Source organism: Rhamphochromis longiceps, linkage group LG8 (assembly GCF_057381845.1).
Source record: "Rhamphochromis longiceps isolate RC_006_pf linkage group LG8, R_longiceps_female_GT1.1, whole genome shotgun sequence".
Classification (NCBI taxonomy): domain Eukaryota; kingdom Metazoa; phylum Chordata; class Actinopteri; order Cichliformes; family Cichlidae; genus Rhamphochromis; species Rhamphochromis longiceps.
This window is the reverse complement of record NC_140564.1, coordinates 18,254,394-18,309,354: the sequence shown is the minus strand read 5'-3', so window position 1 is coordinate 18,309,354 and position 54,961 is coordinate 18,254,394. Positions and strand designations below refer to the sequence as shown.

Here is a 54,961-nt window from a genome sequence, read left to right as displayed (position 1 = left end):
CAAAAAGGTACATGATACACTGTGGAATTATATTCTTACCCTCATAGCAGATGAAGGGTAGAGAGTAAGTACAGCCTCTGTCCATGAATCCTTTGAGAGATGGATTGTACAATGTACAGAGTCCATCATAATTTGGTTGACCACTGGCCCAGTATCTGAAGGAGCTGTCGCTCTGGTCGGACCATTTACAATCATCTCTGAACAAACCGATCCAGACTGAGGACAGCGCAGCGCTATTGATTATTTGCTGTAATGCCAGATTTTCCACCTGGCTCCTCGCACTGGCCAAGTCTTTGTTGTTCATGCGACAGTTCTGCTGGGCTTATAGCCAGCTCGTCCCTTGAAAAACAACATACAACCCACTGGAACCAATATCTGTGAACATTTACAACAAGAAATATTAAAATCTAAACAAAATCACTCAGAGAGCACAACTCTCCTCGAAGGGCAAGGGCTAAAACTTTGACATTTTATGATGATTTTATGACAACATGCTGACTTCTGACCTTTGATCTATGAACATGAGTAATTACATAGTAACATAGTTTATTTTATTCGCATTCACATTTATGTGAAAGAGGAGCTGTGTGTATTTTGAATGATCTTTCCCATGAATGCACTGACCTTGGCATACATAAGGAAGCGTTGTTGTGCTGAACCATTTTCCATCATCCCTCATCCCTCCACAGTTGTCAGTGGAACTTGGTAAACTGCCCCAGTTAGTGTATTCAACTACTCTATCACTGATCTGAGTTTCTCCCACAGACCACAGCCAGGGTGGTGGGCCTGTTCGTGTTAGACCGATCCACATCTCTGTTGTCACACCACTGGCTGATACCATGTTCACCAGCCTCTGCATGTCATCCTGGCTGCCAATCATGGCGAGGTCGGCATAATTGCTCCTGCAGTAACTCTGGGCATAAGCCCAGATTTTAGCCCCGTTTATCAGGTAGAACTCCCGATGAGTGGGAGAACACAGAGTAACATAGCCTGTACAGGTGCACCAACCAAACATCAAACAAAGGAGGACTGCATCATCATAACACTGTTTAACTTCAGCATGAACGTTTCATCATAAGCAGTTAAGAAAATGGATTCATGAATGGATTTCATCACTTATGACACTTACCTGAAACTAGCAATAAAATCACTGTAAGGACCATATTTTCTCTAGGATGTAAATTAGAAAAAATCAGTTTGAATTTGTTAGCCTACTAAAGTGGTTAAAGAATTTTTAATTCAGTGGTAGTCCACTCAGTCTCCAACTTTTTAAAACCCATGAAACTGAAGCATTTCCTGCCGTACTTACTTTAATGTTACAATCACAAGTCTTTGAATGCACAGCCAGAGGATTTAACAAATGTGCCAAAACAAATGTATGCGACAACAAAATGAAATAAATCAACCAGTCATCAAAGAAGGTGACAATACTGCGTTCTAACATTTTGAGGGACTTTTTTCCCCTTTCAAAGCATAACTGGCGTCTTGTGCTTAATCAAATCAATATGGAAGTAATACAGATTTTTTGTTTTTAAGTTGTTTTTGTTGTTAGGTTTTGTGGATAGATTTACAGGCAGAAGTTTTAAGGACTTAAGGGCTTAAAGCAAATAAAAACGCGGACAGATGAGTCACTTTGGTAGCATCCACTTATTTTTTTAAATGTATTTCAAAGACACTTATTTTTCGGTTTTAAATGAATTGAAGCTATTTTATTGAATAAGTCAAAAATGTTTAAATGACAAATACTAAACTTTAAGAACAGAATTGTTTGTTGTTCTGGCAGACAACAAATTTGAAACTATTTTGGGAATCGTTTCATTACTTACATAATTACTCTTATGTCCTAACTATACTTGTACAGTATAGTTAGGAACCATAACCATAGCAAGAATTGGCAGTAACATGTTTAAGCTAGTGGCATGGACACATGCCTGTCTATAACTGCCCACGTCTGCATATCTACCCTGCTCCCTCTGATAAATCACCTAACTGAGCAGCCCCATTACATGGATACAATTACCAGCCACACCTAGTAATGATGAAAAAGAGGTTTTAAACTTTGACAGTTAAAGATTTCTTTCTTTTGTATAAAAATCTTTGGCTTTTTCACTCTTGAAATGTTCAAATAGGATTAATATTACGGACAACCTGATACAGAAGAACACATAGACTGATTAGAGAATTACAACGAGACACAGATGAGAACAATCAAAGAATAAGCAGGAGGACAGAGACAGTAAGTAGAACTAACAACAACAACAACAACAACAACAAAAATACACTACCTTAGAAAGTAGAACAGGCACCAACACAAAGACTCAAATGTATTAACTAAGAATCCAAAACTGAGTCCAGCAGAAAATCCAGCAATCCTGAGACGATTCATATACAGATTTTTTCCAGGTCAAGTGACACTTTACATATAATTTAACTCTCCATAATTCTCAGAAACATTTAAATTACATTGATGCTTTAGCATTACTAATGTGTATGTGTTGACAACACCTAACATCATGACATGGCAGTTGCTGTCCACCCAGATGATCAACTCCCTTCTATATTTTTAGAAACAACTCTCTTCTTACCTGATGGGAAGATATTTTATTACAAAGGATTAAATGGACAAATAGACAGTTGTTAATCCTACTTCATACTTCCACGTATCAGTGTTTTGTTTGTTAGCAAGTAGTCTTTGTATTTGTCTTTATGAAAATGAAGCAATGAAGCTTAGCAAAGATGCAAAAGCTCTATGTGCAGGCAAATACTATTGCACGCAAATTCAGCTTTTGTTCACTTCCAGTTAAAGTGGCTTTGTTTAAAGCGTATTGCACACCGCTATATACTGCCCCCTTGTGGTCATCCTACAAACAATGTAGCATGCAGAAGCTGCATGTTGCATATAATGATGCGATGAGAATCCTTTGCAGGATACCTAGAAGTGGTAGTGCCAGTCAGATGTTTGTAGCTGTGGGTGTCTGGACTTTTAAAGCACTTTTAAGAAAGTTAATGTTCAGTTTTAGAGAACGACTGGATGGTTCGAGTAACAGTATAAGTTTAGCACTTACAGATCCGACAGTGAGTGGTTCCCGTTACTCATCCAGTCTCAGAAAGCACTGGTTAAAGTGTTTGTGTATTTATTGATTTATTTTAAGTAATTGTGTTTTATGTATATTATGGTTTTATATTTTTACAAATGCTTTATATACTTATTTATATACATATATATATTTAATGGTATACCTTGTGTTGTGTGTGTGTGTGTGTGTGTGTGTGTGTGTGGGGGGGGGGGGGGGGGGGGGGGGAGTTGTGTGTGTGTGTTTCTTGTCTTGTTTTTATGGACATGTAGTCTGCCAATAAAGATTGAATTGAATATTTGCCTTCCTTAGGACAGGATGCTTATGCAATATGATTTTTAATATATATATATGTATATATAATTTTGCACAAAAAGTAAGGAATTTGTGTTTGGTCTATTATGTCTTTGTTGTATAATAGACCTGTCTTTGTTGTTGTTAAATCTTGTACAGTTGGAAAGCCATGCATTTGTGAGTTGAGCAGAAGAGTTGAGTATGTGGGTTGTGCCTATGAGTGTACATCTATGCCACATATGGACTACAAGTCCGCAAGTTCTGAAGGGAGACACGAGAAAAGGTGGTTGAGGCCAAGAGAGCACAATTTCCCCTGAAGTGCAAGGGCTGAAAATATAAAAATTGTTCTGTACAGTTCTCTCAATGCCTTTTCATATGATACATTGCTTGACATGGTTTCTTGAATTTTTTTTATCCTGTCTTCCTTCTCTCACCCCAACCGGCCTCCCTGAGCCTGGTTCTGCCGGAGGTTTCTTCCTGTTAAAAGCAAGGTTTTCCTTCCCACTTTCACCAAAGTGCTTGCTCATAGGGGGTCATATGATTGTTGGGTTTTTCTCTGTATGTATTATTGTAGGGTCTACCTTACAATATAAAGTGCCTTGAGGCGACTGTTGTTGTGAATTGGTGCTATATAAATAAAATTGAATTAAATCTTAAATTTGGACTCATCAAACCAAAGCACAGATTTCCACTGATCTAATGTTCATTCCTTGTGTTTCTTGGCCCAAGAAAGCTTGTTGCTTTTCCTTAGTAGTGGTTTCTTAGCAGATATCTGACCATAAAAGCTTGATTCGCACAATCTCTTCTGAACAGTTGATGTAGACATGTGCCTGGTACTGGAACTCTGTGTGGCATCTGTCTGGGCTCTAACCGGAGGTGCTGTTAACTTATATATATCTGAGGCTGGTGATTTGGATGAATGTATCCTCAGCAGAAGTGGTGGCTCCTGGTCTTCCTTTCCTTATGTGAACCAGTTTAATTGTAGCACTTGATGGTTTTTGCAACTACACTTAGGGATACATTCAAAGCAATTTTCCAGGCTGACTGACCTTCAGTTCTTGCTTAAAGTAATGATGGACTGCCGTTTCTCTTTACTTAGCTGATTGGTTCTTGCCATAATATGAATTGTAACAATTGTCAAATAGGACTTTCAGCTGTGTACCAACCTGACTTTTGAACAACACAACTGATAGTCCCAGGCCCATTAAGAAGGCGAGAAATTCCACAAATGTGTAGTGTAGTTTTTGATGATGCCACAGGAACAACATAGAAAGCATGAAATTTAATGCTCTCTCTTAAACTGTTCTTCAGAATTAGGGATTTGTGTTAATAATCTTTATAAAAACCAAATGTAATCAACACACTTTATTTCCATTTTGGGACAAACTGTTTTTATTCATCTGAGCTCCTGCCACCTGTCTTTGTGTCTCCAATTTCAACAGTGAGGTCAGCATCAAACACTGTTCTCATTTTTTTTTGCCTGTCAGACTTCAGCTTATGCCCTCAATACCCACTAATAGTCCACATTCAATCCCTGTTCCTTATTTTTAAATTATGACCCATATCCACATGTTTGTAGCATGTGAATATGGGTCATATTTGTGTATCGTGTAAGTTATTGGCATCCCACTTCCTTTCTCATCTTAACCATCAAAACTAAATTTCATATCCTAATGCTGACCTACTTCTACCTAAGTTCACCACCAAAGCAATTCTGAATTCTCCAACAGTTGTTTTAAGGTTTGTCTGACAGCAAGAAGCTGCCAAAATGTCCTAAAATCTTCAAAATGACCTCAAGGTCTTAAGCTCAAACTGGTGCACAACAGAAAGCACTAAGTATTATGTTCATTACTTTAGAGAATTCCTGGCATAACATCCATCATGCACCAATAGTGAAACAATCAGAGACTGTGGAAATACATTTGTTTTCACCATATGAGTAATAACACACACACACACACACACACACACACACACACACACACACACACACACACACACACACACACACACACACACACACACACACACACACACACACACACACTCCTCCTCGTCGCCCAGAGGACCCCATATAAAGCTGTGTTTCCCCTGCACTTGTTACTGCTCTTCGTTTCAACATCAGTGTTGTTGTCTGCTGTTCAGGTATGTACTTTGACCTTTTCCTATGATATCTAAACTGACATTTAAATTATAGCACCATCCACATCCAAATAAGATAATCAGCTCGAGCTACAGTTTCCACTGAGCACATGCCCAACTTAGTATTGCTAAATTAACAGCTATGAAAAAGCAAGCATTTGCAATAAATGGAACGACTTTGATGATAAGACACTAAAAACTTTGCTCAGATTAGTGAGTTTGGATTTGGAAATGACTTATTTGTTATATTCAGTGTCTTTTCCGGTTATTTTGAGTGAAATATAAACACCCAGTGTGCAGCATTTGGTGTTTGGGATTTTCATGAAGTGAAAAAACTCAGTGGTTTATTCTTGATCAAAACAATTCTGTAATGTATTTAAATACTGGACCCACCAGTGTGTTAGTGGGTGATGATAAAGGTGTAACATTTCTCAGAATAAACATGCTCCAGTTATTCTCGGTAACTCTGCTGGTCAATTAATGCAATAAAATCCTCCTGAAATCCTTCAGTCCTTTTGTCCATACCTGTTTATTTAGACTGACACAGTCATATCTTAAAATCCTTGCTAAAATTGAACTGTGAGGTATTGTAGACACTTTTATCAGTGCCTGTAAACAGGTAGTATCATACATTTGCATAGGAATGAGACTTCAATATCCCAAATTTGCCTTTGTTGGTTTTTGTCTATTTGATCAGTCAAACATGGTTTTGTACTCATGCAACATCTCACAGTGACACATGTGCATAAACCTATGAAGTAATGGTTAAAATATCTGTGAGGCTACGCACGTATTTAAAGATCCTTTTAATTTACTGAGACTGCACGTAGATCAAATGATAATAGAGGACTTGGCTGGTGTTAATAGCAGCTAGCCGACCAGCTTAATCTCCTTCTATCCCACATTCTCTCTTGTAAATCAAATTAAACAAGATGGACTGGACAGCTGTTACCTCACTCTGATCCTGGATAATTGGATGCTGCTCCAATCCAGTGTCCCTCTGGCCTCTTCTATTCCTAGATCATTAGCTCCAAATGGCCTTTCACTTAATCTTATCCCCTAAAGTAAAATCTTACACTGGATGTTGCTTTTTTAATTTCAAAGGTTTGGAAAAAGACGTGTGGTGCATTATAACTATACATAATAGCACTGATTTCTATGTGTCTTTCCAGTGTCATCATGTCTTACTTAGATGAACACGGGTGAGTCGATCCAGTCCAGAAAGTTCTAATTCATTAACTTGTGTTTTATGGCACGTCTAATGCATTCTTTCAATTCCTTTTGATTTAGAGGGCATCACGAGGGTAAGGGCAGCAATTCTTTCATTTAATAAATATATAAGCTGCAATTCATATCTCAACTCAATCAGACTGTGACTCTTTCTTTCTCCAGAAGAAGATGAGGAGCAGGGAGAGGGAGGTGAGACTGAAGGCTCAGTGTGGGTTGATTATATTTAGCATACCTTGGAGATAACAGATCAACTACCAGCTGTTTTAGCAATCCAGTAGTAGAGACACCCCATAGACCCACACAATTGCGAATATGGTTTAAATCCTGTAATTGACTTAATGTTTACGTGTTGATTCTGTATTTCTGTGGGTAGTCCATAATCACTACCTTAGTGCACAACCCAGTATCACGGAAAAACGTGTAATAGATGCGCTGGTCCATTTGGACACGCATGTTGAGGTAGCCTGTAAGCTGCAGCACCAGCAGAGGGAGATATTTTATTTAAAGCAAACATGAAAATGATCGGAAAGCATTTAAACAGACATTACTAACAGATTTACATGTAAATACACATTAGCCGCCTAGCTTAATTATTTCTGGTGATTAAGGACCTAGCATACTTCATACATTCCTTGCTCACTAGCCACTTCTTGGTTTTAACCCTATAATGCCATTTGTATCATATTTGCTACATGAATTTCTGAGACCTCTATGTCATCAACATGATCAATACTTGCCATAATTTCAAAATGTTATGGACAAAACTCTTTTTTTTCCTCTAAAATTAACATTGTTGTTAACAAAAAGTTGCCAAACACGCCCAATTTATCAAATGCGATACAAAAAATATATAATAAATATATCATAAACATGATACAGAAAAAAAATTGTGGATTTTGTTATAAGAACATCTCAGTTCCAAAAAATCTGAAATTTCTGGCTATTTTTTGATGGGTTGGGTCTCACAGGGTTAAATATATTATCTCCCCTTTCTGGTTCTGCAACTTTTGCATGCATGTCCATTTCATGCTTTGGAGAGGCAAAGCTGGCAAAGGTGGGGCTGTCACCTTGGAGGTGGTTTAGAGAGTGCTGAGTTGAACTGCTCTTTCATCATGTGAGTCGTTAGAAACATCTGTAACATTTGTGAATTTTTTTTCCCACCCTCACCATACGAGTTATAAAGGTCACATGGGTCGAGGTGTGAGTTGGGGTTGAATCGCATGGGAAAGGATCTCAAGACTGTGTTCCAAGTAGCTGACAAATGGTGTCATAGGCCACCACCTCTACTTAATGACGGCTGTTCAAGCTGGACATAGATGGCCTCCTTGACTCCTCTGTTTCATTTATTTCCACTCTTGGCTGTGTACTATGTGGGAATCTTTAACATTTTAATCTCTGGAGGTGAGCATAAGAGACTCACCTGCATGCTGTTTTGCTTGTTAGTGGCTGCCAATATGAAGAAAGTGAGCTTTAAAGAAGGTAAACAGCTTGATTCAAACAGTAAATGAAAATGAATTGCAGGGAGGTTCCAACAAATCAAATCAAATCAAATCACTTTTATTGTCACATCACATGTGCAGGTACATTGGTACAGCACATGTGAGTGAAATGCTTGTGTGCGAGCTTCACAAGCAACAGAGTTGTGCAAAATACAATAACGTAAACAAGCAAAATACAAGAATGGCTACATCTGAAACTAATAAATATATGTACAATATATAATAGTATATGCATTTCTGGATGTGTATACTAAATATTTTTCTACGTGTGTGTGTGTGTGTGTGTGTGTGTGTGTGTGTGTGTGTGTATACACATATTTTACAAATTAAATAGAGTAAACAATAAAATAAAATATATAAAAATATACATAGTTGAGACATGTGCAAAACAGTGGCATTACTGTACAGTATGGAGTGCATAATGTTAAAGTTCCAGTAGTGAAGCTGAGGTGTCTATGAAGTGTTCAGCAGTCTGATGGCCTGGTGGAAGAAGCTGTCTCTCAGTCTGCTGGTTCGGGATCGGATGCTGCAGAACCTCCTTCCTGATGGAAGTAGTCTGAACAGTTTATGGCTGGGGTGACTGGAGTCCTTGATGATCCTCCCCGCTTTCCTCAGGCACCGCTTCCTGTAGATGTCTTGGAGGGAGGGAAGCTCACCTCCAATTATCCGTTCAGAGCACCGCACTACTCGCTGGAGAGCTTTGCAGTTGTAGGCGGTGCTGTTGCCATACCAGGTGGTGATGCATCCAGTGAGGATGCTCTCAATGGCACAGTGATAGAAGGTCCTGAGGATGCGGGGGCTCATGCCGAATCTTTTCAGTCTCCTGAGAAAGAAGAGGCGCTGCTGCGCCTTCTTCATTGTTTTGTTTGTGTGTACTGACCACGTAAGATCCTCAGCCAGATGTACACCAAGGAACCGGAAGCTGCTCACTCTCTCCACAGCAGCGCCGTTGATGGTGATGGGGGTGTGTACTTCTCTGCACCTCCGGAAGTCCACTATCAACTCCTTTGTCTTTGCGACGTCGAGTGTGAGATGGTTAGAATAAGATAAAGATAAACAGCTTCCTGTCTGATATAAACTTGGTTTAACTTGAGCTTTTCTGTTTCAAGATGTATTTTTGATTATTCTAATAACAATAACAACAATAATAATAATGATGATAATAACTGATTTACTGTTTCATTACTTTTCTGGCTGCCATACTGAAGAAGAACGGCCCAAATACAAGTAAGAAAATACAAGAATATTATGCTGTGAGCTTTCAAAATGATTTGATTAGTAAAAAACAAAGCATAGCAAATCAGTACGCCTTCATGTGGTTTTACAGGCCACTTACGCAACTCGGTGCACCAAAAATCCCAGAGGGAGAGAGGGTTGACTTTGATGTAAGTGCCTTAATATCATTGTTTAAGAAAAGAAATACATTACACGAAAACCAAACATAAGTAATCCCAGTAAGTTTCTCCCATGCTAGGATATCCATAGGAAAAGGATGGAAAAAGATCTTCTGGAACTACAGACACTGATTGAGGTCCACTTTGAGCAGAGGAAGAAAGAAGAAGAGGAATTGATTGGACTCAAAGCAAGAATTGTAATGCCCTTCCCCATACTATTTTCTTGTTTTGCATGTTTGTCTATTTTCCCCTCACTTGTTTGTATGAAAAAGGGATTTGTCAGGGTGCAGTCACCATTCAGGCTAATAGAGAGTAAAGCAGCAGAGTTGTTTTTTTTTTTTCAATGTAGGAAAGCCGGAGGGCAGAAAGAGCTGAGCAGCAGCGTGTAAGGGCTGAAAAAGAGCGGGACAGACAAACACGGATAGCGGTAATGAAATATGTTAACACATATGTTGCTTATTCCATGAAAATATCAATAATCCAACAAAGAAAAGAATAATTTAAGTGACGATGCAACTCAGGAGGAGCGGCAGAGGAAAGAGGATGAAGAGGCAAAGAAGAGAGCAGATGATGAGGCCAAGAAGAAGAAAGTTCTCTCCAACATGGGCGCTCACTTTGGAGGGTTCCTAGCAAAGGTCAGAGGGATTCAAGTGATTCATTTGTGGGCAGGCGTACCGCTATATTCTGCAGATATGTGAGGTGCATTTCTAGGCTGATGTGACTGGGCAAGAGCGGTCGTTTCTTACAGGCAGAGCAGAAACGGGGTAAAAGACAAACTGCAAGGGAAATCAAAAAGAAGACACTGGCAGAAAGACGCAAGCCACTGGCAATTGAGAGCCTGAAAGAGGATGGCCTGAGGTCAGTTAAAGCCTTCACTGGATTACATTTTTATTTAGCTACATGTTATAGATATATCAGCTGGATAAGCCTGAGGCAAACAATTGTTTAAGCCTTAGACACAAGCTGTAATGCCTTTTGTGTTTTAGAGAGCGAGCCAAGGAGATGTGGGAATGGATCCACCAGCTGGAGTCAGAAAAGTTTGATCTGACTGAGAAGATGAAGAGACAGAAATATGAGGTTAGCCCTTTACTTGGGAATATTTAAGATTTTTATATTAGAAATCGGAGACATTATATTCTTATGTACTTTTTCTTTTTCAGATCAATGTCCTCCTGAACAGGATCCAACACGCTCAGAAATTGTGAGTCAGACGGCTTGTCTCAATCTACCCACAAAACAAGGGAGCTAAGTGCAGGGTTGTAGGTAGATCAACTCTTTGCACATCTTTGACTATGCAAAGATTTCACAGGTCACTGGCAACAACCACACACGCACAGGAAACACAATAATCTAAGATCTTGCTACTTTCTGAACAGGATACACACACACACACTTTATTTAATATATTTAAATAAAGCGACAGAGCAGAAAGAGGAACTAGCACTACTTTACTCTCTTACATTTCGCTGATCTCCTGTGAACTACTGTTTACGATCTCCTTTTAATCTTCTTTTGTCTTAATGCAGCAAAAAGGGACATGGCAAGGGAAAAGTTGGAGGACGTTGGAAGTGACCTCATACACACACAGACACACACAGGAAGCATAAACAAACAAGAGGATGGTTCACTAGTTCCAGGACAAACTTCCAGCACCTTTGCAGTGTTCAAATAATGGCTTCCTGTAGGGTTTATTTGAATACATCAACTTATACTTACATTTGTGGCTATTAAAATACACATATAAATATATTTGAACTGCTGTAATGGTTTCATTTAAACAAGATGTGAAATATTATTAATTCATAGTTGCTACCAAACAAATATGAATTATTATCTGAAGCATCTGACAGCTCCTCCTAGTTGGTTTGCAAACTGCTGATAAACAAGATGTGAAATGTCTCTGTTGTATGGCTTTATTATGCTAAGTGTCTCTCGCATCTTGGTAAACAGCTATGCTGCGATACGAACATCTCTACTTTATGTGTTGTACGAAGACGGCGTGGACGTCATTACTGGTCCCCTCATGCCAAGGTTCAAATCCAGCCTCTAAAGCGATGTCCTCTACTTTCTTTGCAAAGCCAGCTTCTTGCTCTTTATTCAGATCCAAAATGTACCTGAGACACACATAATGACACAGGAATGCACTGTGAATCCAAATATGGCAATCGCTGTCGCTATTAACTTTCAAGAACAGTGTCACAATTGAATTATAAGGAATATGTGGCAAACTCAAAATATCCCATATGCAAATGCCGATACACGGCAGTCACTGTAGTCCTGGTGGCCATGGTAACGAGCCCTGTGTTACTAAAAAAACCCTCACTTGGCCAACTCCACGACAAGCACAGCGTCTGGTGCTGCAATCTGTCTCATCATCGGGCCCAACTGGTGCACAAAGCTTTACAGCAGAGGCAGAGAAGGAAGCAAAAGCACAGAGAACGAAACATGGTCAGCAGTTATATCAGTAGTGTGCAGTCCAGGTGACTGGATGCTAAAGGAATATTTTTTCAAGATGACTTAATATATTTCGTATTCATTTAAAGAAAAATCCACCTGGCGGAGAAGTAAATGGTGTTGAAGAATTGGGAATATTTCTGTTTCTCAGGCAGTTTGTGAAATGAGTCCAAAGGCAGGAAGGTGACAGAGATCCCATTTGGATACATCAAGTCTGAATGGGATTAGAGAAAACGCAGTGCTGGTTTTAGTTGCTATTTTCTGGAAATGAAACATCAAAACATATTGCATGAAGACAGGAAGTAATACAGTAAATAGCTGGAGCACCTCATTCCCCTTTAAACTTCTCTTAAAGTTGTCCAAAAGAACAAAATGAAAGAACATATAAAAATAGAAACCAACCTTTCACATCACTTTAAGGGTCTTTTTGTCACAGTGGTTTTACACTCTGGTTTTAATCAAAGCTAAAGCTGAAGGCCTTTTAGCATTTCACCTTTAATACTGACAGTCCGTATGGATGTGTCGTCCTCTGCATCGGTGTATGTTTGAGAAGTAGTAGGGCAGCCCCGTCTGCTGGACAGGGACTGGAACAATCCTTGCAGATTTGCGAAAGAGATATCCTGGGCGGTCTGTGGATGTGAGAACAGGATGGATGACAACAGACAGACAGTAATGTGTTTAGAGATGTGCGCACACTGATTCCAGCAATGAAGACAGAAAAAGACAGAAAACTTTGTATGTTTTACCTTAATGGGTTGCCCATTCTGTGTCTTCAGCAGACTCTTGTCATCAGTTTCAATGCCAAAGGACAGGTAGGGACTAGAAACAATGTCTCCCCAGTATCCCCTGATGGATACTTTGTCTCCTTTCTGTACAGACACATGACCAAAATTAGCTTCCTTCATCAACTTACTGTTTACAGTGAAGTGAAAAAGTAGCTGGCCCCTTCCTGATTTCTTGATATGGTTTTTCACACATTTGTCACACTTACATGTTTCAGTTCAGCAAACTCATTTTAAATATAATACAAAGATAACCCGAGTAAATACAAAATGCAGGTTTTCAATGATGGTCTTATTTATTAGGGGAAAAAACGTTATGCTTACCTATCTGGCCCTGTGTGAAAAAGGCATTGCCCCTTTTGTTGAATCATGAATGAACTGTGATAACCACATTCTTTATGGCTGAGTTGAATTTCTTCTCCTTCACACTCAGGCCTGATTAATGCCAGACCTGCTGGATCATGAAATCATTTAAACAGAACCTGTCTGTTCTGTTTAGGTGATAGATAGAGCAGGCTTCTCTATCTATCATCTACAAATGGTTACAAAGAATTTTATTAGGCTTTGGGACTCCAGTGAACCACAGTTAGAGTCCTTATTATCCACAAATGAAGAAAACATGAAACAGGGTGAACCTTGCCAGCCTACTAAAATTACTCCAAGAGCACATAGATGACTCATCCAGAGGGCACAAAAAACCCTGAACAGCATCTAAAGAACTGCAGGGCACACTTGCCTCAGTTAAGGTCAGAGTTCATGATTCAACAATAAGAAAGAGACTAAGCAGAAATGGCATCCACAGGAGCCCCGAGATGAAAACCACTGCTGACCAAAAAGAACAGGCTTCTCTCATGTTTGCCAAAAAACATCTTGATGATGAGTCAAAAGCTGAACTTTTTGGAAGGTTTGTCTGGACTAAAATCAGACTGAGTTACTTTGACAAGCTTTAAACAAGTCTGTTCATACTTAAAATCCTCCAGTGGCTGAATTAAAACAATACGAGGACAATGACTTTTTCAAGCAGGGCCAGGCATGTTTGGATAGTTTTTTTTCCTCCTAATAAATGAAATCATAATTTAAAAACTGCATATTCTATCCACACAGTGTATCTTGGTCGAATATTAAGATTTCTTTAATGATCCCAAATGTGAAACACGTGACAAAAAAAAATCATTGAAGGGAAAAATTCACGGCACTGTAGAAGAGCGATGTAGAAAAAAACGATATGTAATTACCTGACTAAAGACTCTTGAAGACAGCAAACTAGGATTAGTTATTTGATAGACGCCTTCCCTCATTTCGAATGCCAGTCCCTGTTCCCTCCATCGCATGTATTGCTGTCTGTTGATGACGCCACACTGCAGACAACCAGGACACAAACATATATTTGAATTTCTTTAACCAACTTTTTATTTGCAAAATCTCTGGCCACACCAGAGGAATGTGCAGAAAGTACTCAGATACCCCTTTCTCATGAAGCTTCATTGTAAGATCCCAGTCAAAGCAGCCCTTCTTGGAGTCATAGCGTGTCCCGAGGTGTTGCCTGACTCGATAATCCCAAGCTTTGGACATGATAGGAGCAGGACGCTCTGGTGATGAAGACCGAGTTTGGATCCATGACTTAAATATCATGTCCAGTTCGTCTCGCTCCTTAAACTGTAAAAAGTGTCCATACTCAGTGAATAAAATTTTGAAGCTTTTTCTGAATGTGTAAAGCACTTACACTTACAAATTTTAATGATTATGTGCAGTGCACTACAGGTTATACTGAGCAAGCTGCAATGTCTGGCTGTTTAGGTAAAAATAAGCTCCCTCAGCAGATGTTTGTACCTTAAGGAGAGTTGTGTTCAGACAGGCATGCGTTGCCATTGTTTCAGTAACAGACAGAGAAAGTTGTGATGCTACACGTTGCAGTACTTCCTCTGCCTGACTGCGGATTTCTGCGTTTCCAAACACCTCTAGGAAAACTTCGGTCTTCTCTAAAGATTTAAAATAAGGATTAAAAAACCCCACTGGTTTATGGACAACAACATATCTTGCTTTAATAAAATGAATAATTTATCCAACTCCCATGTACCATTAATCCCCATGCTGTCCTGGGGAATCAGTGCCAGGTAGAGGAGCAGCAGCTGTCTGGCAACCACCTCCATGTTGTTTTCTATGACCCATATCTGCAGTGTGGCAAAAAGAAGTTATTTGAAGCTCAAAGTATTGTTAGCCATTTGCAGTTTTAAAAGACTTAGGCTCACATGGACACTTTGTTTGTCTTGCAAACCGGCAATCGTCTTTAAAATATGTCGTGGATCTCCACTGCCCACCAGTAAAACATTCATTTCCCCTTCACATCTCTCAGGGCCTAGTAAGAGAAAGAGAGAGAGAGAGAGAGAAAACACATATTATGCTTCTGTTGCTGGATAAGGAACCTCAGTACATTTAACCTGACAGGGACAAACTGTAGGTGATAGAAACTGAATATAGAAATCTGGAGAAACAGGTCAGATGTTTACTGATGGACCTGTGATACTGACAGAGTTGACAGAGACACAGTGTAGGATACAGTATCAGATGATAAAACACGACTGACGGATGACACAGTTTGCTGATCCATTGCGTGTATCCAGTTCTGGGTCGACTTACCGAGGTTGATTTGTGTGATTTTGAGTGGAAGGATCAGACACCATACCTTTCAAATGTCAAATTTCAATCTTTGAACAAATTTCCACAAAATTTTCAGAAGACAAACTGTCTACAGCTGCACCAAAAAACTCACTGAAAAATGCATTTAGTTGTTTTACAGTCTTTAAATCATTTCAGCCTCATCTTCACTCAAATATTGCCATCAACTCCAAGATCCAACTGTGATAAACACTATTTATATCAGTGTGACCAATTATAAAACAAAACAAATTTCCCACGTGTGGGACTAATAAAGGTTATCTTATCTTATCTTATCTTATCTTATCTTATCTTATAATGTGACAAATGATTGATCATCAGTGCTATTTTTGCCTCTGTTAGCTGCTGTTAGCTGGCATTAGTGAAACTTTCTTTTAAGCGGATCCAGAATTGTTGGACTCTCATGCAATGTGAGAATGTAATCAAACACTTTATTGGGAGGAAATGTACTTCTGAGGCCTACCATTAGCCTCAGAAGTACATTTGGCTAGTTTATAACCAGCTGGTGTTTTTGTTTAGCTGGTTCATCATCAGCTGTCCAGAGACAGGAGGGTCGCATGTTTAATCTGCTGACGATCAGTAACTGCGGCAATATCAGGAATAAATAAGCATGTTTATGCATGTCTTCCTGACTTCAGTTCAGGAGATGGGGCTTGAGAGGAGGAAGAGGATGAACTTTTATTCAGATGCTGATTGTGTTGTCTCTTTTTGTGCTTTCACTTAATTGTTGAAGTGGATCCCTTCTCAGATAATAAAATAATTCTTCATATCTTGAGTATGAAGGTGCAAACATTAATTAAAACTTGCCTCCTCAGCACATGAACTCCTGAGAATTAACTTCTTTTCTGTCTCTGATATAAGACATATGTGGCAATTCTCTGGCCACATACATAAGATCAGGCAGAACAGTCCATCGGGATCACTGTATTCAAGAGGCAACATGACATCTTACACTATGTATTTTTAATGCTTTAATTCTTTATTTGTTGGAATTTAAAATAAATTTAGAATTGCACACTAATAAATCTATATTTATGAGTACACCATTATTTTTTCTATTCAAAAAACCTAAAAAAAAAAAAAAAAACCCGACTGACTGTACCTAATTTTGAGATATCACACGTGTATTGTGTATTTATGTGTGTGAAACTAAAACGTGGCTGTCTATTTTTAAATGCACTCAACGCAGCATAATAAATGAATACTCTTGAAAAACATCAAAGCAACTCATACAATCCTTTATCTGCTCTGACGCACGTGCGCGGGCCCACTCACAGGATCCTCGTGCAGCCAAGACTCTTACCGATATGGAGCAGGTCGCGTGCAGGACTGAAGCCCCACCAAGTGATGCAACCCGCACCCTCAGATGCCCGTCCAGCACTCATACTGCAAAGAAAGGCAAACGAAGGCGTGCACCCCGTTGGTTTACGTCAAGACAAAACAAACGGCGGTAGGCAAGGGACCATATCTTAACACAAAGCCGTAAAAATATAAAATAGCTTAGTTCAACTAATGCTAGCCAACTGCTACAGAACTTTTAAATGGTGCCCTGAAAATACAGCTATTGCTCAAACGCATAAGTGTGTCTCTGACTTTAATTCTGTAATTAAAAAACCTTAGATAATATCAAAAACTATTTGTTAAACCTCACCCGACCGACTCTTTGACGACAGCTGTAAAAAGTGTGAAGCTGAAAGTAAGTTTGGGTTCTGTTGCTAGGCAACACTTTTGGCTACGTAGACACCATCTACTGGTGAAAAGAGTGAATTACACAGTACGCTCTTCTATGAGTGCCTTCATTGTTAAAGTTTATTCAATTTATTAAAAGAAACTGAGCATTAATGTGAAACATTCCATTGTAGGTTTATTTGTTTATTGCACCACAACACTAGAAAGTGAGCAAAAAGGCCCAAAATACATTAAAAAACAACAAAGTTCACATCATTGAGTAATTATGTGAATAAACTCTCTTTCATCAATTTTTAACATAACCTTGCATGGGCCTACACAAGAGATGCACATTTACAGATATGTGGTTTCTAGGCTTATAAAGACAATCACTTTGGTTTATGGTATGAGGTAAATATGGGGAGACAAGGTTTTAATAACAGCCAAATATCAAACATTGCTTGACAGGTGCATATATACACACCTACAGACACACACACACGCAATATGTGTCTCAAAGGAAATAAAATGGAAAGGAGAAAATAGAAATTAAGAAAACTTCGGGTTTACCAACAAGTAGCATATTGGCAGCAGTCACTACTCAGGTGTGACTCTAACGAGGTTTTGCTTTGAGTGCCGCATCTACTTCTTCTTCAGGCAGAAGAGTGTGCCACTGGGCTACTGGACGTCTGGGATTAGCAAGCATGTCTGACCAGTGGCGCAGTCCGACTCCTGTAGCTCCATAACCCATAAAGGTCTTTCCAATAGGGTCGTTGCTTCCAAGTTTATCGTAGTCGAATACTGTGATGACAACCTGCACTTTCTGAAAGGCAAAAGAAATACAAATGACAAGCTTGTCCACACAGTGCTTGGTGTTTCAAAACTGATTACCGGTAATAAAAGGTACCTGTATTTGCTCAAAGGGGACTTCAAAGCTGAAACTCTCATTAAAATAAGGATTGAGTGTGTTTTTCTTTACTGTTGTCTTCTTCTTTTTAATCCGTTTCCCATTTTGTTGCAGAACAATCTTCACATATGGGTCTTTTGAAAGAGGAAGTGAAGGTGAGTTGCATCATGCATGTCTATTTCAATTCCTTATGATACTTGGGGATTTATTTTTTCATTTATTTGACTGATAAAATCATGAGGCCTGATTACCTGATAAACCTCCAACATCCATTTTCTTAAGGTTCTTTGCCTCCATGATGTTCACTGTCAGTTTCCCGGCAGTGGGTACATAGCGCAATGAGATGCAGATATCACCCAGTTTTTCCTGCAGGGATAAAATTTTGTGAAGAGAATATTGAAAAAGGGTTATTATCCAGATGTTTAGCATTGAAGGGTTGAAGAGCTGAAACATGTTTAAACAAAGATACAGTACCTCCTCCTTCTCACCACTCTCCAAGTCCCTCCATTGTTGCATTGGCTGACCCAAATCAACACTGTTCATGGGAATCTTTATTTCACCGATCATGTCATGCTTGGAGAATCGATCAAAGTCAAAAACCTGCAAGACCAAAGTCTTTCCACCCAGCTCTGCGTATGGAATCTAAAAAGAGGGGGAAAATGATAACAGACATTTCAAAACATACTGCATTGGTATTTTGGGGGGAAGGGACAGATTGAGGTTGATTAAGGGGAAGAAAAGTCTGAAGAGGAAGTGGAGACTTGTGCCCAGCGAAGCGTGAAAAGCAACAGCCCGAAGCACCAACTCGAGCTGTGACAAAGACAAAACCCTGACAGCATCAAGTCGACAAGGACAAGTAGTACCTTGAAGATGAAAGTTTCGTTGAAAACAGGGCACAGGTTTTTGCGCTGAACCTTGGTCTCGTACTTCTTCTTTTTATCTGGCAGCAAAAAAACTTTGACATAGGGGTCTGAAGTCCCCCCCATGTCCATAGCGGCAAGGTCCTGAGCCTGAAGGATACCCACGATGAGCTTTAGAGGAAAGAGATCAAGTGTCAGAATCAATGTTATTAGAGTTATCTATAAGTAAAGACTAAAACTAGTTGAGAAAAATGTTTTAGTTATCTGGAATAAAAATCTAAACTAAACTGTAAATGAATCAGAATCACAATCAGAATCGTGTTTATTGGCCAAGTATATGTGCAGACACATACAAGGAATTTGGTTCCGGTAGATGAAATAGAAATACTTAAAAATACAGAACTTTAATATATCTGGACAGAACTGGTCTGCAGTGGTTTAAGTGGTCAAAAAGAAAAAGGGTAGGAATTTTGACATTTCCATGGAGGACTTACCTGAGCATCTGTGAAGTTGTAGTCCAAGGAAAACTCCAGTTTACCCAACTTTTCCTGTTCTTTCTCCTCTTCCTCCCCTTCTTTCTTCACCTCCCCCTCCTATAAGATTAAAACAGACACACACACACACACACACACACACACACACACACACACACACACACACACACACACACACACACACACACACACACACACACACACACACGATTTTCTTGTAGTTCTTGAGCTGGTAAGATAAGATAATATAATACAGTGATAGGCGTACCTTCTCTCCAGTCTCTCCTTCACCTTCCTTTGCCTTTCTGCGGCGACCTGCCTTCCCCTCCCTCGCTTTCTTTGGCTTTTTCTTTTTACCAAAGCATTTCTTAAAAATGCAGAAGATGAAGCATGCCACCAAGACCAGAACCACCACAACAATGGCTCCCACTGCCCACATGGGAACTGCCAAAATAGAGATATGGGTTGGCCCATCAGTGGATGTTATAGAAGTATGGTTATCATGAAAGTGCTGGAAATCTCTGATCCGCCTTTGCTGTTAACATACACAGAACTAACACAATGCTGAAACAACAACCAAAACCTCATTAAACAAATATGAGTCAGAACTTCAGATTGATATCCTCACTTTTCAATTCTCTCTATGGAAGGTTTTTTAAAAGCTTGCTGATCTCGTACCTTAAGAAGAGGATTGAACTTTTTTATATCTTAAAATTACAAAAAAAACTAGGGAAAGTCACTTTTTCCCAGTGTTCAGTTGCATCAGGTTAATCAGTTATAACAATATTGTTCAAGGGGACCTATTATCCACCTAATTGTTTTTTACAGTAATGTGCAAAAGTTTTGAGCCACCCCTCATTTGTGATATTTTCGATTTTGAGCAGCAAGGTCTTGAGCATTAGTTCTCCAGACTTTCTGAAGGACTGTGAACATTGGGTTCTTTTTCACTCATTTTCAGTCCAGTTCTTGTATTTGGGCTTTTTCAAACAAATGCCTTTTTGCATTCAAGAAGAAAAAAAAACTAAAACTAACACAATAGATGAACTAGTGTTTTGTCCACACACATAATTTAGCAAAGAAGGAATTCTTTAGTTGAATATATGAATGCCAAAGATAACACAGTTTGATGGGCATAAAATAGTATTTTTGCAGGTTTTAGATGTGTCCTTGATCGAGCACAGCTGATTTAAATGGCTAAATTACCTCCTCAACATGTCTTAAAGTTCTCCAGAAGTCTGATAATGAACTAATCATTTGAGTCAGGTGTGTTGACCGAGGGTCTAAAACCTGCAGGACACCAGTCCTTGAGGCCTGGAGTTCCCGACCCCTGGTATACACAAAGGAAGTCAGGAGAGATGTACAAAAGTGAGTGTCCACAGGCCTCTGTAAAACACGGTGGAGGTTCTGTCATGGTTTGGGCCTCCATTTCAACCAGTGGTGTTGGAGATCTTGTCAAAACTGATGGAATTATGAATGCAAAAATGTGCTTGGAGATTTTGATCACCCACGCAGTACCATCTGGAAAAAGACTTTGTTTTTCAGCATAACAATAATCCCAAACATACTAGCAGTAAAAGTATACCTGGATTTAAACACACACACACACACACACACACACACACACACACACACACACACACACACACACACACACACACACACACACACACACACACACGAACTGGCCTCCCCAGAGCCCAGACCTCAACTTTATTGAAGCAGTGTGGGATCATCTTGACAGAGAACAGAACAAAAGGAAGCAAACTTCCAAAGAAGAGCTTTAAATGTCCTTCAAGAAGCCTAGAGAACTATTTCTGAAGACTACTTAGGAAATTACAAGAAAGCTGCTTAAGAGAGTTCAGACTGTGTTGCAGAATTAAGGTGTTCATATTAAATATTACCTTTCAAGCTCTTTATAATTGTACAAAGCCTGATTTTTGCCTCATACCATTTATGAGGCAAAAACGTTTATCTATGTTTCCACGTGTTTCAATAATCAGTGAATCCATTTCCCATTTCCCAAGCAACATATGAATGAATTAGAGATGGCATAAGATTTCTGCACTGGAATGCATTCTTAGAATAGTGGACGCCTCATTTAAATTTCAAAATATTCTAATACTGGGCCTTTGCGCAGAGGCTTAGTTTATGTTTGATCTGAAATAGGTCAAATAACTCACAGTTATTTGTATGTGATTACCTCATTTTTTCAGACTTTGCTCATGGTTGTTTATGAGTATCTGCCACTGTAACAATAAATATATTTCAGAAAGTAAAAGCAAAACATAGCAGTTCCCCTTCAGACATTAACAGCTGTTCATGAGCTTGGAGACAGAACCAAAGGTGTAATGCATAATGTCAAAATAAATCATGATTTCTTCTTTTTACCACAATAACTAAAACTTTCTCAAAATTATATTTTAAGCACTTTGTTATCTATGTTTTGCTAATGTTGTGTTATGTCAATAACACACATGTCAGCATTGAGATAATAACAGTCTGTAAACCCACAGCCACCACTAGTTGCTCCACCAACCGCAGAAGCTCATTAAACGCTTTACTCTTAGCATCATAAGCAGTAGTTCTTCATTTCTTGGCAAAATGACTCAGAAGCACGTTTTCGTGTTTTGTCATTGTAGGCATAAACACTTAAACTGTTGACGTTCTTTGAAATCATTCTTTATGCCACATCACTTATGTTAAAAAGAGCAATTTAGTGTTGGAAATTTCTCCTTACATCTACAGTAGCTTGAACTTTTGTGGAAGACTATAAACATAACTCCTAAACATAACTGGTAAATACATTGATAAATATTATCCATCTTCTTCTGCTTATCTGGAGCCGAGTCACAGGGGCAGCAGCCTAAGTAGAGAAGCCCAGACCTCACTCCAGGAGGCATCCTTATCAGATGCCCGAACCTCCTCAGCTGGCTCCTTTCGATAAATAAATTATAAATCCCTTTGATAAATATAAATTTGACATAATGTAAAGTCTGCACAGGGATAGTTTCCTCCCCAATAGCCACATTTAGTTTACGTCATCACTGGTTTATGGATTTCTGTATCATTTTGCAGATTGTGGCAGTAGCTTACTTGACAGATGACTCAGCTCATTCATGAACTTTTCCTTCATGTGGTTGTAGTCGTGCCCAGGTTGATGTTCTGTATGTGAGTGCTCATGGTGTTCTGAATGAGAGTGCTCATGATGAGCAGGCTCTGTTGTTTCCTCCGATTCTGGTTCAGACGGCTCAGCGGCCCTCCGGACTCGAACCCCAGCACCGACCAGCCTCATGTCAGCTGCCAAAACATTAGAATTACTACAGTTATTCACGCTGTTTTTAAGTTGGCTGCCACATTGAATGATAACACAACTTTACATGCATGCTGTGTAATCCCTGTGTTAATGTGTTGCAGGAAGGTTGAAGAGCATAGGACAACTCTAAGCCAGATGCTCAACATGGCTGACCCTAATCCCTCTGTTACTCTCATGCTCTCCTCCATCTCGTGGCCCACGCTTTCACTCCCACGTTCAGCCCATCCCCATTTCTCTCTCATCACTGACTCTGCTGTGGACTGGATTAAACTATGCCTCTACAATATTAATCCAAAACCACAGATTCTCAAAGCTTTAAAAAATAGGGGTTGGTATCATCCTTTGGTTTGCCTTGCATAAAGCCACTGTTTCTGTCATATTGACTGTTTAGAACAATATTTAAATGAGGTTAAGTGGAACACAGGCAACTTTTGGAAAAAACAGATTTTTTAATAAGTAGTTATTATGAGCTGTATTTCCATTTTAAAAGCAAACAAAAATGGCAGTAAAAGTAATTTTTACTGCACCCATTTACTGTGTTTAATAATTGAACATTGAAATTGAATATAGCTTAATGAAATTAAATGATCACTGAAGGACATTTATTAAAATTGAAAACACGATGTGATATCTAATAGGAAACTAAAGTATGTAAAATGAACAATCTGCAATATTAGTGGTCCTTTAAATTGGTTTCTTCAAAGCCAACAGGAAGAAAATACACACACAGAAATACAGCATGTTTTTCTCCTCAGTTTAGACCCTTTTTTTTTTAGGATTTTTCCACTTAATCATAACAACAGTGTTTGAAACTTTACTGAATATTTATCTTACCTGTTGATATCTCCCTTTAATTTTGTCAACACCAAAAGGAGGCAACTTCTAGTTCGGTGTCTTTCTTGTAGCTTTTCCTCTGGCTTGTTGAAGACCCTGCACACCTATCAATCCTTGGGTATGCTGTTGACTAGAACTGGCAGGCTCCCTGCAACCCTTTCCACCAAAGCTAAAGCACTGGCAAATCACTAGAGAAATGTTGTCATTTAATCCCCCCACTTCCCCCCCTCCTACTGATATTAGAAGGCAGACAACACATCTGTTGCTTTACGTCTGACTAAAGAAAAATTTAGACCATCATTCACCTTTTATCGTGTTGTAGTTGCAGGGTTGGTAAATTTAACATGTTGAAGTATTCAAAGCTTTTCCTTGCGCCAGGGGAAAACTGTTTATTACACTGATGGCAGTGTTTATCCATTAGACTCAAGAGATTGTAGTACATCCAGCCCTTTACTAATCTCCTCAGCATAGCTGCCCTCGCAGTCGATCGTCCAACAACAACTTGTACTGCGAGTGGATATTGTGCATGTATGTGTGGATATGTAGTTTCCCATCCTTTTAGCCTGCCATTTTACTGTACAAAACACATACGCATATTTATTAAACTGTAAACAGTAATCTGCAGGGATATTTATATATGCCTTTGTTTTGTTGGGGGGGGCACAGATGAGCATGACATAATTGCCTTACATAGAGTTAGGGCGGGCACTTAAAAGAACTCTGCATTTCAGGATATTTTATTAATAAAAAATACATTTTATGCTGCAATACATTAAACCACACAAACACAAGTTACGAATGTTTTCACACTTGGTGAAAACCTGGGAAAATCTGTGCAAACCCTTGTGGTTTCTTAATCTGTCAAGTGTTCTACCTCAAACCACTAGAACCAAAATGACACTTGAACAGAGTAAGGCTACGTCCACACGTACACGGGTATTTTTGAAAAGAAAAATTTTCCATTTTAGTTTAAAAGAAATTCTATCCACATGTGGTTTTGAAAAAAATACCTCAGTCCACATGTAAACACCAAAAGACGCAGTCAAACACTGTGAAGAACATGCCAAATCCTAACAGTGTAGAAATGGCCAATCAGAAGTCTAGAAGCCTGGGAGGAAAAGAGTAAACAGGGTTTTATGCAAATCTTGAGTACTTCTTTTTGTTTTTCTGGAAAGGCAACTAATTTTGTGTTACTTTTCAAGTGCCTTCATCATTTCAAATGTTAATAACCAAAGACTGTATTTTAGCTGTTGTGTAGACTCACAACTTAGGAATGAACAAAATGCATACAGCATGCATAAATTTAATTAAAAAAATATTCAAACCCGAAGACAACGTTGGGATTTGTGTTTTGAGAGCGTCTGTTAAATGGAGAAGTTCACTCTAATGCCTCTGTCTTTTTAAATGGAGTGACAGTAATTGAGTATGCATATGTAACCATGTAAAAACTGCAGATAGTAAGAGCAACAGCATTTTGTCCATATCCGCCACTGTAGAAATTCATCTCATGTAAACAATAATGTGGCGCACAGCATGACGTCAAGGTACACACCTTTGGCATTACGTGACTAAGTCTGTTTTCCTCGTCCACACCTAAACGCAAAAACAGAGTTTTTCGAAAATCTTTACCATGGCAGGAGTATTTAAAAATATCAGTATTCAGTGATCGAAAATGCAGTTTGTGTGGACTAAAGGCTCAAAAGCATAGAAAAAACTCAGTTTTCAAAAATACCTGTTGAGGTGTGGACGTAGCCTAAGACCCATGCCTGTGTGGGATCCACTCTGACGTAAGTCACATGACTTATCTTTGCTGTCAGATAATTAACCAAGAAGCAGCTTGGAAATCGTTAACCAAACTCTCCAGCAGCCCAGCGTTAGCACCACCCAACTGGGAGTAAGCATGTGCCCACTGTTATCTCGTGCAGACGTAACCTAGATAATGTGCTCAGACATTGTGACGAGTCAGATAACTACCTGTCAGAGCAACTGAAAATAACAGTTACACACACAAACCTGACTTTTAAAGACAAACAAGAGATTTTTCAGCATAATGAGACTTTATTGAATGTTTGAAATGTCCATTTGTTTTTCCTTCTTCAAAAATTGTTCATTTATAAAAATGTTCTGTGGGTTGAAACATGACAATGGAATGTTTCACACATGATAAAAAACGGAATCCACATGAACAAGTTACTCATTGTAACAGCTTAGAAAAACGGTAGTGTTTAGCACCACATTTATGAGAACAATTTCCCCAACACATTTGAATTTCTTTTCTTTATAAGAAAAACTGAGGCATTTCGATTTAACTTGGTCTAGTGCAATTGGATAATACCTGTGGTTGACTGTAACAACTTTGTAAAGTTTTAATGGGAAAGGACGTACAGTGTGGATTATTGCCTTTGCCTATCTCTGTATATTTTGAAATGTGGACCTTTTTCACTGTTCTCCCAGGACCTTTTACAGAGTGTGCTTGTCAAAGAGGTATTCTCCCATAGCACCGGTCGTTTCAGACGCAGTGATGCGGGTGAGACTGCCAATGTAGTCGCCCAGCTTCTTGATGGTGTCATGGCTGTCGACGAGGAAGTGCTGCTCGAGGAAGTCACACAGCTACAAGAGAAGTTAGATGAGTAAGTGGTAAAATAATTCATACTATGACACTTGCAAATATTCTAGACCAAATATACTTGTGTTAATAGCACAAGAATTATATTTAGATATTTAAAAAACTAAACAAAAATCCCAGACATACATGGGGATCAGTATGGCTGCCAGCTCTGCGGTGCACATCAAGGATACGTGTATTTAAGGTTTTCTGATATTCCAGGGAAAAGGTCATTGCATCCAGACCGCCCTTCCAGTCTTCTTTACTTGGTTTCTAGAACAAAATGTTGACACTTTATTGGAGGAAGAAGAAAAAAAAAAAAAAAAGTAGTGTGTACCAACAAATACACCCATCTCAACAACATCTTTAAAAGGACACCCATAACATTTGGGACGTACAGAGATGTTCTGAAGCAAAATTCGTCCGCCTCTCATGTTCTGGTATTCCAGCAGCTTCTCAGCCTGTTCCCTCTCTTTGGCTGAACGCTCCAGGAAAAAACTGGAGAAGTTTGGCAAAGCAACATCATCCCTGTCGAAATACATACCCTAAAAAAGAGAAACAAAAGAAAAGAAAACAATGATATCTAGAAATATATAGTACAGATTATGAGACATACAGGCACTATACTGCTAGGTATTAGTGTTACAATTACAAGAATCATACCAGGGCAAGGTAGGCGTAGGATGCATTTAACTTCAGGTTGATCAGTTTGTTGACATCTCCTTCAGTTTCTGCATGAAAGTTTTGTTTCACCGCAGACTGCATGTCTACAACACAGAAAAAGAAAGCAACGAATGCAGCTAGTGTTGTGCTTAAAAGACAGAAAGAACAATAGAGACAAGTGCCAACAATGAGTGATTTCTCCTTCGTGTTAGAAGTAAGCCCAAAAGAAAGTTAAATATCGCCTACCGCCTCTTCCTCGGGTTCAAACTAGCAAAGACGTTCCGTGTGAAATGCGCTCGTTTTAGCGAAGCACGTATTTATCAGCCAGCAACACATTGCAACTGATATTTAAGAGCTCAGAGAAACACCTGCCCCACTGCCGCCGTGTGTCATCAAACGATTGGGTTCAGGTGGTTGTTACGTTAGTACATGTTATTAAGACTGTTGCTCGGTTAAACACCACTTTTTGTACCCACTTAAACAAGAAATACCTGCTGATGCTATCAGGGTGCAGTTTAGCTAACTTTAGCTACGTTTGCAGCAATTTAGTGCTTGTTAATATACCGTAAGATACGCCAGACTATGAATAAAGTTTTATAAATCTATTCCGGGTCAATGTCACCCTACCATTTTGTTACCTACCTTTTATTGTGACACCAACGTGACCGCAATGTCACTATCTTCCCAGCACAAAATTGTTTATTGTTTACGCCACAAGTAGCGTCCGGTTCTGCTTCTTCGTCGTCGTTGTATGGCAGAGATACACTGAAGTGCAGCGCCGCCCCTGTGGTCGGAATGATTCCTGCAGAGGCTTTAACCTGAGCACAATGGAAGAGAGAGAGGGAGCGAGAGAGAGAAAGCAGAAGTTATTATAATTTTTTTTTATACAAATACTTCATGGCTTGAGGTTTTTTCTATACGTTTGTTCTACACTTCCTGTCTTTATTTTAAAAAATTTTTTTCCCTTCTCTGTACACTTTACAACTTTACAACTTCTATTTTTATGTTTCCCCATTCTTTCATTGCTGCAAACCACTGTATTGAAACGGGACACGTCTCTTTTTGGATTATTTATATACAGTTGTGTTATTCCATGCACCTGGCATATTTTTCTGGCTTTCCTTTTATTACAGCTTTACTTTTGTTTTCACCAGATTATTTGTTTTCTTAATATACCCCTGCACAGTACACTGCAATTGATTCCCTGGCATCCAAACACACCAAACATGTAGTTAAGCTAATATGCTAAGTGTTTTCTTTGTCCCAGTTCCCCTTGTCTTGTGTCTCTCTGTTTCAGCTTGGGCCTGGGTGCTGATTCAACAATGGTTAAAGTACAGGTTGGAGTACTAATCTGGGTATCTCTGTCTAATTAGATTTCCACCAAGAATAGTTGCATTAGAGGTGGTTCTCTCACGGACATCCAAGACTGCAGCAACAGATCAGTCACACATTCCAGCAGCTAGCAATTTTGTGTTGGACAACTTCAGTTAGTCACAGCGTGGTGGCACTGAGAAAAGTGTTGTACACACATTGTTTTTTGTGTTCTGAGAACAATGGCTTGAGAGTGCTTTAAACTGAACTGACGTCTAAACTGTACAAGTGAGTATATTTGTTTCCTGTAAATCAATTACCAATATAATCACCGGCTAAAACAATTAAAGATAGTAAACATATTTCACAACATTAAACATGCATTGCTCCCCCCCCCCACACACACACACACAGTTAAGGCTAGAGTTCTGATAAATGCGTTTGTGGTTTTAGGAGCCATAATATATGCTATTTATTACTTTACCATGGCAACTATCTCTTCCAGTTACTGGAACAAGGGATGTGGTTTGAAAATATTTCCCGATTCTCTTTTAGGATGTGATTTGAACAAGGAAGATGAGCAAAGTTCTAGTACTTTCTGTGAAGCTGTTCCAGTGCAGCTTTGATCCCTACACTGAGGGAGATTAGAGCTTTTCACTGATGTGTTTGATGGTAGTCTTCACCATCATCATGAAAACTTTATCCTCCTGCAGTGAAACAAAGGCCAGCATATAAGTGTTCACACAGAGAGCTAAAAAGTTGCATCTATTGTATGCGGCTATAGGGCTGAAAGATTTGAGAAGTAGATTCAGTGAGGCTTGTCACGATAGCATATGCAGGTGACACATTTATTGCCATTCAAACTATTGTAACAGAAGAGGCTGCTCTAATTGTGGTATAAGAGCTCTGCCACCACTTATATTAAAGGAAAGCTGCAGAATGTGGTTTGCAAAAGCGTCATGAAACTCAAGCACCATGCTAAACAGAAGCGCATTTGTTTTTAAGACTTTCACAAGTCTTAATAACATGCATAATAAAATACTGTTATTTAACTATGAATAGTCAATGCATGCACTTGTTTAAAAAGAGCTATCTTTATCCTCAGTATAACACGGAAGCTCAAAAATTGAAATGACTCCATATTAACAGATGAGGAAAACTATTATCATTTATGAATCCTAACTTCCCCATCATGTTTCCACAGTGGACAACAATTTTCTTTGAAATATCAGCACTTTTATTGAGCGCTACTCAAAATATGACACCATAAAGACTGCTGTGACTTTGTGCGCAGTTAACAGTATGAGGGTAAGTTTCTGTTCGCAGTTCCTTATTGAGATCAACCACAAGGAAGCTATAAATATCACAACTTTCTGAGACAGTGCTAAGACACAAGAAGGAGATCCACTCTGCTGTGAAAGCAATCAGCGGAGGAACCTAAACAGTGATTTTACTTAAAACCTTAAAAAAACTGGAAATTCTTAAAATAAAACAACACAAATATTATTTATTCAAAGTAGCAGTTCACAACTTTACCTGTGATCATAAACAAAAACGTCTCATCTTTTATTTGCCCATAATAAAGGCACACAAGCGGCCACAAGCATGAACAGATAAATAGCAGCTGATATGCAGCAATTACCTCCAATAAACATGTAAGAGAGGCAAATGCTCTTGATTGACGTACCTTTGACAAGCAGCACAGCATGACCGTTAATAAGGAAGTAACAGGCGGGGCAAAGGTCTCTGTAGTTGTACAAGGCCAGAAAGGAGAAGCAGTTATTTACTTAGTCACTTGCCAATATGAAAAGGGCCCAGAGGTTACGAGAGGAGGATGTAGCTAAGAATTAAAAGTCAACAACTTTGAATTAAAGTTATCATAGTGCAGGTCAGAGAAATTCTTTGCCAAACTTAAGTGTGGTTTTTGTCAACATACCAGCAGAGGTGCTGAAAATAGCAGCTACAAGGTTATCCGGGGAAAACAAAGGAATTGAACAAGTTCAAAGTATGTGTGCCAGTTAGGAGTCCTGAAGACGATGAAGCTTTTATCCCTTATCTCAGACCACTTGTTGCTTTGTGTCTTCCTGAGTCTACTTTGGGTAAGTTTTTTTTTTACCTTTCACTTTGATGGTGATCAGATAGCGAAGCTCAGTGTAGGTTACCCTCGACAAAAGGAAACAGTGCAGTCAAAACCACAGTGAAGCCTAAATGCATGACATGCTTCATTATGTATTTGAAACACTATAGTTATGTTTTGTGAAATACTGGTTTGTACAGAAATACAAGAACAACAAAATCTTGTTAAACGGCATGAAAATTCTGGACTTTTCCAGATTTTGAAACACGAATTTATTCCTTCTTTGCGACACCGATCTGTTTCCTCTGAGAACAAAAAGAGCATGAAAGAAGAAAATTCAACAATATCTTAAACACTTACATGGTGCAGTGCTCATGATTTAATCAAATCAGATGTGGAATTTTAAAGAATGTGTCCGAGGAGAAATGTGTTAGATATTTCATAGGCCAGTAACTGTAAGTAACTGTAGCTATAATATACAATATAATAATACATATGATTTGCATTTTTAGTCAAAGCAAACACTTAATTAATACATTTTTTGCCAGCTCTGTGATTTTTATGTTATAGATGTTGCTAGTTGTAGAAGCTGACACATAAAATGCTAAAATAATTTGACACTGACTTATTTGTTTCCTGCACATTATTTTTTTTATTTTTAGTGAAAGTTTTTGTTCTTATAAAGCAGAATGCTCAGAGGATATCTCGAAGTATTACTGTTCACATAATGTTTATGATATAATGTAGATGTGAAATTAAAAGCAGCAAACATCGCTCTGTGACTCTGCCACAGACTCGTGTTAACTGGGTATTCAATGGTGATTTTTTTTCACAGATTTTAGATTCTGTAGTTTTCACTCTTTTTCTGCTTTTAGGGCACAACTGACTCCAATACAACAATCACATCAACAGTGACGACGACAGTGACAGCAGGACAGAAAAGTACAGCAAAAACAACACAAAAATTTATTCCACTGGCTGAAACAAGTCCCACTCCACAAACTTCAACAGAACAAACAACATCTACAACAGCAAAAGCCCGTAAGAATGAAACACTATTTTTTTTAACTTTTGTTGGTTATTGGTAAAACTGAAGTGAATATCATTCTGGGTTTTTATTGTGGTAAAAGGTGAACACCACTCTCAACTCATCACAGCTCCTGATGATGTAACAAAAGGCACAGTGGTACAAAGGAATGAAAGCAGTATAGTCAGTGCTTCAGTTCTTGTTCTTTTTAAAACTTTTTTGTAACTACAACCACTGTGTGTCCTCTTTTCTTTTTCAGCTCCAAATAATGTTGACATAGTGAATGTGACCACACAAAATGAGAACAGTATAACTCTGACCTGGAACAAGGTTAACAACATCCCAACATACATCCTGCAATATGGTAATATAATAAAAAAGATAAATAAAACTGAAGAAGGACCCATAGTACATGTGGTCACTTCTCTGACTGCTGGGACAAACTACACATTCACTCTCTTCACCACGTCTGAGGGACTCAATAGCAGTGGATACAGATTCAGTGCTGTGACAGGTTGGTGAGCACTGAACAAAACATTCAGTCTAATTAAAACATAAACAAAATACAAGATGTTGTTGGGAACATTGTTTTAGTTTCTTTTGTGTGTGTTTTTCCTATTGTAGCTCCTCGTAATGCTAAAGAATTCAAGGCCGTTGGTCAAAATGAGACCAGCATAAAGCTGCAATGGAAAACAGTCTCCAACAGTGACAGTTATATTCTTTTGTTTAATGAAAGACAGATCAGCATTAAGACTTTTACAGAAGAATACACAGTCTCAAATTTGACTGATGGAACCAGATACAATGTCACTCTCTTCACTGTGTTTAAAAATGTCAGTAGCAGTGGAGTAAACTGCACCGCAGTCACTGGTAAGATTTTCTCTAATATAGATAAATATGCCAGAATGGACCAGCTAATTAGTAATTGAAACTTTAGCTGATGGAGAGTTTTATTGTGAAAGACACTTTCCTCTGTTATCTTTAGCTCCACAAAGTGTTAATAATGTGACTGTGGTGCATCAAAATGAGACCAGCATAACACTGCAGTGGGAAAAGGTTAAAAACATCCCAGAATACATCCTACAGTATAATAACAGCACTGACATGGAGAAGAATATCAGTGTTTCTGAAGAGGGACCCATTATATATGAGGTGTCTCCTCTGACTGCTATGACAAAGTACAACTTCACTCTCATCACTGTGTTTGAGGGAGTCAGCAGCACTGGATACTCTTTTACTGCTGTGACAGGTGGGTGATCATGAAGACTTGTGTGTTACTGGATGTTTTACTCATCTACAACAACAAAAGCCCGTAAGAATGAAACACTATACTTTGACTTTTGTTGGTGAAACTGAAGTGAATGTCATTCTGGGTTTTTATTCTGGTAAAAGGTGAGCGCTACTCTCAACTCATCACAGCTCCTGATGATGTAACAAAAGGCACAGTGGTACAAAGGAATGAAAGCAGTATAGTCAGTGCTTCAGTTCTTGTTCTTTTTGTTTTGTAACTACAACCACTGTGTGTCCTCTTTTCTTTTCCAGCTCCAAATAATGTTGACAGAGTGAATGTGACCACACAAAATGAGAACAGTATAACTCTGACCTGGAACAAGGTTAACAACATCTCAACATACATCCTGCAATATGGTAATATAACAGAAGATATTAATAAAACTGAAGAAGGACCCATAGTACATGTGGTCACTTCTCTGACTGCTGGGACAAACTACACATTCACTCTCTTCACCACGTCTGAGGGACTCAATAGCAGTGGATACAGATTCAGTGCTGTGACAGGTTGGTGAGCACTGAACAAAACATTCAGTCTAATTAAAACATAAACAAAATACAAGATGTTGTTGGGAACATTGTTTTAGTTTCTTTTGTGTGTGTTTTTCCTATTGTAGCTCCTCGTAATGCTGAAGAATTCAAGGCCGTTGGTCAAAATGAGACCAGCATAAATCTGCAATGGAACACAGTCTCCAACAGTGACAGTTATATTCTTTTGTTTAATGAAAGACAGATCAGCATTAAGACTTTTACAGAAGAATACACAGTCTCAAATTTGACCGATGGAACCAGATACACTTTCACTCTCCTCACTGTGTTTAAAAATGTCAACAGCAGTGGAGTAAACTGCACCGCAGTCACTGGTAAGATATATTTTTTCTAATATAGTTATATAAGCCAGGAAGGACTGGCTCATTAGTACTTGAAACTTTAGCTGATGGAGAGTTTTATTGTGAAAGACACTTTCCTCTGTTATCTTTAGCTCCACAAAGTGTTAATAATGCAACTGTGGTACATCAAAATGAGACCAGCATAACACTGCAGTGGGAAAAGGTTAAAAACATCCCAGAATACATCCTACAGTATAATAACAGCACTGACATGGAGAAGAATATCAGTGTTTCTGAAGAGGGACCCATTATATATGAGGTGTCTCCTCTGACTGCTATGACAAAGTACAACTTCACTCTCATCACTGTGTTTGAGGGAGTCAGCAGCACTGGATACTCTTTTACTGCTGTGACAGGTGGGTGATCATGAAGACTTGTGTGTTACTGGATGTTTTACTTATGGAAATCCTCTCACAAACTCCTGTATTTAGGTTTCTTTACAACAGATGGGTAATGTTGGGGATGTTATGTGATTTGTAAATAAACGTTTGCAATGGTTTTTACAGTTACAGTTTTTTTGGACCATGCTTATATAATAGCTCCTCATAACATAAATATTGTAACACTGAACATGTCAAATACTACCCCCACCTTTAATCCTAGACTGGTTTAGGAGGTTAACAAATTAAAAGCATCTAAAACAGTCATAATCCTTGAGAGGGACTTGGTAAGGTGCTTTTTTGTCTGATGTACATTTACAACATTAGCAGGAGAAACTTGAAATCAGATTTTTATACTTACTAAAAGCTTAGGAAACCAAAATGGTTACTTAAGGATGTCATTTGTGAATCAGACTTTTTTAAAATTGTCTTTATTTCATCTTTAGCTCCTTATAATTCACAGCAACTGCATTTGAATCTGACTAAATGAGACCAGAGCTTCATTTATTTATTAACATATGTGTGTTGCTTGTCACTATGAGTGCCTTAAAAGGAAAAAGTAACATCTATTTATGCTTCTGACCCACAGTATTTTTTAAAAATATGTCTCAGATTTTGTATTCTTCTGAAATCATTCTTTGTCCTCTTTCAGCTCCAGAAAATGTCCACAATATGACTGTGACACAAAATGAGAACAGTATAACTCTGATATGGAAGAAGGTTAACGACATACTAACATACATCCTAGAATATGACAGCGATAATATTGTTATTGGCAAGAATGACATGGACGGATGCACGACATCAGGTGCATCAGTTACATGTGTGGTCTCTTCTCTGACTGCTGGGACAAACTACAATTTTACCCTCTTTACTGTGTTTGAGAACGTCAGCAGCTCTGGATACAACTTTAGTGCACCGACAGGTATGTAATCAAGTGGGTTTTTTTAAACTGTTTGTTTTCCTTTGTAAAATTGTCTTTATTTCATCTTTAGCTCCTGATACAATATATTTAAAAGGACAATATAAGTCCAAGTGAAATGTCCATGTTTTCCTTCTGGCCTGCAGTGCCATTTATCCATCAAGGCTCCACCCACCAACCATATCTCTGAGAAGAAGGAAGTGTGCATCTAACCCTGATGATAGGCTTGTGCTTGTAATAGAGCAGCAAATATGAATGATGTGCTCTTAGCAAGCAGCATGCTTAATTATTATATTTTATATGTAATTATTTTATTATTTGTATATATAGTTATTATTTATTCAATTAATTTTAATGCTGAGTGCCATTTAGCTCACACACCTATTCAGGCTTAAGTATGTAAAAGCTTGTGATAACTGAACTAGCTCTATACTCCTGTATTTCATTTTAAAAGAAAAAGATGAACAAATTCCACTTCTGAGTTTTGTTTTTGTTTTTTCAGTTCCACCAGTGGTGCCTTGGGTCAGTGTGACTGAACGATTTACTAACAGCATAACTCTAGAGTGGGAGAACATGAATAAAGCCTGGCAATACGAGCTTCAAATCAATGGTGATGTGCCAAGTAGTGTGTCAGACGTCTCCTCAGATACAATCAGAAAAGTAGTGACATCTCTTCAGCCTGGATCACAGTATGATTTCAGCTTAACCACAGTGTTTGCTGGACTCAGGAGCACTCCTTATACGAATTTCACAGTAACAGGTAAACAAACCCCCAAAACATCTCTGTGTTAGACTTTTATAACTTTTTCTTGTCTCTATTCAATGAGTTGTATAAAAAAAGAATCAGGTTCTTGCGTATAACTATTTTCTCACCCATTTCAGCCATCGACTGTGCCAGTGCAGACTGGAAAGTTACCAACTCATCAATCAAAGCAAAGATTGAAGGCTTGTTTTCGACCGCAACGGCCCGTAATGGATCTAACATTCATATCAGTGATGGACGTGAAAATGTGTTGTTTACTGGACTTTACCCTGGTGCCACCTATAACATCTCTCTTGTCTATGAAAAGTCTTCCAGAGTTTTCCTGCAGTGTGAACACAAATTAACAATTCGTGAGTACAACAGAAACCATTTGAAGGACTAGAATCTGTAAATTAGTATTTAAGAACTTAAAGTAATAACTTTAACTTTCCTGAAAGATGAAGTGTGAATTCTTGTGATTTAGTTTTTAATTTTTACTCTTGCATTCAAATTTTAATCTTGAAAAAGTTTATTGCAGAAAAATAATTTTATGTACGATTTATATACCACAGGTTAACACACATATTTAATATGATTCAGTATGAATACATGAGTTTCAACCAAGTATCATTTTATTATTAACTAACTTATTAGTTTTGATAAATAATCTCAACAAATTAAAAAGGCTAAAACAGAAAATTCTAACTTCTGTAAGGCAGGAATTATTTTTGTGACTTGAGCTGTTAATCAATCATTACTACAGATTGTTTTTTAATTATAATTATATACAGACTGAGTAATTCTTTCAATGTCTAAGTTTGAGGTCTTCATTCTTTGTTTTTATATGAAAATCCAAAAATTTATTATTAACTTTTTAAAGAATAAGAGCACTGCTTTGACCTAAAAGTAAGACAAATAATCTTTCTACTTTAGAACAAATTTCTACTTTTTCTACTTTAGAACAAAGTTTTGTAGTATAAAAAGTTTCATTATATTTACTATAAGTCATATATTTTCTGCTTTAGTTTTGACTGTAAAACCTTTTTCTTGTTTTACTCAGTTCCTCCTAATCTAAATGCTCACTGTGAGTACTGGGCAGCTGGATACTCTGTTCTTATTAAATGGACAGACCCAGAGGGCGAGTGGACTAATGCGGAGGTGAATGTGACTGGAAAGACTCACACAGTAGCTAGTCCTGAAACTGAGATCACGATCAATGGATTCCAACCTGCCAAAAAATATAAAGTGTCTGTAACTTCAATGTCTGGGGTGAGGAGTTCTGAACCGCATGTGTTTTACTGCCAAACTGATCCAAGGGGTGAGTAAAAGTAACTATATTACCATGTTGCTGCTTGTAATCATAACAGTATACAGTATTTTCAACTTTGACTTGATTGTTTCATTTCACGCAAGTGTAAAAAATAAACCTCTAAACTTTTCAACTTCATTGCTAATTATGCTTTTGCTCCCTTTAGGAGTTATTGCAGGGTCCGTATTTGGTGTGCTTCTTTTTGGTCTCCTGGTTGCTCTGGTTGTCTTAATTTTCCTCAAAAGAACAGATATTATTAGGTGGGTCTCACTTCACCGACAAGAATAAAGTAAATTAAATTAATACATTTATCAAATTTAATGTCTTAATTTTGATCCTGCAGCAGAAAGAAGTCTTCATTCATTGGTGGATCCAAAGTATCTAACACACAGAGCAAGTAAGTGTTGTTTTACAATGACAATTACCCACAATGAAGAAAAACATTAATTATGGCAAAATTAATTAATAAAATTGAGAGAGTTATGTTTTATTTATTTATTTATTTTTAGATCTATTCCTGCTGCAAAGTTTCCGGACCACTTCCATCAGCTGAGTTTGGACGAGAACAGAGGCTTCAGCGAGGAATATGAGGTGCATAAAAAGATCAAGATTTTTTTTCCTCTTCTGCTTCTGTGTGTTCCTGTTTTTGTGTCTTTACTGTTTTATTTCTTACCATTTTATTCGTTTTACGATGGCCAGTATCTCAGTTTCATGCTTTGTTATCTGCTACGTTCATGCAGTGCCTCGCTCCTGTTGGAACAGACCAGACACGAAAGACTGCTATTCTACCTGAAAACAAAGCGAAGAATCGTTTCAATAACGTCTTGCCATGTGAGTCTCTCCTCTGACTGTTGAACCGTGCTGTTGTGAGCTCAGTCTAGCAGTCTATGTCAGGACTACTGGAGGTGCACTGGAGTTAATTCTCCTGTTTTCTCATATTAGATGACTGGTGTCGTGTGAAGCTCACTACATCAGATCCTGATGGAATTTCAGACTATATCAATGCCAATTACATGCCGGTAAGTGTTACATTAAGATAAAGTTCAGTGAAGATCTCTTTATAACTACACCATACAGAAAGCATATAAACAAGCACCTTTGTGCGATTTCATGAGCTTTCTTTTTTCATTTCTATAACGAGCAGAAGATATACAAGCTAAATTAGTCTACATATTAACTTTGTCCACTGCTTTTCAGGGCTACAGCAGTAACAGAGAGTACATTGCCACTCAGGGCCCTCTGCCCTCTACTGTTAATGATTTCTGGAGAATGATTTGGGAACAAAGAGTTAAGAGGATCGTTATGGTAACCAACTGCATTGAAGGAGGGCGGGTAAGTCTTCAGGAAAATCTTAAAATGTTTTATTGATAGTCTTTCAAGGAAGTTGTTGTCAGGAGGAAACATACTGGTCACTTCACAAAGAAGAGATCAAGATCTATGATTAAAATACATTTTGTATGTGTCAAAGGAGCTTGCAAAGAAAAGCGTCTGGACTTCTTTAAGTTGCTTGAAGACGTTTCACCTCTCATGCGAGAAGCTTCTTCAGTTCTAAGGTCAAATGGTGGAGAGTCCCAGATATAAACCTAGTGGGAGTAACCCCCCACAGAGGGACAAAAGGACCCCCTGATGATCCTCTAATCGCCTGAGCCAAGGTGGGAAACTAGGCGTGGGTCCCAATCAGCCAGAGTTTCGGGTGTGTTCATTGTGAAACCTGGCCCCACCTTATCATGCGAATTCCTGAGGTCAGATGGCCCAGGATGTGAGTGGGCGTTAAGGCGTCTGGGAAGGGATCTCAAAACTGGATTATAGATGGCAGAGAGTTGGTGTCGTAAACCCCCGCCTCTGTTCAAAGATGGTCGCTCACAGTGGACATAGATGGCTTCTTTCACTCCTCTTTGAAACCATCTGTCCTCTCTGTCCAAAATGTGAACGTTGGCATCCTCGAAAGAGTGTCCTTTATCCTTAAGATGCAGATGGACTGCTGAGTCTTGTACTGTGGAGGTGGCTCTTCTGTGTTGTGCCATGCGCTTGTGAAGTGGCTGTTTGGTCTCTCCAATGTAGAGGTCTGAGCATTCCTCGCTGCACTGTACAGCATACACCACATTGTTAAGTTTGTGTTTTGGCGTTTTGTCTTTCGGGTGAACCAGTTTCTGTCTGAGCGTGTTACTGGGTCTGAAATACACTGGGATGTCATGCTTGGAGAAAACTCTCCTGTGTTTTTCTGATACACCGGCTACATAGGGGATGACAATGTTGTTGCGTCTGTCCTTCTTATCCTCCCTCGCTGGTGTCTGGTCTTCTTTTCTGTGCCTCTTTGCTGACTTTAAGAACGCCCATTTAGGATAGCCGCACGTTTTGAGTGCTTCCTTTACATGTGTGTGTTCCTTCTTTTTTCCTTCAGGCTTAGAGGGAACATGTTCTGCCCGGTGGTGTAGGGTCCTAATTACTCCAAGTTTGTGTTCCAAAGGGTAATGGGAGTCAAAGAGGAGGTACTGGTCCGTGTGTGTGGGCTTCCGGTAAACTTCGATGTTGAGTTTGCCGTTCTCTTCAATGTGCATGGCGCAGTCCAGGAAAGGCAGACAGTTGTCCTTTGTGTCTTCCCTGGTGAACTTGATGTTTTTATCCACAGCGTTAATGTGCGCAGTGAAGGATTCCACTTCTTGTGTCTTGATTTTGACCCAGGTGTCATCCACATATCTGTACCAGTGGCTGGGTACTCTCCCTTTGAAAGAGCCAAGAGCCTTCCTTTCCACTTCCTCCATGTAAAGGTTGGTTACAATAGGTGACACGGGGGAGCCCATGGCACAGCCATGTTTTTGTCTGTAAAAGCCTTCGTTGTATTTGAAATACACTCAACAAAAATATAAACGCAACACCTTTGTTACTGCTCCCATTCCCCATGGGATGGACGTAGAGACCTAAAATTCATTCCAGATACACAATATAACCATCCCTCCCAAACAGTGGTCACAAATCAGCCCAAATGTGTGGTAGTGGGCACATCTGCTATATTGAGATAATCCATCCCACCTCACAGGTGTGCCACATCAGGATGCTGATCTGACATCATGAGTAGTGCACAGGTGTACCTCAGACTGCCCACAACAAAAGGCCACCCTGGAATGTGCAGTTTTTTGTGCTATTGGGGGTCTGGGGACCCAGAACCGGTCAGTATCTGGTGTGACCACCATTTGCCTCATGCAGTGCAACACATCGTCGCATGGAGTCTATCAGATTGTCAATTGTAGCCTGTGGAATGTTGGTCCACTCCACTTCAATGGCTGTGCGAGATTGTTGGATATTCGTGGGAACTGGTACACGCTGTCGTATACGCCGGTCAAGCACATCCCGAACATGCTCAATGGGTGACATGTCCGGTGAGTATGCTGGCCATGCAAGAACTGGGACATTCTCAGCTGCCATCTGCCCTGAACAATGTGAACCATGATTCATCCGTGAAGCGCACACCTCTCCAACGTGCCAGACGCCATCGAATGTGAGCATTTGCCCACACAAGTCTGTTACGGCGACGAGCTGGAGTCAGGTCAAGACCCCGATGAGGACGACGGGCATGCAGTTGAGCGTCCCTGAGACGGTTTCTGACAGTTTGTGCAGAAATTGTTTGGTTGTGCAAACCAATTGTTCCAGCAGCTGTCTGGGTGGCTGGTCTCAGACGATCTTGGAGGTGAACCTGCTGGATGTGGAGGTCCTGGGCTGGTGTGGTTACACGAGGTCTGCGGTTGTGAGGCCGGTTGGATGTGCTGCCATATTCTCTGAAACGCCTGTGGAGACGGCTTATGGTTGAGAAATGAACATTCAATGCACGGGCGACAGATCTGGTTGACATTCCTGCTGTCAGCATGCCAATTGCACGCTCCCTCATTGCTTGTGGCATCTGTGGCATTTTGCTGTGAGACAAAACTGCACATTCCAGGGTGGCCTTTTGTTGTGGGCAGTCTGAGGTACACCTGTGCACTACTCATGATGTCAGATCAGCATCCTGATGTGGCACACCTGTGAGGTGGGATGGATTATCTCAATATAGCAGATGTGCCCACTACCACACATTTGGGCTGATTTGTGACCACTGTTTGGGAGGGATGGTTATATTGTGTATCTGGAATGAATTTTAGGTCTCTACGTCCATCCCATGGGGAATGGGAGCAGTAACAAAGGTGTTGCGTTTATATTTTTGTTGAGTGTATGTAGTGGTGAGGCAGAGGTCTAACAGTGTGCAGATCTGATCGGGTGTGAAGTTGGTCCTGTCCTCCAAGGAGCTGTCTTCTTGTAGTCATTTTCTGACAGTCTCCACGGCCTCCGTGGTGGGTATGCAAGTGAAAAGAGAGACTACATCAAAGGACACCATGGTTTCATCTGGATCCAGGGTAAGTTTCTGGACCTTTTCGGTGAAGTCGGTGGAGTTCTTGATGTGGTGTGGGGTGTTCCCCACGAGAGGCGCGAGGATGGTAGCAAGGTGTTTAGCAATGTTATACGTGGCTGAGTTTATGCTACTGACTATGGGTCTGAGTGGGACAGCTTCCTTGTGGATCTTAGGAAGTCCATAGATGCAGGGTATGGCATCCCCTGGGTAAAGGCGGTGATATGTAAGGCGGTCAATAATTTTGTGGTGTATGCTGTACAGTGCAGCGAGGAATGCTCAGACCTCTACATTGGAGAGACCAAACAGCCACTTCACAAGCGCATGGCACAACACAGAAGAGCCACCTCCACAGGACAAGACTCAGCAGTCCATCTGCATCTTAAGGATAAAGGACACTCTTTCAAGGATGCCAATGTTCACATTTTGGACAGAGAGGACAGATGGTTTCAAAGAGGAGTGAAAGAAGCCATCTATGTCCACTGTGAGCGACCATTTTTGAACAGAGGCGGGGGTTTACGACACCAACTCTCTGCCATCTATAATCCAGTTTTGAGATCCCTTCCCAGACGCCTTAACGCCCACTCACATCCTGGGCCATCTGACCTCAGGAATTTGCATGATAAGGTGGGGCCAGGTTTCACAATGAACACACCCGAAACTCTGGCTGATTGGGACCCACGCCCAGTTTCACACCTTGGCTCAGGCGATTAGAATATCATCAGGGGGTCCTTTTGTCCCTCTGTGGGGGGTTACTCCCACTAGGTTTATATCTGGGACTCTCCACCATTTGACCTTAGAACTGAAGAAGCTTCTCGCATGAGAGGTGAAACGTCTTTAAGCAACTTAAAGAAGTCCAGACGCTTTTCTTTGCAAGCTCCTTTGACTACAATGACCTGGATGACTGAGAACCTTCACAGACATTTTGTATGTGTATTTTTTTGCTTTTTGCTCATTTTTCTAGACCAAGTGTGAACAATACTGGCCTGCAGACAGCAAGTCATGCCTTTATGGAGAGCTGTTGGTCACCATGAGATCTGAGCAACAGGAGACCAACTGGACGCTGAGAGAATTCAACCTGAAAGATGTATAAAAACTTACTTATATCTTCTGAGTGTGTGTGTAGATGGTACTAAGTAAGGCTAGAAAACATAAATAGAAAACATTGAAGGCTTTAGCTGTTAATGTTGCTTTTAAAAGAATAATGGTTGATTGATAATTGCTGTATATCAAGACATAGACATAAAGTAACTGTATATGGATATTTTCTCTTCACAGAGAAAAACCTCAGAAGAACGGACAGTTAAACATTTCCACTTTACTGCCTGGCCTGATCATGGAGTCCCAGAGTGCACAGAGGTCCTGATCCAGTTCAGAGGACTGGTGACACAGCACATAGAGAGAGAAGGGGGCAAAGCACCAACTGTGGTTCACTGCAGGTACGAAATAAGTGTTTCCTTTTACATGGGTGCAGGGTTGCTTTTATACAATATCCACCCAGCTAGTGTGTCTGTTGTGACAGAACAGTTTGTTCAGGTTTTGTGTTTTCTAATCTGTTTTTCTTTCTGTTGTTATGTCTTGTTTTCAGCTCACTTTAGTTTCATTTTGCATTAACTAGTTTCACTTTGGTTTTTACTGTTTGGAAATGTTCCGTTTTATTGAAGCTTTAATTAGTTTTTGTGGGTTTTTTATGATTAGAACATTGAGGGTATTTGTCAGGGGTATATTTTTAAAAGTTTTGAACAGATATTACACTAAAAATTGCAAACACATGCATCAAAGCCTCACTGTGATGACAACTTTGACCAAAGACATTTCCTCAATAGGGAGGAACAGTATTGCACATTATAGTTTTTCACTTTTTTCAAAAGTCCAATTCTGCATTTTAACAGTTTTCACATCTACTTGTAGGTTCTAGTTTAGTTTTTGTTAACTACAATAACTTTGGCACAGACACAGTGACGAGAGCTTTCTATGTGACCTTAAAAACCTTTTGCTATATTATTATTACGCTTGTGTCTCTCTTAGTGCTGGAGTCGGGAGAACTGGCACTATCATTTCCCTGGATGTGCTGCTTCAGCAGTTGGAGAAAGAACAAGCAGTCGGCATCAATGCCTTCGTACACAAGATGAGACTGAGCCGACCGTACATGGTGCAGACGGAGGTAACTGTGTTAAACTGCTTCTGATTGAGCCACTACTTCCTTAATTAGCTAACCGTGTATTTCTTTATAGTCACAGCTGGTGAAACAACAAACAGACAGCACTTTATTCATCATAAGATATGCAGTTGTTTTTTTGTTTGTTTGTTTTTTAAATTGGGGTCATCATTTTTGATCATTTCATCTTAAAATATGAGTTTGAAAAGGAATTTTTTCTATTGTTCAACTTTTCAGAACAAGGCAGACTTTGTAGGTATTACCAACAGATGCCTGCTTAAAATATATTTAATGCCCAGTTTGTTAATTGCACTTGTTAAGTAGTAATTTAGACAGCAAAACACTTGATTGAAATGTTATTATAGTCTGTTTGCGACATTAGAGCCAGCATTTCTCTCTAGGGTCTATGTCTACATCTTTTTAAGTAAGTGAGCTGAAAATTTGTTTTCATAAAACAAAGCTTTATTGGATCTTTTTGTTTGAGAAAAAAAAAAGAAATGCTTTATTGTGAAACTGTTTAGCAATGTTGCCTGCAAGAAACTATCATAATCTCCCCTGGCAGAAGTTCTGCATTTCAAATGACCAACAACTTCTGGTATTTCCTTTTCAGTCTCAGTACGTTTTTCTGCACCAGTGCATCATGGACAGTCTGCAACCAAAAGACACGAATGAAGAGAACATTTATGAGAACACATACGAGAACGCAGATATGATATACGTCAATGCCACTGCCCTCCAAGAGCTCCGTCGGCAAAACGCAAATGCGTAGTGTCAACCCTGCACTCAATCTTTTATGCACTTAATGAAAAACTATTTGTCTATAAGCAATATGTTGGTTTTAAACGTAATAATACAAACTATTACATCTTAACTATTTCTGTAAATGCATTGCACACTTCAGATCTTATTCAGTTTGCATCTCTTCTAAATATGTAATATTATTATTTTTGTTGTCATTGTTTTTATGTGAGAAAATAGCACTCTGATGACTTGAAAATGTTTAAAAAATGAATTTATTAAAATAAGTACAAAACAAAGGAATAATTGCAAGAAATATAATATTTCACATTCACAGAAATATAAAAGCTGAGTTTTGGTGTCAGTGTGTCATTGATCCTCTTTCATAGACCAGAAACAACCCTTTATGCATCTTCTTCTGTGACGTTGCTACCTGAGGGGTCCTGACTGCTGGACACAGCAGAGAATTTACTATCAATAACTTCCTGTCTGGCTTTGAGGGCCTCCTGTTTGATCTCTACTGGCCCTGACTGCTGCTTGCCAGGATATAGCGGCTCAGCTTTACCAGCGTCAGGTGGGGGAGGGACAGAGAACTTTTTAGCGATGTTGTGCAGCACACTGCATGCTTTGATAATGTTAGACTGTTTGTTAAGTGAGCCTTCTTGTGCAAAACCAAGTTGCATCAGACACTTGAAACGCCTTTTCATGGAATCCAGTGTCGTCTGCATGACATCGAGGATCTTTGCGTGGGCCTCATTGAAGCGGATCTCGTTGTTGTTCGCGGGCAGTGATACAGGAGTCAAGACGTGCTTGCTTAAGTAGTAGCCTTTCCCACCTTCAAATGAAACAAAAGAAAATGCAGTGAATATCAGAGCAGGAGAGCATCTCTGAACAATGTGGACCACACAGGTGCCACTCTATTGAGAGCCATTCTCGGAATACTTTGATCCCTGATTACAAACTGAGAATCTTCTAAATGCCAGAGCCCAGATCTAAATATTGATGCTGACTATGTTCTCCCTTTATGACCACAGTGTACCCATCTTCTAGTGACTCCTTTAGACAAGATAGTCGCCATGTCACAAAGCTCAATTCATGTAAAACTGGTTTCTTGAGCATGAAAATGAGCTCCCTGTACTGAAATGGCCTCCACAACTCAAAGTGAGAATCACAGTGGGGAAGAAAGAACTTTGAACGTGAGATGTTAATGCTAGATATGCTGGTCTAAGTATTTCACAACTGTCTGCTGGGATTTCCTCACACAAGCGCTGGAGTTTACATATAATGGTAGGAAAAAGAAAATATCCAGTGAGCAGCAGTTCCCTGGCAGCAAACAGCTTATAATGTTAGAGGTCAGAGAAAAATGGCCAGACTGCTTTGATCTGCTAGGAAGGCAAAAGTAACCACGATTGAGGTATGCAGAAGGTCATCTGTGAAAACACCTGAAGCCAATGGGCTACTACAGCAGAAGACCACAATGGGTGCGACAGTCGTCAGCTAAAAACAGGAAACTGAGGCCACAGTTTGCACTGGCTCATCGAAACTGGACGACAGAAGAATGGGATGTGGTGATCAGGGAGATTCCCGTTATGGATGTGCAGCTGACAAATCTGCAGCAATCTGATATGAATCAAGAAACCTTGACCAAAATCTCTGACGAAATTTTCCAGCACCCTGTTGAATCTAGGTCATGAATAATAACGTAATAATGCATTAATAACATGCCCAGTAAGTTTATGTGTAAGAAGTTAAAACACTATTTTATTTGTGTTTTATGTAAATAGAATGAAATATTCCAGCGAAATCAACTGTTTGCCAAGAAGTTAATACTTTTGCCAACTGTCAATTTAGCCTTTTTCAGGGAATAGAAACACTAAAGAGCAGGTTTGTTCTTTCTGGGAATAACTGCCTTGCATTCATTGCCTTAACTTATATCTGTATCTTTGCATCCCTCATACACCTTTACTTAATCAAGGGATCTTTACACCTTTCTGGAAGGGTTATTGCTGGGTGACCCAAGTAGGGGAGGTGCAGAATTTCGGGTAGTTTAGATGATGGGGTGGGGTCTTCCTGGGCGTCTTCTTGTTGCTAGGCAACCAGTCATCGTCAGACGCAAACAGATGATAGTTTTGTAGGTTTTTATGCTTGACTTGATACCTCACTGTGCTTTCACTCCAGTTTACATTTCTAAATAAACATTTGCACAAGAGGTCATCACTGCTCTTACCAATCAACCAGAACGGGCTGAGCAGGTCCTCTTGCATTTCCCTTCCTTTAAAGGAGGAGTCCCACATCTCTTGCTCAAACGTGCCACCAACACAGCACTTTTCAACACTCAGTATGTTGCCGTCGCAGTCGCATATGATCTGGCTTACAACCGATGTGTAACCAAGGGCATTGATAAAAGACCTGAAAGCGTCCTTTTCATATGGAGATGCTCTGATCTTGAAGTGCGCAGGAGCCAAGACGCCCAGCACGTTTGGGATTTCGCAGAATTTCTCTATCTTTAAGGCGACATTAGTTCTGGCGTCCAGGGTTAGCGGGAAAGAGATGAATACATCGGACATCCCTGCTATGACTCCCGAGATTGTACCGACCACAGTCGTGGGGCAGTCCGTCTGCCTCAGTCCGGCTTTCTGCAGCACGGCAGTGGTGGAGACCCCATGTGCGTAATAATTGAGCGCCACCATGACCATCTCGTCCACGAGCAGCTGAGATTTCTTGGGGGCGGCGTCCTTCATGCGGATGCGGACGGCGTCTGCGATGAACAGGATGCAGGGTCTGCTCAGGTGGAACAACTGAAAAAGAGCTTCATCGTCGAAAGTGTCAAAACAGCTCGAAGCTCCGCATTCTGCCTCGTTTTGTGCCAGGAGCTCCTCCTGGACCGCAAGCCACACAGGCACGGCGAAAGCCATTAGTCTTTACTCCGAAGTATTTAAACAAGCAAAGATCCCCCACGGAGTGCCCGAAATCGTTCCCAAACAACGTCTTCTTCTCCTTTGGCTTGGCAGACTGGACGCTGGGCGGCGTGCTGCTGCCCTCTGCTGTTCACTTGTGTCCCTGTGTCGACAGCGCTCTCTGTGTTGTTACATATTGCAGGATTATGCGGACACTCGCCCAATTTCGTAATCTTGTTCCGGTTATGCACGTTGATTAAAGCGCAACAACAAATCTCCTGGTTGCCTGGTGTTTGTTTAACGTTTAGGCTAAAGCGATCCGTTATCGCCACCTAGTGGACAGCAATAAAAAATATTTGAAAAAGACTGCAGCTCATAATGTGTAAACAAGTTGTGTTAACATACAGTTAAACAAGTGTACCTAATAAAGTGGCTGGTGACCAAAAACCAAAAATTTATTGTGGGATAAAATGCTAAAAACTGCCTCTTATTCTCTGGGATAATCAAGTGCAGATGTTCATTTGCAGCTTTAGTAATGATTCAGATGCAGATTGGGCATAAATAATTATCTGGAGCCACTTTTAATTTAGACACACATTTCTGACAGGCATTAAAGTACAAGAACAAAATAAGATGTTCATTTCTTCTAGCAGTGGACTTAAAAATAAAAGAATTAACATAAAAAATATGATTATTTAGGATATGTTTATTGCACAGAATAATAAATATAAACATTCTGTATTTTAACATAGACAGTACAGCCATTTACTTTTGTTTTCATTCAATATGCATCTTATTGTGACCAGTGTATTCACATTTAACCATTATAAAGACGCTTAAACAACAAAAAAGTCAACAGAATATATCTTCTTATAAATAAGGCACAAAACATTTCATAAAAAAAGACAAACAGTAACACCAAAATAAAACCCCTGCAGCTTTACTTCTGCTCTGTCCACAGCAGTATCAGACTGTGCTTGTTACATACTGGGTGATAAATAGAACATTTTGTTGACTTCACTAATCGACACATCCTTCAATCGGGATATTCCTCCGTTACGGCAGGACTCGGTGCTCTGGCCTTGTGCATACACATCTGTGACAGAAAAAGGACATTTAACAATCAGGAAATTCTGAAAATGGGGCATGGTTGTTGGTGGCAGACAGGTTGGTCCGAATATTTCAGAAGCTGGTAATCTACTGGGATTTTCCCCACACAACAGGAGGAGAATGGCCAGATTGCTTCAAGCTGACAGGAAGGCAACAGTAACTCAGATAACCACTTGTTATAAGAAAGCACCTAATAAAATGGCCAATCAGTGTAATATACTGAAGTGCATTTTATTTTCAGCTTGTTTACATGTATATTCTCACGCAGTACAATTTTAGATTCCTTCATCTTCTCACTCTAAATGTTAGTTAACCTAATCAGACCTAAGCAGTCAGAGTCTGAACAGTGCAGCATCCTCACCTGTGATGTTGTCCACAGAGTCCAGCGGTGCCGTGTTGCTCATGTTCACACCAAATAACAGAATGAAACAGACTGTTATTGCGACCAGCAGGTAGATTGGCATCGCAAGAGCCCAGTACCTACACAGAACACACATTTGACACTGTCATGAAACTGTGCAGGTGCTTCCCCAGTGATCCATTTATTTCAGAGCAGTTCTACTTACTTTTGAGGCCAGTAAGTGAGCCCTATTGAATTAAGCCAATCCTCTGGCACGAAAGCCCATAAGCAATACAGAACTGTGGAGAGACGCAGTGAGTATTACAGACATGCATTGCTTGAACACCTTTTTGTGTTTTGGATTGGAGGACGCGATATTTCACTTACAGAAGCCAAACTGTGATCCGAGAAAGAGAACAAACCCATAAATGGCCCTCTCAGGCAGAGGAGATGGCGAGTTTTCCAACATGATCTACAACCAAAACACAGACAGAAACGTGTGGGAGAGCAACGAGACAGCAATAATACATTCAGGCCCCAAAAAGAAGTTACATACCTGGAAATACGTTTTTCTTTGCTCCTTTAAACGCTAACTTTACTCAGATGCTTAACATTAATTACCACGTTAATTATATGCCTGATGATTATCCAGAGTAATACAACATGGGTTTAATACGTCTATCAAAACCCACTGTGTTTTTTTACATTAGTGCCATGAAGCCTTCCGCCACGGTCCGTCATTTTTCCTCAGAACGATGCGAAACCCTTTCTAAAACATTAGTTCCGCCTTTGAATCGCCCACAAAACAAGCGTCAATACATGACTTTTTACGTTAATTATATAAAATTTCACATGTATATAATTGTAAAACAAAAGCACGGTCGGAGATTTTTTTTCATATCTTACTGACGTGACGCACTTGCGCTACAGCACGACGTCATGTTTGTGACGGACACATTTCACTGTTGCACATCGTGGGAAAACACTCTACGGCATGGCTTCGGAGTGAGTGAAGTTTTACGAGTAAGCGATTTTATGTACAGTTCAGGGACGTGCTTCAGTTTTGCTTGTGTGCTGGACGAAAGGTGAGCTTAGTCTGGGGGAGGCATTTCTTACTGTCTGAAGTTGTTTGGCAACTCAACGGACATCTGACAAGCCAGCGTGGCTTCACACACCTCACCAAGAAAAATATAAGGAGGTGAGGATACATGAGATAGGTGATCATGTCTAAGGTGGAGAAACAGAAAAAACACTTTCCCGCTCAAGCATCTAAGCGGAAAACTAATAAGAAAAACGGCATATTAAAAAAGAACGAGAGGCATTGGTTTTACTCAGCTCCTGCAAACAAGGAGCAAGAAAAGCCTACAGCTCCACAAACTGCTCCTCCAAAAGACTCCCAGCAGTTCTCTGCCAACTGGAAAGCACTTCAAGAGGTTAGTGAGTGCAATAGTTTGAGCTCCATGCATGTCCTGTCACACACTTTGGTTTTTGTGTGCCTGTGTTTAATACTACCCACAGGTTTTTCTCTCCTATTTTACTCCCTTCAGCTGTTGAAGGCCAGTCAGTCAGAGAAGAAGCAGCCGGCAGCACCAAGACATCAGAACGGCTTCTCGCCAAAGAATGTCCAAGAAAATACTTCTAAAATAATTTCTAAGAACAATGCTGCACCAAGCCAGAGAGACACTGAGAAAAAATCAGATCACAAAACTGTTCCTAAGAGTTTTGTCTCCGGTAAGACTGGGGTCAACTCAAAGGTGTCGAATGTCTCGAAGACTAAACATGCTATTGCTCCAAAAAGAGAGCGGGATAGCGGGAAGCCAAACAGCCTACAGGCAGCTAAGAAGAAGAAGCTTGAATCCGAGGAGACGAAGCCAACAGAGTATGTATATATTAGCACTGACGCTGACTCATTTATTCAGCAAGAATAAATATGTCTGATAATCCCATCTCATTCTCTGCTGTTGCAGAGAGGACCTTTGGTTTGATGACGTGGACCCGGATGACATTGAGGCGACAATGGGAGCAGAAGCAGCCGAGATCATGAGGAAGAAGCAGGGCAAGGCCAAGGGTACGGATGGTGCCTCGGCTAATGACACAGAGAAGAGCCTGGTTAAGGAGAATGCTTTTGAAGGGTAAGTCGCTGTGCATTCAGTGTACAGTGGGAAACACACTCAGAATACAGCGGGCAGCTTTGATGCCATTTTAGAAAAGTGCCTGAAAATATTCCCGGGGAAAGATGAATGCCTTAACAGCGATCATAAAAAATATCAAGTCTCTAATGTCATTACTTATCTCAATACAAGTATTTCAGAGTAATGTTGCTGCTGGGGTGGGATTAGCTGGCTGTGATTAACTGTGGATGTAATATTAACAATGTGAATTTGGCACATAATGTCACACAAAATGTGTTTTTCCCAAAAGTCAGACTTTAATATCTCTGAAACCGCTCAACTGGGTCGACAACATTATGTGCCTCGTGTATAAGAAGCTCAAAGTAAATTGTCAATCCCCCCCCCCCCCCCCCCCCCCCCCCACACACACACACACACACACACACACACACCTTCTCCAGTTCTCTGGATCTGCTGTCAAAGATCAGATATCCAATTATTTCAGGGACTCGTTCTGTATGAAGTTGAGCGACACTCCTGAGAGCCCATATTCACAGAACCCCTGAAAAATGTCAAACACACTCCCCCCACCATATATTCTGAAAGATCTAATGACAGCAGAAACCTGGCATTTCTGATGAACAGTGTATCGTTCCACAGGAATATATATTTTTTCTCCATTAGATATGATGATCAGGTGGGATTTTTATTTTTTTAATTTGATGAAATTGATGAGATGGAATGACCCAAAGGAGATGGAGACTATTTTTCCCCCCTCAGTGGAGAGCTTCATGGAGCTTTCCTTCAAGGAGTCAAATATTACATATAGTCTGTGATAAATACTTTTGTCATTGCATGTTTTAGTGAATTGACCTGACAGAGTATGAAGTAAACATGGTTGCTGAATGTTTTCTGCAGGATATGGAGATGGATAAATTATTGAATGGAATTTATACAATTCAAATCCTTCACTGTACTTTGTGGTGACACAACCTGTCAATACCGCTTCAGAGTTCACTACATTGCTGTAGAAAGTCACTGATAATACAGATAAATGCTGTGGAAAAACCTGTGACTCCTGATGGATGCACCTCTCAATTTTTGTAGCCTGAAGTGTCGAGCAAGGGTTAAAGATGCAAGTGTAAAATCATGTCAGCGAGCGAAGCAACCACTGCGTTCGGTGTACATTGAGGGGTTTACATTGACACAGAAGATGATGATTGTAATGTCTCTCCTTTCTTGTCACTTTGTCATTCACCTTAAGCCTCACTAAGGCTGTGGCCATTGACTGTGAGATGGTGGGAGTTGGTCCTGACGGAGAGGACAGCATCTTGGCACGTGTGTCAATTGTGAACCAGTTTGGGAAGTGCATCTATGACAAATATGTGAAGCCCACAGAGAAGGTAACAGACTACAGGACAGCTGTCAGCGGCATCCGACCAGAGGACATCAAAGATGGTGAGAGAAATGAAATGAGTTGCAAAGAACAACTTAAAGTCTCTTTGTTCCTTATGTTTTGTTTCTGATGTTTTTTAAGCCACGTTTGTCTCTCTGCAGGAGCGGATGTACAGATTGTACAGAGGGAGGTTGCTAACATCCTGGAAGGGAGAGTAGTGGTTGGACACGCCATACACAATGATCTAAAGGTAGCATGAATGTGATATCTGAAATGGAACAAATGCAATATTGTTTTTTAGTCTGATTATGAGCAGCCACAAACTATCTGCCGTTTCAGATTCTGCTCTTGGATCATCCGAAAAAGAAAATCAGAGATACTCAGAAATATAAACCCTTTAAGACGATCGTAAAGGTATGATGCAGTCACCAATGTCTCAACAGTTTCCGCAGTGAATGTGTGAATGAATTATAACTGATAATGAGGCATTTTTCTTTTGTTTTAGAGCGGTCGACCCTCGCTCAAACTCCTTTGTAGAAAAATCCTCGATGTGAAGGTCCAAGAGGGTGAACATTCATCTGTAAGTCATTCGATAAACTCCTTTTAAATCATCAGGGTTGAGTGACCGAAAATTGGCACACGGGTATATCTTTGACCCCTCAAGGCCAGAAGATAAGTGTATATAATAGTAATATTCTCGTTAGCAACCACTTACCCAAATGGTCAATTTGCAGCATTTTAGCACTTGTAGCATCTTACAAAAGCATCGTGTCACTTTATATTCATGACATTAACATTTATTCTATATCTAGAAAACTTTATTGTTAATCTCATGATGTCATCATCCAACAGTGGACTAAAATCACCGACCCAGCAGTACTGCAGCATGTAGAAACAACCAGTGTGTTATTGCCCAACAATGTTAGTAACACTTGGGCTGATCTTTGCCTGTTGCTTTCTCCAGGTCCAAGACGCACAGGCCACCATGAGGCTGTACACAATGGTGAAAAAGCAGTGGGAGGCAGAGATTAAAGTGAGTAGGAAAAACAAATTCTTGGACAAGAGGAGCGAGAGAAAGGCCAAGCTTCCCAAAGACAAGAATCACTGAGGATTACAAATTCAAAACAAGAAGAGGACAGATGATCTCCTGATCAGAGCAGAGCTGACTGAAGTGATCAAAGGATTCTTTTAAGAAGAAAAAACAACTGTGTATTTTTGTTTATTTTAATGTGAGGGATGTTGACCCTGTGATTGTATAAAAGCGTGACTTTCCTGAGCTTTTGTGAGATCTGGCGCAACAAAAAGCGTGTTAAATGCTTTCGCAGATAGTGACCGGTTTCATCCGCCTAAGTCGCTCGGGGAGATCGTTGCAGGCTGTGAAAGACTTTATCGAGTTGCAAATCAAGAAGTTTTGTTCCTCAGTGTGCCAGACTGACTCATGCAGGGATTAGAACAGAGTCTTTATATACAAAGATTGTAAAAATGTCTGTTTTTAAAGTATAAATAAAACAAAAGATGTAATTCGTTTAATTCTGCTATGTATATTTTTTTGTCGTCACAGTCTAATACAACCACAGGAGGTTCAGTTCTTTTTAAAAAACTTAATACATTTAATGCAAGCTGATGTCAAGACATGAATTGCTGCCTCACATTTAGTTCATGATTACTGAGACTTCATTTCCCATTTCTCTGACAAACATCAGAAAAGCCATTAAAGAGGACAAACGTTACCGTTTGCTGTGAGTGCAACCAAATGTGCAGCTTAAATCATTTATTACTCAAATCCAGTATTTCCTTACGTAATCCCATGCAGGCCTTATTTTGATTTTTCTTTTTACTATGTCATGGTGATAAAGTAAGAAATCCCCTGCCTGCCAGCAGTGTGTCAGCGTGATTTGCAGCCCGGGAGCTGATGCGCTCTACGCTGTACTTTATTGAAAGCACGTGCCCTCGGTCTGCAGCCTCCAGGCTCTAAATTAGGTTCTCTGTGGGTTTCTGACAGGTAGTGCGAAGGCTTCAGGTAGCACAGCAGATGCTGGTGTGCCCTAATATGTTGACACAAGATGGTAGCATGACTTTTGTTTTCTGCATATAAATATTTTTTGGTTGTAATGTAATAAAGCAGCAGTTTCCATATGCTGACAGTTCAAACTATGTAACCATGCCTTGCCCGGTGGTCACATGTAGGTATATACTACAGCAAACAAACAGCTGAATTTAAAGGGAGAAATCCATTACTGGATGTCCGGGCTTCAACTATCTAAATACTAAAGCCTTAAAAATGAAAAGCAGCGCTCTCTGTACGCTTTTACTCAGGTTTTATGGGAGGCGTCAAGTTGCATTGGATTTAATGTAACTGTTGAAGGTGTGTTGATAAAGTTTAGCACTATCCTATCTTTTAATCAATATTTCTCTCCTGGGGTGGCTGTTACATAGCTTCTATTAACTTCTGAGGACAAGATAATAGCTAACAGAAGCGAGGACTGTCTATTCAGTGATGTGATTCCAGATTTTCCACCTTTTCAATTGAAGAGTTTGCATAAATGATACATTCAAAAGTGCCACCAGTCTAGACAAGTTATCACAAACACACAGGAAATAAAGACAACCACACCAAGATACTTTTTCTTTATTTGAAGTTAAAGAAATGCAACAGATTGTGTTTCTGTTTACTACAAAACACTGATGTGCTGGGCATCCCCAATTGCACTTTTCACCTCTGTGCAACCAAGTCCAAAACATTATTATAAAGAAAGGTCAAGATTTATGTCCAGAAAAGCAAACCACCTCTAATCACATGCATTGCATGTGTCTGAGTGTACACTGTTTAAAGCTACAGTAGTACAATAGTTCTTTTTTTCCCTTAAAAAATCTTGAATGAAGCAGATAATTACACACTGCCCAATAAACAATAGAAACAAGTCAGCTCGAGGCGATATTAACAGCAGTGTAGGAAACACCATGACAATAAGACTGCTTTGACTCATTTCATAAAT

At 39.7% G+C, this 54,961-nt stretch overlaps 8 protein-coding genes across 10 annotated transcripts; 3 read left to right on the top strand and 5 right to left on the bottom strand.

Moving 5' to 3' along the window:
• Positions 1-6,689: 6,689 nt before the first annotated feature.
• On the top strand, positions 6,690-11,236 carry LOC146663463 (troponin T, slow skeletal muscle-like). Its single transcript, XM_085416292.1, has 12 exons — positions 6,690-6,712; positions 6,801-6,814; positions 6,903-6,929; positions 9,448-9,466; positions 9,567-9,624; positions 9,714-9,830; positions 9,983-10,060; positions 10,155-10,268; positions 10,382-10,491; positions 10,620-10,710; positions 10,794-10,834; positions 11,160-11,236. Exons 1-12 carry the CDS (start codon positions 6,690-6,692, stop codon positions 11,203-11,205), a joined length of 738 nt encoding a protein of 245 aa, XP_085272418.1. The 3' UTR covers positions 11,206-11,236.
• A 51-nt stretch (positions 11,237-11,287) lies between these two features.
• On the bottom strand, positions 11,288-17,270 carry dnaaf3l (dynein axonemal assembly factor 3 like). The gene is made up of 12 exons (XM_085416276.1): positions 17,197-17,270; positions 16,849-16,931; positions 15,119-15,225; positions 14,947-15,040; positions 14,700-14,848; positions 14,334-14,525; positions 14,105-14,227; positions 12,834-12,956; positions 12,581-12,716; positions 12,187-12,301; positions 11,957-12,031; positions 11,288-11,747 (listed from the first exon to the last, which is right to left on the bottom strand). The coding sequence occupies exons 2-12, from the start codon at positions 16,928-16,930 to the stop codon at positions 11,606-11,608; spliced, it is 1,338 nt and encodes a 445-aa protein (XP_085272402.1). The 5' UTR covers position 16,931; positions 17,197-17,270; the 3' UTR covers positions 11,288-11,605.
• A 78-nt stretch (positions 17,271-17,348) lies between these two features.
• syt5b (synaptotagmin Vb) lies at positions 17,349-23,764 on the bottom strand. Its single transcript, XM_085416299.1, has 9 exons — positions 23,622-23,764; positions 22,568-22,771; positions 19,743-19,918; positions 19,475-19,573; positions 18,984-19,151; positions 18,595-18,762; positions 18,372-18,486; positions 18,121-18,254; positions 17,349-18,036 (listed from the first exon to the last, which is right to left on the bottom strand). The coding sequence occupies exons 2-9, from the start codon at positions 22,764-22,766 to the stop codon at positions 17,827-17,829; spliced, it is 1,269 nt and encodes a 422-aa protein (XP_085272425.1). The 5' UTR covers positions 22,767-22,771; positions 23,622-23,764; the 3' UTR covers positions 17,349-17,826.
• A 1,895-nt stretch (positions 23,765-25,659) lies between these two features.
• LOC146663460 (ferritin, middle subunit) lies at positions 25,660-27,671 on the bottom strand. Of its 2 annotated transcripts, none has more exons than XM_085416291.1 (5): positions 27,532-27,671; positions 26,890-26,993; positions 26,625-26,771; positions 26,374-26,499; positions 25,660-26,231 (listed from the first exon to the last, which is right to left on the bottom strand). In XM_085416291.1, exons 2-5 carry the CDS (start codon positions 26,989-26,991, stop codon positions 26,082-26,084), a joined length of 525 nt encoding a protein of 174 aa, XP_085272417.1. In that variant the 5' UTR covers positions 26,992-26,993; positions 27,532-27,671; the 3' UTR covers positions 25,660-26,081. The 2 variants fall into 2 exon arrangements, with proteins under 2 accessions (XP_085272417.1, XP_085272416.1); XM_085416290.1 differs by lacking the exon at positions 27,532-27,671 and adding an exon at positions 27,136-27,188.
• A 2,300-nt stretch (positions 27,672-29,971) lies between these two features.
• Positions 29,972-44,357, top strand: LOC146663459 (receptor-type tyrosine-protein phosphatase H-like). Of its 2 annotated transcripts, XM_085416235.1 has the most exons (22): positions 29,972-30,299; positions 31,153-31,318; positions 31,564-31,818; positions 31,929-32,174; positions 32,290-32,553; positions 32,847-33,101; positions 33,212-33,457; positions 33,577-33,840; positions 34,517-34,789; positions 35,289-35,546; positions 35,669-35,899; positions 36,589-36,846; positions 37,004-37,097; positions 37,181-37,234; positions 37,347-37,428; positions 37,578-37,668; positions 37,780-37,856; positions 38,035-38,169; positions 42,180-42,302; positions 42,494-42,654; positions 43,244-43,379; positions 43,984-44,357. In XM_085416235.1, exons 1-22 carry the CDS (start codon positions 30,237-30,239, stop codon positions 44,140-44,142), a joined length of 3,891 nt encoding a protein of 1,296 aa, XP_085272361.1. In that variant the 5' UTR covers positions 29,972-30,236; the 3' UTR covers positions 44,143-44,357. The 2 variants fall into 2 exon arrangements, with proteins under 2 accessions (XP_085272361.1, XP_085272362.1); XM_085416236.1 differs by lacking the exons at positions 31,929-32,174; positions 32,290-32,553 and having other exon boundaries at positions 43,984-44,354.
• Positions 44,358-44,368: 11 nt separating this feature from the next.
• On the bottom strand, positions 44,369-47,139 carry LOC146663458 (putative nuclease HARBI1). Its single transcript, XM_085416278.1, has 2 exons — positions 46,339-47,139; positions 44,369-44,946 (listed from the first exon to the last, which is right to left on the bottom strand). Exons 1-2 carry the CDS (start codon positions 47,024-47,026, stop codon positions 44,516-44,518), a joined length of 1,119 nt encoding a protein of 372 aa, XP_085272404.1. The 5' UTR covers positions 47,027-47,139; the 3' UTR covers positions 44,369-44,515.
• Positions 47,140-47,699: 560 nt separating this feature from the next.
• Positions 47,700-49,206, bottom strand: pigp (phosphatidylinositol glycan anchor biosynthesis, class P). Its single transcript, XM_085415284.1, has 5 exons — positions 49,015-49,206; positions 48,846-48,930; positions 48,685-48,757; positions 48,480-48,598; positions 47,700-48,104 (listed from the first exon to the last, which is right to left on the bottom strand). The coding sequence occupies exons 2-5, from the start codon at positions 48,925-48,927 to the stop codon at positions 47,989-47,991; spliced, it is 390 nt and encodes a 129-aa protein (XP_085271410.1). The 5' UTR covers positions 48,928-48,930; positions 49,015-49,206; the 3' UTR covers positions 47,700-47,988.
• Positions 49,207-49,416: 210 nt separating this feature from the next.
• Positions 49,417-53,495, top strand: rexo4 (RNA exonuclease 4). Its single transcript, XM_085416233.1, has 8 exons — positions 49,417-49,891; positions 50,006-50,337; positions 50,426-50,590; positions 51,834-52,027; positions 52,127-52,215; positions 52,305-52,379; positions 52,471-52,545; positions 52,930-53,495. The coding sequence occupies exons 1-8, from the start codon at positions 49,682-49,684 to the stop codon at positions 53,071-53,073; spliced, it is 1,284 nt and encodes a 427-aa protein (XP_085272359.1). The 5' UTR covers positions 49,417-49,681; the 3' UTR covers positions 53,074-53,495.
• The last annotated feature ends 1,466 nt before the right edge of the window (positions 53,496-54,961 follow it).

Coding starts and splice junctions, on each gene's coding strand:
- LOC146663463 (XM_085416292.1), top strand. CDS start 6,690: ATGTCTTACTTAGATGAACACGG. Junction 9,625..9,713: donor GAGAGAGGGTTGACTTTGAT/GTAAGTGCCTTA, acceptor CTCCCATGCTAG/GATATCCATAGGAAAAGGAT. Junction 10,711..10,793: donor TGAAGAGACAGAAATATGAG/GTTAGCCCTTTA, acceptor TTTCTTTTTCAG/ATCAATGTCCTCCTGAACAG.
- dnaaf3l (XM_085416276.1), bottom strand. CDS start 16,930: ATGAGTGCTGGACGGGCATCTGAGGGTGCGGGTTGCATCACTTGGTGG. Junction 14,849..14,946: donor GGACAGCATGGGGATTAATG/GTACATGGGAGT, acceptor TTAAATCTTTAG/AGAAGACCGAAGTTTTCCTA. Junction 12,032..12,186: donor ACCATTTACTTCTCCGCCAG/GTGGATTTTTCT, acceptor TCTGCTGTAAAG/CTTTGTGCACCAGTTGGGCC.
- syt5b (XM_085416299.1), bottom strand. CDS start 22,766: ATGAGGCTGGTCGGTGCTGGGGTTCGAGTCCGGAGGGCCGCTGAGCCG. Junction 19,919..22,567: donor TGAGCTGAGTCATCTGTCAA/GTAAGCTACTGC, acceptor CTATTTTGGCAG/TTCCCATGTGGGCAGTGGGA. Junction 19,574..19,742: donor AAGGAGAGACTGGAGAGAAG/GTACGCCTATCA, acceptor TTAATCTTATAG/GAGGGGGAGGTGAAGAAAGA.
- LOC146663460 (XM_085416291.1), bottom strand. CDS start 26,991: ATGCAGTCTGCGGTGAAACAAAACTTTCATGCAGAAACTGAAGGAGAT. Junction 26,772..26,889: donor CCTACGCCTACCTTGCCCTG/GTATGATTCTTG, acceptor TCTCTTTTTTAG/GGTATGTATTTCGACAGGGA. Junction 26,232..26,373: donor GCAGCCATACTGATCCCCAT/GTATGTCTGGGA, acceptor CTTCTCTTGTAG/CTGTGTGACTTCCTCGAGCA.
- LOC146663459 (XM_085416235.1), top strand. CDS start 30,237: ATGAAGCTTTTATCCCTTATCTCAGACCACTTGTTGCTTTGTGTCTTC. Junction 30,300..31,152: donor TCTTCCTGAGTCTACTTTGG/GTAAGTTTTTTT, acceptor TTCTGCTTTTAG/GGCACAACTGACTCCAATAC. Junction 37,098..37,180: donor AAAAGAACAGATATTATTAG/GTGGGTCTCACT, acceptor TTGATCCTGCAG/CAGAAAGAAGTCTTCATTCA.
- LOC146663458 (XM_085416278.1), bottom strand. CDS start 47,026: ATGGCTTTCGCCGTGCCTGTGTGGCTTGCGGTCCAGGAGGAGCTCCTG. Junction 44,947..46,338: donor CAGCCCGTTCTGGTTGATTG/GTAAGAGCAGTG, acceptor TTTCATTTGAAG/GTGGGAAAGGCTACTACTTA.
- pigp (XM_085415284.1), bottom strand. CDS start 48,927: ATGTTGGAAAACTCGCCATCTCCTCTGCCTGAGAGGGCCATTTATGGG. Junction 48,758..48,845: donor CGGATCACAGTTTGGCTTCT/GTAAGTGAAATA, acceptor GTCTCTCCACAG/TTCTGTATTGCTTATGGGCT. Junction 48,599..48,684: donor CTCACTTACTGGCCTCAAAA/GTAAGTAGAACT, acceptor TGTTCTGTGTAG/GTACTGGGCTCTTGCGATGC.
- rexo4 (XM_085416233.1), top strand. CDS start 49,682: ATGTCTAAGGTGGAGAAACAGAAAAAACACTTTCCCGCTCAAGCATCT. Junction 49,892..50,005: donor ACTGGAAAGCACTTCAAGAG/GTTAGTGAGTGC, acceptor TACTCCCTTCAG/CTGTTGAAGGCCAGTCAGTC. Junction 52,216..52,304: donor CCATACACAATGATCTAAAG/GTAGCATGAATG, acceptor CTGCCGTTTCAG/ATTCTGCTCTTGGATCATCC.